We start from the raw sequence: 71,807 nt of genomic DNA, 5'->3' as shown, positions 1-71,807 counted from the left end.
TTCTGGGGTCCAGCTCTGAATCCTATCCATCCTTGATAGGACTTAGGGGTCATTTTTGTTTATTGCTCAGTGGTTTCTTTGAAACTTGGTCACAGAATATCCATTAAGTAAAATAATATATGTATTTCCACCATGACAGGCTGTCAAAGATCATGATTATGTAAGAATGTGAACTTTGTGGAATCTATTTCAGAAGACCCCCAGGAAAAAGATATAGCCATTTTTCATAGTACTAGATCTTGCCCGAATGTTGCACACACCTAATCAAGACAGACCTAAATTCCCATACAGGCCCCCCAGAACTTGTTAATCTACTTTGTTTCTTAATTATCCATTCCTTTGGGAAAAGAGAGTCACGTTACATAGCAGAATCAAGATAACTAAAAAGGCGGCTTTCTAAAGTTCATGAGAAATTACTTCTCAGATTACTATTTGCAGTATTTTCCAGAAAGTCTGTTGCAGTGACTTACAAATTTAATATCTACTGTGTGCAGATTATTTGCTTATGGAAATGAATTGCATTTGGAACACTTTCAAAACATATAATCCATTTTACTTTTGAAAAGATAAAACCTTAAAGTCCAGTGATTTTGAATTATATTTTCTATCAGTTATAAAACCTGTTATTACTGTATTGTTCACTTTTCTGTCTCAAACAAAAAGAAGACAACATTGGAGCTAGAAGAATGATACCATGAAGATGCAAAAATGCAAGCCAGGGGCTTGATAACTGAAAACAGATTAATTGAACGTTCTTCCAATTTGAACCATTTCTGGTTCTGGATTACTAAAATGAATTCTTATGGGTTTTTAATTGGCATCTATTTAATGCTCTGTCCGGTCTCTTTTTTCAGAATATTAAATGAACTGGGACGTACTCCATTTCAGTAATACTTTCAGTATTTTGTTTTAATTGATAGAGATAGTCTACTATTTGGAATTGGCTTAGAAAATATGAATATGAAGTTATTACTTACAGATTGCTGGATAAACACAATTGTAAAACTTCAGCAAATCACATTCTGTTCCATTTCCTTAAAAACAAACAACAAACTTTAGGAACTTCAATTAACAATCCACCCCTTAGCTCTATTTATACTAAACTGAAATGTAAAGTCATCAAAGCCTGCTCACCACTTCGTGTTTATCATTATACAACTGAGGGAACAATTGAGTTGGGCCCAGTGCAGTTACCAACACCAAAAGGGGTACATAGCGAAAAGAGACCACAGACCAAGCCAGGAGGCTTGCTGTAGGAGCAAACATTATTATGTGTGCCAGCCAGATCTGCCTTTAAGCTTGTGGCTCTCTCTTTGTGTAAGCTTGCTAAAGCTGGGAATTTCTGTTTTTCCCAGTGGAAATGAAAAAATGAAGTAGGGTAGACACCTCATGTGTTTCAGCAAAAGTTTTGAACTTCATGCAAGAGTTGTTTGGAGATCTAAGGGGTGAGATAGCACCCTGAGGTAACAGCAAAATTTTCAGATGGTCTCACTTTCACCCCAATTTTTGCCCTTGCATGTAAATATTACTTAGCAGTTTAGCACACAGGTAAAGAAGGCATTGCTCTCCTTTATCTAACTGCCACTGTGTAAAGCTCTCACCCTGGGTTTGGGAGACCTAGGCTTAATTTCCTTCTCAAACCCCTTTCCATGAGAGTTTCCTGGAGGTTCCTCCTTTCCAAGAGGTTGTCAAATAGGCTGGAGATTACTCATTAATGTCTCCCTTAGTGAAAACATTCTACTTTGCTTGGGGATATTTAAAAATACAGTCAGAAAGTGCAGGCAGGACAGCAGTATTCTTGCCCACTAATTGTGAAAAAAGAGCTGTAAGAGCAGGGATTTAAATTCTAGCTCTTGCTCCAGAAAGAGGTGACAGTATTATCATTACTTTTAATGCTGAAAAGGTGGGAGGGAAGAGACAGGTCAGGACTCAGAGTTACTGTTTTCTGTTTCTAGAGTGATTAAGATGCCTGGATTCTCAAAGGGAGTGTTACAGCATATACCTGTACTCTGCATTTCAGGCTGCTAGATGGCTCCATGCAGCCTTTTGGCTTTTCCAGAGCCCTCTTCTATGTGTCAGACTCTTTCCATAGTTCATGTGGGGGACGTCTGTTTCTGACTTTCAATCAGTTCTGCTGTGACTGCTAAACACCCGCAAAGTAGGCTTTCTGCAGTACATGTGAAAATCTATTACTTCTTATGGATTTAGTTCCAGCTCTTTAGGAAGTCAGATTGAAGACTACAGACTTATCATACAGCCCTGAGGCATAATCTTTTCTTTCAGGTTTTTTGGTCTGCATCCTAAGAATAGCCAATGCCCAGATGCTAGGTCTAGAGCTGACCAAATATCTTGCTTGATTTCTCCGAATTAAAAAAAAAAAAAGAACAATTTGTATAGTTTTAATTAAGCCCAGCTGTAGATATCCCTCAAGCATGTGCCCCATCTCCTTTGCTGCTCAGTAACAGGTGAGGTCTCCCAGCAAGATGATCAGTATATAGTAGTATGATATTCCTGAGAAATACCTGGAAGAATGAAAGGCAAACAGCCACACCAGTCCTGAATGTACCGGGCCTTGCATTCCTGCAAACATCCATTAGTACTATAAATCTTGTGGTACTGAAGCTTTATATCAGGCTTGCACTCTCCCCACGGGTATTCTTGGATAATTGACTGTAGGGTAATAATAACAGAAAATATCTTTTTTTTTTTGTCTCTGTTTTAAATTTAGATATTATTTTATCACATTTAAAATTGCTAAAGGAAGCCTGTTGAAGATATTAGCAGTAACATTGTGATTTAATTGGAGGCAATTACAGTTTGTGCTTTTGGGGTTATAAAATCATCTCCTCTCTCTCACAGCAAAAGCAGGACCTGATCAGAGAGCCTAGCGCAGAGGGGTAGTCCTCTCCGCTTGGATTCCACTAGGAATCTGAGACAACGTTAATAGTAACAGAATGTGTTGATGAAGAACTGCCATGATGTCCTTGTATGATATGTCAACAAAACTGTAAGATGTTAGGAAAAAAAGGCTGACTTTAGTATATACAGATTATGAAGACCAATGACATCCCCCCCCGGCCCAAATGGCAGCAATTTTGATTGTGTCTGGAGGAAATGTTACTTTTAGGGGTCTCTTTGTCATGATAAATATTTTAACTTCCAAAATGTCTAATTCATTGTCACGCTTCAGAAGAGAATTAGAGACAGTAAAGACCAATATTTCTGCTTGATGGACAAAGTCCTTACCTTCAGCTGGCGGATTGCGACCTGTGCGTGCATGCCGACTGGTGTTAATGAACCTAGACCATCAAAGCGTGGAAGCTCTTTGGGTGAATGGATAACAAAAGTTATACCAGCATCAGTATAACCAAGAGCAGGTTCATCAGTGAATTGTTCCTGATAGAAAAAGAAGTATTTAAAATAGTTTCGGCTTTGCTTACCCGTTGAAGCTTTAGCTATCTTTAGAATGCTACTATACTTTTTTGCTTGGTCTTGTATCTCTAGTCTCATCTTTGGCAATTTACAGAAAAGTATAGAAGCATGCTGACTTAAATTTCCTTTATTGATTACCGATGTGGGTTTCCTTCCAGTTACTATAAACTTTCAGGTTTTTTATTCTTTCTGTTATCTCCCAATTTCAAAAGCAAGAAGGCATAGATGAACCTTTACTCATAACTTGGATATTAGTTTCTTTTACTTGCGACTACCGATCATGTTCCAGCAAATTTTCCATTACTCTCTCCAGAACCTGTCACTCTGGTCTCATAATTCCTTGAGAACAAAAGTGAGTGTGTAAGTCATTTATCACTCCAGATTTTAGTTTTCTTCCCTGATCTCACAAGGTGATATTCCCTGAGTTTTCTGGGTTTTGTTGGTCAAAGACAATTCTAATAAGGTCAAAGACTATTTACAGTGCAAAGACCAGATCTTAGCTGGCATTGAGCACTTACAGTGGCTGCTGCAACGAAAATTCAGTACTACTTAGAAATTGGCACCATATGACTTTGCCTACTATGCCTTTTATTAAAATGAAATGATGTTATCCTGAAGTGCTTGCATAAAATTAATTTACTGCTCTGATGATGTGTTTCAATTGTAGGTGAACTGTGTACATATACATAGATATGCTCACTCACAACTTTCAGAACCATTGAGCTGGGGAGAGAGTTAATAATAATTCTGAATTTTTACGTCTGCATCAGATCTTTCCTTTAAAATTCCCTCTCACTCAGAAATAGTCTTGATACAGAATTTTGTGCATGAAATTCTAAAGGTCTCTGTAAACCCAATCAAACAAAAAAACAAAACCATCCCCAAAACAAAACACCACTGCTCATCTATATGTCATTACATGATTCATTGTTTGAAATCATTAGGATAGCTGTACCTGTTGGACATCAAAAAGTAAATGTAGGCCTCTTCCAGACAAACTCACTCTTCTTGCTGGAAGATCATTGTGATTAAAAGTAAAGCAGTTTCCATATTCAGTGAAAACGTGTTCAAAATCCTTCAATAAAGGAAAACAGGGAAGAGTAAAATGAAAGGAAGATCACTTGAAGTTTCATTAGTGAGTCACAGCGCAAGAGATGGACTCCTGGGGTTGGTTATTTTTATTCCCACAAAGGCAGTGCTAAATATTACAATCAGAAAAGTGGTAATTGATGGAAATATTCAAAAGGATTTAATCCCTTTCTATAGAAAATTAAGTTTAAATGAGAAATTTCACATTGTTTATTAATACCTGTGAGCTACTCAGAATCATTTAATGAGGTCCTGTTGTTTTTCTATACCTGTTATGTTATATAGAAATTTATATTCAAAACCAACTTGTTTATTTTTTCCAGTAGATGTTTAGTGAAAACTGCTTCAAAACTATAATACAATATTTGCATTTTTTCCCAAAGCCACCTCATCGCTTAACTGAAAACATTTGCTAATATGACTGCTTCTCATTGCTTTAGTTTTAGCTATTAGCACCAGTGTCTTTCAGTTAAGAGAACTCTCCAATGCATAATTTTAGAAGCTACAGCATATGTAAAGGTTAGTTAATCTGAAAGAATATAGGCTTGACTTTTCTGTTCACATTTGCTCTTTAAGTTGGGAATTGCTCTATGGAAGAATCGACATAAAAACAGGATGATCATATTCTTTGGCTGTTGTCCAAAATTCCAAAAGGTAGGCTATTTTCATCTCATTATTTAAAATTCCTATGGGCTCTGCCTATATAGTTACCCTGGCTGTCTATATTCTTGACCTCAAGAACAAAATTACACAAACACGTCATGCAAAAAATCTCAGTTCAAACTGACCTTCATTATAGGCCATTTATAGAAAAGGTTGTTAGATACAGCCTGGAGGTATAACAGCTTTCAAAGGCTGCTATCTGTGCAGAAGTGGCACTAGGAAGAGAGCAATTTAGACTGAAATCCCATTTTACAGCTCAGGGAGTCCAGCAGGCTGTCTCTGCAGTCAGTGGGAGAATTTGGGTCCTCAGGGTGACTTAGAGCAGGACTTTTCTTCTCCATTGGCTGACTGTAAAGCGGAAACAGGGGGAGTAGCTGGCAAAGCTAGAGATCTCAAGTTAAGTGGTAAGAATACATCCCCTTGCCCTCCATGCTACTGTTTTAGTAAAAGAAAAAATATTTACCTGTGGGTAACACGGCTTTCCAAAAAATTCACATTCTAGCAATGTGCTGCTGTTCAGATAAAACCCATTTTTCCTTGTAAACTCTTTGATGCTGAAATTCTGGTTCCCAAGAAGGAAATAATTTAGCTCTTGAGAATATTTGTCTTCCATAGCAGATTTTTGGAGAACTCCAGACACAATGTTCCAAATTAAAAAAATGATTTTGAGGTTGCTTACTGCATGAGCTTGAAACCTGTCAGTGGGAAGGAGAAAGAATTGCTTGGAGTTCTGCAGAGTTATAGGACTGATCTCAGGGCTACTCTTGCCAAATCTGTGACACGATTTGTTGTCTGCTCACAAACTACAAGTGATTCTTGCTCACTGCGTTGCACTTTGATCTCTACAACATGAATAAACAATATAGTCTCCATTTCTAGGAAAGTGGTTTCTATATCTGAAAACAGAAAATGGACACCTTCCCATGGCTATTCTGGTCAGTCATATTGAAAACATTTCTGTTGTGTGTGGTTGTTTATTAAAAAAATAAAACAAAAAAAAAATCAAGTAGATGAGCCACCTGCGTAAGCCAACAACCAGATTTGTAGAACTGATGAGAAGCTGAACAATTTCATTTACATGTGGGAAACTAGCTGGGAGGAGTTGTTCCTTTCAAAAAAGCTGTCTTCCATCATTTAGAAAATTGATTTCTAAGTGCGTTTTTCAGTAATCTCATGTACCTGCTTTACTAAGGCACTACACCCCAGCGTAGAGGCAGTCTGCCTTCCCATGAGCTCTGTGGCTGGTGACACAGTGGTATAAACCAAGGTGATCCTTACTCCTTGAATTCACTTGAAAAATCTCAAAAACATGATGAGGCATTGGAGGTGCTTTCCTTATGTACAGCATTGAAGTCCTTTATTGAAGTAAAGTAAGGGTTTACAGAACAGTTATAAGTTTGAAAAGAGAATAAACACAAATGAAACTACAATGCTATGTTCTTTACAATTGCCATTTTCTGAAATCCTATTTTTAGAAATATATCAATGTATTTGTATAATAGATCTTAATGTCCCAACTTAAGGAAGATTGGTAGGAACAGCTCTTCACAACTGAATTTGAGTCAAAAAATAAAGACAAAGGTAGATACGTGCCACTTTGTCCTGCCAACAAAAAAAAAAAAAACCTGGTCACTAAAAACAGGAGGGAAGGATAAGCACAGCATGAACAACAGATGGATGTGGCAGCAAACTGTCACTTAGGCAGACAACTGCCATGCTCAGTAGCTGACTGTTTACTTACAATGTGCTGCTGTTATAGTTACAAGAAGTGAGGCATTTTTATAACAGCCCACTGTAATGAAGAGGGACTTCTATCCACAGTGCTTGTTGTGCAGTATAACCCAGGATGGCTTTATGCAGGGCAATGGGAAGGAGGCAGAGTGAGGCAGAATGGCTCCAGATACTTGAGACTTGGACTTCTGTCTGACTCTGCCAGCAAAAAGTAGAAGATAAGAAAAATTACAGTTCTTGGGGAAACAATATGGGTAAACTTTCTGTATTTCTAAAAAATGTTCCTAAATTACATATTTGCTCTAAAAATCAGGCTGTAGGTTTATTGCATTATTTTCAAAGTGGCTGCATCTGAGTCTTGCCCATTATTTTCAAATGTAGAAATCTGTAGTGAAGTTCCTGCTTAGGTACATGACTTCCAAACAAACTAAATGCTTCCCTCCTGCAAATCCCACTGACATCAGCTGGAACCATAAAGGCTGAGCACCTCTGAAAAAAAAGTATTTGCTTTGCCTAAGGTTTCCACATTTGTATGAGGCTTCTATTTGCAAATCTTGTCTTTTATTTTTAACTTGGATGTGACCGATGACTGTCCCTTAGTTACACTGTAGAAGCAACACTCACATGTAGAACAACAACATCAGAGAGTTTTTTCCACTCCAACTTATATTTTGAAACTTAAAAATCTGTAGTGCAATTGTTCATCTGAATGAAGGGAAGATTAAAAAGCAACCTCCCTTCCTTGATTCTTGTATTTTTCTCTTCATTTAAATCTCATGTGGTGGTGTGGAAGACATGTCCCTCAGAGCCATATTTTCCTTGTTTTATGTAATTTGTTCAAGCAAGTTGTGGAACCTAACTGCTTTCAGATAAAGAGGTGTTGCCTCTCAAGAGCAAACAACAAACATGACTTTTACCTGTTCAAGTTGCAAAAAGTCACAGCAGGGAATTTGACATTTTCCACATACTGAACTACCACTGTGGTTGTGGTTGGCCAGCTGAAGTAGTAGATGAAGCGACTGCAGATTTGCCAAATAACAACGGCAAGACAGCCTGCGACTACTAACAGCCAGAGCGCTTTGCGAGTCTTGCTCTGCGTTTGGACAATATTATTCACTCCATGAAACGAAGTGGATGAGGCAAACTCCTGATGATACTTGCTTCTGTCTTCCAAATGTGGCAGCAGTTTCTTCATTAAGTACAATCGTATCTTTTCCAATATTCCTTAATATTGAACATAGTGAAAACACATTTTAAAAATTAGAATTTAAACAGGATTTAAGAAAGGAAACCATGTAATTCTGATACCAGAAAGCAGTTGTAAAATTTCTCTTTAATTGTAAATTCTCTCTTTAAGTCGTGAACTTGCTTCTAAGGATGGTCTAGAGTCCTGTAAGAGTTGTGTGCTAGGAGATTAGCTCAGTGCTGCCTGAGAATGGATTACATCTTGTGATATTCTAAGCACACAAATTTTTAAGCTCATTAATGTAAAAGAGTAGTTCCACTTTCATGGAAAAGATTGTGTTTTGACATACCTCAGTGATCTAAAACCACAGCTTGCTGTGAACCTACTGTAAAAAGCTAAGCATCTGATTTTTACAGTAACATCCTATTAAAGGCCAGGTCCTTCATTCCTCTGAGGAATAAGGTAAAAAGGGAATGATACAAAAGGGACTTTCATCCTTTCATTGCTAAAAGTTTCTGGATAAAATTTGAAAGGTTATGGGTTCAAAAGGAAATCTCCTCTCTTTTCTTTAGGTTCGTACTAGTCTGATTGCATAGCTTTGAAATGCATGTTTTTAGTTTTTATTTACCCCATGGTTTCTACAAACTGATGTTAAAAAAGCCAAAACAAACAAAAAAAAATTTAAATCTAAGTTTAAGAGCTATAACAGTAATGAATATAATCAATACCTGGAAATGCATTCATTTTCTTATGCTTGTTGCTGAATGATCTTTTGAGCATAGACTTGAACAGAATGTTCTCTCTCAAAACATCTAAATGAGGGAAACTTAATAAGACCTTTCCTGTATCTAGTCATAATTGGACCAGTCTCTTTGCAAAGTGCTTTGTTTACAGATTGTTATCCACTACTTTACTCTGTCATTGAGAAAGTCCATTAAGAACAGTAAATCAAAGAAAATTTGTGAGACAATAATAGTTCAGATGTGAAAATACATTATTTAGATCAGTGTTTAACAGCAATTAAATGCTTCCCTGATTCTATTTTTCAACCAAATATAGATTTAATTGTATGGCTTGTCTTGTAGGAGGAGAATATATCCTTCATAAGACTGATTTACTTGAGGCTACTACAGTTGGGCAAAGGAACAAAGGGATGTAAGAGTCATCTGCCAAAGCTATCGTGACCACATCAGCACTCTGCAATGTTGCTTTGGTCTCTGCACAGTCTCTGGACTGTGATAGTGAAATCCCAGGTGGTGCTGGATTCCAAAATGTTTCTGAAGGGGAAGAATTTTCTTTATGTTTTGCTTTAAAGATCTATGTAAGAACTTTGATCAAGACTGGTATAATTTAATGTGACCCCTTTTTATCACCAAACAGTTTTCTGCTGGAAAACTGTTCAAAAGTTCCTCTCCTAGCTCTAATGACTGTTGGATCCCTTTACAAAGCTGTTCAGCCATGTGTGCTTTTGTACATCACACTGGAATGCAGTGGATTTCTGGTTTTGCTGCATTTGAGATAGATAGGTGGCATTTGTGGTCTTCTCTCACACCAGAGTGGGTGCAGTCAGAAAAGAACTTTGCGTGTTCCCCGAAAAACAGCAGAGCAAAGTACATTCCTAGCATGTGTCTGAGTCTGCATCTGCTGCCTGTAGACTCCAACAAAAGACCAGAAGCAGGTCAGACCCTTTTCACCAGGGAATGCAGTGTGTGTTTATTCCTCATACACACACCTTACTAGGTAAGAGAATGGTAGCACATCCCTACATAAAAGACCATTGCTATCAAAAACCACTAATTAGCTTAATCAGCAGAAGTGCAACTTAGAATCTATGCAAATATGTAACTAATCTGTATGTCAACTCTTGTGCATAGCTACTACAATAAGTATTTATGATGTTTTATCTCATTGTGAAAGTTTTGCTATTAATGTATAAGATTATCTAATATCATACTGCTGCTTTCATTACTGTCTTTCACCAGAGGAATTACCAAATTAGCACTGCTAGGTCAGTGTCTTTACGAATCCTTACTCTACTTTCAGGTTTCATTAGAAAATGCTCTAATGAAAAAAAATAAAAGAAGAAAAAATATTATTAACTACTCTACATAGGGTCAAGTGGTAAATCTCTGATATGAAAGTTCTCACACGTGGTGGATTGGAAAACAGTATGAAATGTGTAAACAAGGACTAGCCATTTATTTTGGGATTTGGTCTGTTTGTGAGGAATAGGTACATTCCAGTGATATATAATTAATAATAGAATGGTTGTTCCAGGTCTCAGTTAATGAATACTAAAATAATACACTAAAATAATGACAGTGGGTATGAGATTATAAATTATTAACCCTTCATCCTATGCTGGGTAAAACTTAGGCTATGTGTATCTGGGCTAAGATTGTGTAACCAACACAGCTGAAATAGCTATAAGTGAGTTAGAGTATACAAGCTGCTGCTAGATAGACAGTAAGGTCTCGCAAGACTTTAGACAGACATTACACCTTCAACATATTAAACAATAAGGTCTTGAAAGACCTATGCTCTTTTAGTAGCAATACAAAGTACATTTAATGCAGGCAATACAATACAAAATATTTTTGTCAAAGATGTGAATAAAAATATTTATAGAAGATCCAAAGATTAAAAGATGGATAAGTAAAAAAACAAGGAGGTAACTAAATGAGAGGAATTCAGGTCTAGGAGCAAACCACATGTTTGCAGCCAAACATGGAACATGCATCTAAGAACTAGTAAGGTAGCTCATACATTCAGGATGGGCTGTAGAAGCTTTGACTTAGGAAACACTGGTTACTGAAGAAGCCCTGAGAACCATCATGGTTAGTCAGATAAACCTGATTTCCCAGTCAATATTGTTAAAGAAGAAATTAATTCCCTGTATATATAGCCAGGGATTCATGGCCAGGAACATACTATTATGAGCTCATACAGAAACCTCAGAAATTCACAGTATCTTTAATGTTAACACTGTAAGTTAAATTTAAAGGTTTTTTTACCTTCTATCAGCAGGTGGTTGATCACAATCTATAACCACTTCTCTAGCGAACAGATAGATAATAGTAATAGGCTCTTTGATCTAGTGGGGAAAAAGATGTAACAGTGTCCAGTGGGGAGAGCTGGAAGATAAGCTCTTTCATAGCAGAAATAAGGTACAACATTTTTATTTTTGCATTCCCAACGTTTAATTGTGATTGAATTTTCATTAATGAACATGTTAAAAAAGAATGGCTTTTTAAAAGCTGTCCCAACCTCAGCCAGAGCTCTTAACTGGAAGGAGTTATTTCAGGGAGGTTGTATGCAGCCTCTGTGCAAGGGTTAGTTAGTCTAGATAGATTTGTAATTTCCTTTTTGCCTTAATCTAAAAATCATTAAAGTATGGTATCATTCAGAGAAGTCATTGCCTAGGTAAAACTGTTAGCTTTATTCTAAATGCATAAAGGACCAATAGCTGGCGACTTTCTTTCACTACTTAAGTGTAAGATTTTTTTTCTACAAGCTTTTTTCATATCTCCTTTATATCTTGAAAATGAACACTACTGTGTTCACTTTCAAAAACACTATTTTTGCATAACATTGCAAGAGAAAGCAGACAAGTTTTCTCATTTTGGTTGTCAATCCTGAAAAAAACTACCAAAATGTAAGTAAAACTCTTGGTAAAGCGCTATAATATGTCTAGTCACATACCTTTAGCATCCAATTGAATGAATTTCCCAAGCTGGTCCATGAGGCTGTGCTTATTGCAGTAAAAGGAATGGATAATAAGCTGCCTAATCACTGTGATCATTGCTAGGTAATGGCTTTTATAGAAAACTAAATGGGAGGTGATACTCGATGACACATAACACTGGGCAATTTACCTGCCAGGGTTGCTATGTTTTGCCTCTAAATAACATAGTCTGAAACATAAAAGAGAAGATTAGTTTTATGACAGGATCAGATGTACGTATTTATATATATTTCAAGTACATATTATACTAATAATAGTTCAAGTACAGGCTTGTCTTGTGCATTGCATCACCTTGCAAATTTATTTCATAATTTTTCCTTTTATTTTAGATGGACCACTCACCTTCACTAAAATACTGCACTGTTCAGAACTGCACAGATTCTCTTTCAGTAGATAAGGAGCCCTTCCTGCTCTGGATGGCAATAAATGTCTGCCGCTAGGTTCCCACCAGCAGCAGAATGCAGTTCATCCACACTTTGAATAGCTCTCTCCATAACCAGCTCCAGGGTTTATGTTTTTTGTGGGCTTTAGCAAAAATGAGCTGTTATTCCTGAGAGCTAACCCCGTGGGCGAGGATGAAAATGCACACAGAGTCAATCGTTCTGGTAATTCCTTATGAAAAAGGACAGAGACTGGTTTTGCGTTACACGTGTGGTATGATCTTGTTTGAAATTTGTTTCAAGGAAAGAACTGAGCATCTACTAAAAGGCAATAAAAATACTAGAAAATTCAGACTTGGGATGTGCTTGATTAATGCTTTAGGAAATAATAATTAAAAAATCACATTCCCTCTCTGATCTGTAGGGGATGGGAATGGCTGCTGCTTCTTTCATTCACTCTCTTAGTAATGGTCCAGTTGATTGTCCACAGTGTTCTTGGGTTATTAGGTGTATTAGCTTGGCCCCTCAGTGCCTCACTGCCTAGTTGTTTGCTGGCTGTTTTCTGGCTGTGTTTTTCAAGCTATGAGCTGCAAGGTAAAGCACTGAACTCCATTTAGTCATTCCCATGTGATGAGCAAAGATTTCTGTACTCAGCTTCTTGGAAATCCCTGCTCCGTTTGTCACTTTGGCCTCACAGATGAGGATCTCTGCTGGGGAAAGCTCTGTGTGGCATTTGCGTGCACTCAAGCAGCGAAGTGCTTAACAGTAAACTGTTTTTCAGCATCTGTATGTAACTCAACCACATCTAATGCACTGCCAAGCAGTTATTTGCAGATCCATTGAGTCCTATTAACACAAACCACTCTAATTCACAGTACCTAGACAACATCTCTTCCTTGGGTTGCTTGAGTTCTTAAAGCAAATTATGTTGGTCTTTTATGCCGCTATGTGCATACGATTAAGAAGTACGAACTGTAAGTTTCTCTCTACACAGCAAATACAATTCATCTTACTGGTTTTTTTTAAAAAAAATCTGCGAGTTGATGTCTTACAAAGAGTCTTTATGTTTATTTAATACTTCAGACAAATATGGCTTGTGTTCTCTGGCTCTGTTTTACAAAATAAATTAATTTTAAAAATTTTCTTTCTTTTATGGTTGTTTTACATGAATTCTTAAGCAAACACTAGGGGGCGAAGACCAACCATCTTGTATGTATTCATCTTTCCCTAATGGCTTGCACAAATAGCTTTCAGGTGACAAATTGGTCACAGGGAGCTTGGTTTGTCCGCTCACTCCTTGCAGTGTGTATCTGGTTATCTAAACAGCACATTCCCTAAAACTTAATGCAGTCGAGGTTAGGAAAACCAACTGATGACACGATTTTTTGTATTCATACGTATTGCAAATTTTAGACTTAAAATGTTATTTGAAGTCAGTCCTCAGTGCTGTTCAGTTCTTCTCTTATGATGCTAAATTTAATAAATGCTGCAGCCAGCATAACTACATAGCTATTTGCTGAGACAAATAGATAATGTGTTTCTGATAAAGTTATTTCTTTATAGCCTAGTTCCAACAAAATGTCTTGCATGAGTTCTTATGGCCTGCTGAGAGAAAATACGTACATACACACACACAAATATATATTCAGTGCATATGTAGCTTTCATTGGAAATTTTTTTTTCCTCCAGAAAATGTCAGTGTTCCAACTTCTGTTTCATTGTATGAGGGTCTGTAAGTGCTTTATTGACATTAATTCTTCTCATAATGTTTTGCTTAGCTCTCTTTTTTAATACAAGCATCTCAAATATTATCTAATTTTAAGAAGGAGAAAGTAACGCATTTGCTAGTATAGCAGACTGAAAATACTTATACTCAATTCATACAAAAATATTAGCAAAAAAGGAAAAACAGAGCAGAAAAAAACCGAGGTGATCACTGTCCAGACTGTTATAATGCGTTGTCATTGCCATTTAATGGCAAATGCTGAGATATGTGGAAAATAGTAACTAATTATAAATGCAAGTATCTGTCTTGCTCCTTCCTTCAAAGCAGGTACGCCGGTGGATTCGGCAGTGGAGGGTGGCTGCAGAATAAGGGGCTCAAACAGGGTTTGGGGACTCATTGGGTCTGTCTCTGCATCAAGGCAGAATCAGTTATGAGTGGAGAAATCATAAGCTCTCATCAATGTTTTCTAGTGCTCTACAGATACTAGAAATGTCTTTATTTTTTGTTTTCTGATGACTGTCTTATCTTGCCGTAATTTAAACTGGTTACTCCTTTTCCCATCCCCTTGTATATGGAAAATTGTTTATTACTCTTTCCTTTGAAGGAAAAGTATTTATCACTTTTCCCCCACAATCTTCTCTTAGTTATACAGGTCAAGTATAATTCTTTCCATCTCTCTTAATGTGCCATATTTTCTACATCAAATATTCGTTGTTCTTGCCATTGTCTTCTGAGCCCTTTCCAAGTGGTCTACATCCTTCTTGAAGAGCGGTGCCCAGGACATAATACAACAGACAAATCCTTTCTGATGATGGATGGAAAGGAGAGTTTCCATGCCATGTAGAAAGATTCAATTTAAAATTTCCAGTATAAAATTTGCTCTTTTCACAGTTTTGCCTTTTGTCGCTTAACGTGTTATTTTTGAATAACTGAAATATCCAGATAATTTCTAAAGAATTTATTATTTGCTAGTTTGGTTATCACAGCTGAAGTTCAAAAATACAACTCTGCATCACTGAAGCTGCACATTATTTATTTAAGTGCATTAGGACAATTTTGAATTCTAGCCCCCACCTGCCAGCACACTGTTATACCTTCCAGGCTGTTCTCATTTGTCAGTTTAAGAAGTGTACAACCTATTCCATCATCCAAGCCATTAATGATAATACTGAATAGCATCAGATTAGCAAATTATTATCAGCTTTTGTCCTGAACCAGCCCTTTGCACTTGCTAGCCAGCTGTGGCATGGAGTCAACAGCAGCACGAATTGAGCCACGTGGATGTGTGGGAGTAGCTTCTGGCTCCAGATTTTGACTTCACTGTACATGACTGGTAACCAGGATTCAGGTGTTTAGCAGCGGAAAAACAACAGCCTTGCTATACTGAAGAATTGCACCTTGCAATGTGTGGCTGCAAGACATTAAAAGAGGACAGGTTTGCCTTGGGACAACTCTGTGGCATGTATTCAAGATTTGTTGTTTTTCTAAGTTTAGAGTTGGCTGATATTGATACAATTCATTGATGAAAAGAGGAAGTTTTGGCAATAACACTGACAGAATGTTTTCTCCGTACTTGGAAAATACTTACCAGTCAGAACATGAGGAAGATAAATTGTTCCTCTGGGACAATTCAGAGAGCAGGCTGCTTTGCTGTCGGAGTACAGCTCACAGACAACCAGTGAAAGCACAATCAGCATGAGTGCTGTATATTTAGAAAATACAGGTGTAGAAGTAACTGGTGGTAATCTAAGAAGAGTTCCTTTTTAAGCACAGCTTGGGGCAGGAGTTTTGGTACCAGCATTAACAGGGTCAGATACGGTGCAATGTGAAAAAAATTCTGCTGCATTCTCCTGAGCCACAAATGACAGACAGTGGGGGCGGAGGGGGGATTGTGCTGGGATGTGTGAAATCTAAATGTAAGTTAAAGGTATGCTGAGAAGTGATGATGCAGTTCTTTGTGTTTAAGAAGTAGAAGAGATACAATGTTTTAAAAAAATATAAAAACCTTGCAGTACTCTCTCTTCTCTTTGTTTGTAGTTTGCAAGACCTTGAGCTCTGTTCCTCCCCCAGGTACAAATGCCTGATTGGATTATTAATATTGCATCAACTTTATGCTTGTTTGTTTTAGCCTTGAGTCACTAAATTTTATTTTTCTAAAACCGACTGATAATTTCGAATAGCAGTTAAATAGCAAGTCCAGTTTTGAAAATCACAAAACACTCATTTGAGCAGAGGACATGTTTTGGTGCCAAATTTATCTTCTCCTCTTCACCTTCCTTTTATGTGTCTTTATTCCCCTCTCTATCTTTTGTTATATTATTAAATTGTCTGGGGAAGTGATTTTTGTTCAGTGCTTGTATAGCAGCCAGCTCAGTGAGGTTCTGGCTTTGGCTGGTAGGTGCTTCACCTGTGCAATTTGAGTTGCACTTTGTCAACCAAAACCTACCAGTAGCTGCTGTACTGCATTTCACTATTATAGTTGTGGGTTTGTCGTCCAAGAGACAAATTCATTCACCACTATAATTTTATGGAACTAACAAAGCTTGCATCTATACATCAAAAAAATATTTGCCTTTTGAATGCTTCATCTCAAAAAGGTCACAACAGAATCTGCACAAGTTCAGAAAAGGGTGACTGGGACTGTAAAGGTACAGTATAGTTATTTCTCATAAGCTCATAAGCCATGACTTCGTATCAAACTAGAAATTAAAATTACTTGATAACTTGGCAGGAATTTTGAATCTAGCACAGGGAAATACTCTTTCATGTGATATGCACTTCAGTTATGGAACTTATTACTGCAGGTTGTGGATTCACAGAAGGGTTATTAAATGCAAGGACACAGGTATCTTAGGAAGCCCTGGACTACCAACATTGGAAAGTTAGATGGGTATACTGGGGAAATTATCTCACTGTAAGCTTTCTTTTTAGTTTTTTTTTTTTTTAAGTGTTTGTTTGTTTTGTTCTAATAGCTCTTCTAAGTAGCTCATCTACCACTTTCTAGTAGAAATTCTTCAGCATGGCATGACCTAGTTGGATCTTTTATTGAGCTCACTGCAGCCACTGTTATGTAGGTAGAAGCCATCAGTACTGGATAACTCTCAGTCTGTAATTCTGGGACAACAATGTTGGGAAGCTTCAAGCGTCACTTGTTTGTAGCCAGAAGGCCTCCAAGCTCTTTGTTCAAGTTAATGACCGCTGGAAAGAACAAATTGATCTGTGATGATTTTGCAATTGGAATGAGAGTTTGAGCAGAAGAATGGGTGACATTGTCCAAACCATTTGTGTGTGCATTTTTTCTTCTCCATAAGTGACTTCATGTAGGATAACTTGAGATTTGTCTTGGGTGAACAGGTCACTTCTAATTTATTAGGAGAGAAGACTCTTGTTGGATTCATGACAATACATAGGAGTTCATTCTTTCTTATCTGTCCTCATAGACTGGTGTTTTAGACATAGAGCCCCACACAGTAAGAATGTGCAGACCCCTGGCTCCAGCTATGTCTACAAAATATGCTACAGGACACCTCTGCCTTACATCAAACCTCCCCTTGGCCAGGCTAGAGGGACTCTCCCTTTTTGCCCTTACAACTCACTTCTTTCTGTCCAAGTAAGTTCAGTTTGTCTCTGCTCCGCAACCCTGTTGCAGCTGAGATGACCAAAGCTAGCCCAGCCACCCCACATCAACAACTGGGGAAGGGGAGGTAAACAAAACAAGAGGACAAGGGTTGATTAAGAAGGGTGCTTAACAGTTCTCATGCTTAGTCATGAAGGCCATGGTAGTTCGTTTGAAGGCCACAAAGTGCAGTTCTGGGAAGCTGTGGGGTTTTTTTCTGCTTGTTTGTCTTGTATTCAACTCAGTCGTGAAACAGAACATTCTCACTCTCTGCTGAAGGTTAGAGTCCTCTGATAGGTTTCTTGGATGAACAGAAGTCTCTCTGGCTGACTTTCATATGTTAAAAGTAAATAAATAAATAGCTAAATAAAAGCTCAAGGGCACACACACACTCTTGGTTTTCATAGCCTTGCTGTCATCCACAGCACAAACAGCAAGTTGTGTGTGTGGTTACATCTGCTCTTACTTCATTCTGAGTGTTCAGCATGAAAAGGGGAAATGATGGTGCATTTTGAGAGAAAAGTAATACCACCAATTAAAATTAATGTTACGTTTTGCTTTCAGATATATTTACATAGAAGAGCTTTTTCATCATGACTCGTTTATGATTATGCTAGTATAAAGAGGTGGCAAAGTAGCTGTAAAATCTGTTAAAGCATAAAAGCCACTCAAACCACTAAAACATCAGCTCTCTATAGCAAGCCCCAAATTTGTGCAGCATGGCAGAAGCATATTTATTTCTAAGGGTGTCTGCAGCCAAGCCAGAGTTGAAGGCTCTGAGTTGAGCCAGACCTGAGGGCTCTTTTAATCTGTGCTATCCTCTACACTGCCAACAGACAATTTCATAATCAGGTAGTATAAGTCACTTTTTTTTTCTGTACTAAGTTCATTACATGCTTGTGAAGCCTTACTGAGATCAGATGAAGGTAGCCAGTAAGATGAATGAATGATAGCTCTGTATTGTCTATGGTTTTATTTCAGGGGTTTTCAAGTCCTCATTAAGACCTCTTTTCTGATCCTGGATAGTTTGAGGTCTGTTGTAGCTGGAATGGCTAGAGAGCATAAACAGCTAGTGTGAGATTAAATTTCCTTAAATGAATGGTTGCAAGGATACTATTATCCATAATACTACCCAGGTTTTTAGGAAATGGTCAATCTGCAGAGCTTGCCCTGGCTGGATACACAATGGAGACAGGAGTCCCATGCTTGTTTTTGCTTCTCACTTTAACATATGAATACAGTGGTCTCATTTTTTTGCCTGTTTCTGAGGCAGGGCAGGGGAGAGGTAAGGCTTTTGCTCAAGAAGTTAACACGAAGCCACTTCCGACATTTCTAGTTTTTCAAAGTGAAATGTGGACTGTTAAATTACTGCGGCATCTGTTCAGACTGATTGAAATTATGCACAGTTTAGTTTGAAAATTTATTTCAGTTTGGGTTACCTATGAGATATGGAAAAGAGAGAGCAAATTATTTCTGGTTTGTGTGCAAAATCAGGGAGTTCATATACTTTGCCTGGTAAATATGGATTTGCATTTAATATGAAGAATATAGTCTGTAGTATTCACTCTACAAAGTATATACAAAGTATAGAATATATTTTTGATGCTAAAAAAATTTTAAACAAATTTACTAGGTAGTATTTTTTTCCTAAATACATATTTGTTTTTTTTCTTCTCATAAAAATACAAAACTTGATCTTACCATCTTCATTCTGCATTGTGTACGAAAGTAACAGCTTACTTATTTCTAATTACCTCAGCCATGGAAAGGAATAGTTAAGTTGTTGGGGCTTTTCTAGGAACTGATTGAATATTTTGATATCAGTGTTTCATGTATGGACAGCACTGCAAAAAATATTTGTTTTTTATTTTAAATTGAAGCATGTTGTTGTACAAACATGGCTAGAGGAATGTATTTGTGGCCCAAGTGTGGACTGGAAACAAACTGCTTATGATTCTTTTTTCCAATGTCTTTTCAGTCTTCTGATGATTTGGAGAATCACATTTTTGAATCCTCTCATGTGTACCATAAGGCTCTTGGTTGCTAGTGAAATACAAGAGAAACTGATGGAAAGGCAGATATTGGTGATAAAGGACTTGGGGACACTTGGGAATGTCCTCTCAGCCACAGGGTCCTGGGGATAGCCAAGTTTTCTACATGCACCAGCACAAGAGGGCTTAAGAGGAGGAAGTGAACATGGTCATCAAGCAAGAGCAATGAGTAGTGGATGCGTTTCATTTGGATTGTCAAGATTCGCAAGTGTTACTAGGCTGGTGTTTTTTAGGATGGAGGTCTTTGGGACCCATCAGCTATGAGATCCCTAAACAGAGAGTTTGAACATGTTGTAAATACTGGAAATAACTTTCTAAATCATTGCAGTCTGGCTGATTTACTTGATTCACTGAAGCTTGTCTGTTGCTGAATCAGGAGGGAAGTTTGTATAGCGCTTGGTTCAGATAGTATCCTCAGCTAGATTTTGAGAGAGTTTGGTAACCCCGAACTAATTAAGGGTAGTATTACTTCCCAAATAGGGAGTTAATGTTTTGTTAAGCACAGAGTTTAAAAGGGCTCTGAGACTTCAAAGTCCTTTGCCTACTGGGTAGGCAATACAAAGGCTGCAAGTCAGAGGCCATTGCTCTAGAAGTTTGTTCTTCTCTGCGTCCCGCAGAAGAAACTAAAACTGCATAAGAAAACAGACAGTAACCTCTTTGGTGAGGTTAAGATTTCAATATTTTTCAACTGTCCTTATTTTTACTAAGTGCACACTCTTTCTTTGCTTGTGATGTGAGAAAAGGTAACAGAAAGTTTGATTTCACTGTGGAGGCTCAATCTGGATGTTTCAGGTGAAGGTGTATAGAAATGACAAGGTAAACCTTCCTTGTCCATGCCTTTGAGATCTGTGGATGTGAGAGATTATATTATAACATTCGTAATCAAGCTGTTTGAGGGCAAATGCGATGGTGAAAAGCACAGTTTTCAACATGTATGTGCCAGTGCACAGTCTTCACCTCCATGTCTACTTGCCTGCATCCCAAGTAGAAGTGTAGATGTGTGTGGTGAGAGGATTATTTTACTCCATCAGGTTTTAAATCATGAAGGATTGACCTTGCTGACGGGTTGCCTCAGTGGAGTCCTACTTTTCTTGTGGCTCAGCTTAGTTTCAAGCTAACATTTGTATAGCCTGACATATCGTATCTGGCTTAGCAGGGTATACATCCCATCACTCACATATTGTGTATGACTTTTTTTATGAGCCAACTACTCTTAAGTGACTATAACAGCTGAAACCACCACACAGACACCACTGAGCAGTGTCAGTCTTGCAGAGAGCAAATGGTCTCGGGTCACAGGGGCCCTGTAGCTTTGTTTGCAGTAAAACTGAGCATTAACTTTTTTTTCAGAAAAGGCTGGCAGGCAGGAAAGAAGTGCACACTAGTTACACGTTACTTCATTGAGTGTTAAGCTGATGATTAAACAGAATTGGGTAACGTTTGTCAACAAATGAGAGTGAAACTTTTGCGTGAGGAAATAAAATTAAGAAATTGTCATGAATTAAACCCCTGGAAAAATAGCATGAGATGTACATGATTATTTTTAGTTCTTCTACTTAATCTGTGTGCATTTTTTGAAAGTATGTGTATTACTTGAGATCTCTTACAAGCATTATTCAGTCTGACATAGAAATACACTCTCCTTCCCTTCCCCTCCCCTTTCCTCTTCCATATGGTTCACTTTGTAAACTTAGAAGTATCTTGATATTTTGATACAAGGGGCTGCAAGTTACAAAGCTACTTTAACAATTCCTGTATTTATTGAATTCTTTTTCTCACACACAGACCTCTCATTGGCTTACCCCTTACACCAGGCTCGGTTAGCAAAGAAGCAACTGGTGGAAACCTTGCAGTAAAAAGCACAAAAAGTGTGTGCCATAGGACAAAACAAGTATGCCAGCCATTCCTGTTTTGGCTGATTATAAAAAAAAACCTGGAGAGCCAACAACACATGAACTTATTGACCTTTGTGCTGTGACAGTTTCTGTAATTATTGAATAGCGGGGATGGGCTGAGGGCTAAGGAGAAGAATTTGGGGGTTGGCCTAGGCGGTGAGATAAGGTTACATATAAGGCAGCTGCAGCAGATTTGGGAACGCGAACGGAGTATATTCCCTGGCACACAGCTCAGCGAGTTTGGATCCCGGCATCATGAGCGGGTGCCCCTTTGCGGGGAACAACTACCTGTGAGTCCCTCATCCCTGTGCTTTGCTTCATAATGTCGGTTCAAAAGTTATAATGTTAATGTAAATTATAGAAGTTCAGAGAGGATTTAATGATTATCAACAAATAGACAGCTGTAGCTGTCACTAAAGAGAGAGAGATTATACAAGGACTTGTCTGAGCACTGGTTATTTGCTGAACTAGATGTAGTGCTACCAGCTGTTACTGTGACAAGATGTATTTCAGGTGTACTGTTTTTCTCACAAGCCTGATTTAGTGGTACATTTTCTCAATTGTAGATGCATCTGTTAGTATAAAGGCAGGTATATTCATAGTTCTTGAATTAAATAGTTTATATAATTACTTAATTTTCTTCTTAGATTTAATTTTAACAGCCTATCTTTGGAAGATGAAAAAGATGACAAATCCCAAAATGGGATAAACAAAGCCAGCAAAGGTGGACTTGTCTATGGAGACTACCTACAAGTAAGTTTAAAGCTTTGATATTTACTGCCCTGGTCACTCTGAGGACTTGAGCCAGGACCTGTGACTGATGCTTCTCCCCATCCTGCACTGACAGCAGTCAGCCAGTCAATAAGGCAGGTCTCCAAGTGCCCTTCACCTGCCTGAGCTCTCCAAGTGTACTCATGGGCACAGGCGCTGGTGTCAGCAGGGATGGTGCAGGTGGATTGTGGGGTGGCTTCTCAAACTGCAGGGAAGATGGATATTTCAGGAGTTTTGGTAGGGAATTACTGATATTGGTAAACCCAGACTGTAACGTGGTGCACCACAAAAGTCTTTCTTTGGTCTGACAGTCGCCACTTGGCAATTTCTCCACGTCAGCGTCTGTGTGCAACTTCCCCGAATTATTGCGTGAAAGCCCAGAATATTTGGCTGGAAAAATATATTGCAGAAATTGGGGGGCACAAAACTCCAAACAAATAACCTGCAACAACGAGAAGTAATTAAGAAATAAGTAAAAATAAATTGCCATAAGTAATAAAAGAATCCACACATTTCTCTTTTTTTTTTTTTTTGGTAACAGCAGAAACTGAAGTGAGTGGAATTACTCTGTGCTTGTGAACAGAAGACTACTTTGTTGACATATTATATGGAATCTAGCAAAGATTTCTTTTAAAGCAACTATGATGAAATTGTAAATTTGACTCAGTAAAAAAGTTCGTAATGCCAGAACTGAAATAACTAGTACAGACTCAAAGCAGAGCTCTTGTGCAGATATGTTATTGCATGATTACACAGAATTTTACTATAGGATCTCTGTTTTCACTGAACAATGACAGTATTGATGTAAGATCTGGAAAATGTGCTGGATATTTTGTTTTCTTGATTTTTATAATTAAAAACAATCTTTAAATGATTTTCCAAACTTTACTATTTAAGGTACCTAAATGTTCCATTTTAGGCAAGATTTTTTTGAAAATTAAAATAAAAGTGACACCTGAGACCATTTAGTCTAACTTCTCATACAATCTGGAATATGAGGCCTGTATATATTTTTAAAAATATTATCCTTAAATATGAGCTCTACACAGAAGAACTACAATTGCTAATAGCAGAATTGAGAGCTTTACAGAATAGTCTTATCTTTATTTTTAAGCTGAACAAAATATTGAATGCTCAAGAACTTCAGAGTGAGAAGAAAGGAAACAAAATCCATGATGAGCATCTTTTCATTGTGACACATCAAGGTAAGTGGCTGGGAGGAGTTCAGTGGTGGTTGATCAGCGTTTTTGCCACAGGGAGTTATTTAATGATGAAACATGCAATACACAATTTGTTTTCATTTTAGACACAATCACTACAGTTTCTCTGTCTTCTCTCTGCATTTATATTTGTGTGTATCCCTGTATCATTTCTGAGGCTGTAATCAGCTCTATTGTTAAGAAACCATAAGTGTAACCTTTGGATTTGGTAAATCAAGATTTGGGTCGTTCTGTTTCTAGAGAAATTAAGGTGATTAAATTCATTCCCTGTCTGAGTAATAGGCTGCTATGCAGTTTACTGTAGGCAAATTATGTGTGTTGGCTTGTGCCTTCTCTGAAACTTCCATCCAATTTTAACCATCTAGCGGGTGTCTAGAAGCCTGCCTTCTGGTTAGGTGCTCCCTAACTACTAATATCCACGTGTTTTGCAGGCACTGGCCTGATGATATTTTCCTGTTATTGACAGGAAATATGTAGATGACATAAAGGTTGTAAGCAGCTCTGGAATTAGCTTTTCTTGGAGTATCAGATCTAGATTTTTTCTTTCTCCCTTTTGTAATGAACATTGTGCACATCAAATATCTGATGTGTAAAACATGTTTTAAAAAAATCTGTTAGCATTCTCAACACTAGATTATTTCATGTAACAGTTTAGGTAAAGGACAGCATGCTGTGACAAGCAACACATTTGTGTATCAGCATCTCTTTATACACCAGCAGCGTAAACGTAGGCTACTCATTTCAAACCAAAATGTAAGAATTTTATTTCTTCAATGCTATGAAGAAAAAACAAAGTAATGTTGAAGTTAATGCTAACAATGCCTTTCTTGTTGTAGCTTATGAACTTTGGTTTAAACAGATTCTGTGGGAAATGGACTCTGTGCGGGTGATCTTTCAAAATGGCCACGTAAGTTAAGAGCAAATATTAATTTTGGGTAAATCCAGCTGTCTCTTTCTCTTGCTTCTTGCCTTCCAGCCTGATATATTTGGGTGTACTAAAGCAACTTATGCTCTTTTTAAAAAACAGCATCAAAAAACCCCAATGAAATTTGGCTGAGTGGCTCTTATATCCTGATAGTGCAGACTGATCTGCAAAATCTTATTTCCTCCTGAAGTCTGCCTTTTGTGTAGATTATTCTCCAAGACCAATTCCATTGGCCAAAATGCTCTCATACTCTCCTACTAGTACTGGATAACCAGAAACTTAAGTGGGAATATTCTACTGCAGAAAAAGCATGCTCAGAGGCAAAACTGAAAACCAGAGGGCTAACAGGTGTTTTTATGTTGAAAAGTCACTTCTGCCTTTGTTCAATTGTTTTGAAGTCTACATACTACATCCTTCCATCCAGTATCTGCTATGCAAAAAGAAAACCTCTTTTTGGTAGTTGTGTATTAAGTCCGACAGAAAAGCTATAATCAAAATCACCATGTACAATTGTATGAGAATTTCTGAAAATCACAAATATAACAGAAATATTTTTAACATCTCTAAACATCTGTCCAAACCTCATAACAACAGATAACAAAGGAAAACTCCTGATCTGATACTACATACACAAAAAAAGGCTGACTGCATGTAATTTGAGAAATACCTTGAATAACATCACGAGTATGTGTCTATGAAGAAAATTTGAAAGTAGACCAGAATGAAAGAAGGAACTGTTTTATCATAATGTCCAATGAAAATGTTCTTTGTTGTTCTCTACATTCATAATTTTGTTGGCTTTTTAGTTGAACATTATATCAAATTATAACCGATCAAAATCAGTTCTTAAGTAGAATAATTTTTCATCATTTATTTTTGTGAAAAATGAACCTTTGCTTATAATCAGAATTTGAAATGTCAGTGTTAAAGTTAAGTAGACAGCAAGACGATTAAGGAAATGGTTATCATCTTTCATTTCTGTAGTTTGATATTTCCTGGTTGTGTGCCCTGGTCTTAGAGAGAAATTTAATCCCACTGAGGCTAACCGGAATTTTATCAGGCTCCTCTGCAAGCAAAGTGTTCAACTTAGCCAGAAGAGAGCTTCTCTGTTTTCCATTCAATATTTTCTATTTCCCATCAGATGCAGTGTTGTCTGTTGTCCTCTTCTTGCTAATGCACATCTCTGATGAACATCTTTTTAGATATGCTGTCCTGACGTACCTCTCAGATTATTCTGCTTCTCAGCTTTTAAGTACTTTCACACCTGCCTTATGACTTGTTCCTTCACAATAGCAGAAATGATTATAGAAGTGATTAGAATAGAAAGCATAATATAATTATCATATGATTAAAAATAGCATTGTAATAATTGGAAATGATCATGATATAAATGATTTTGGTCTAGAATTTAATTTGTTGTGGTGACTTCTATTTCAGTCAAAAATGTAGAAAAGAAAAAAAATCCTATATATTTGGCCTAGTTGTAATGTATCATCAGTCAGAGAAAAACAGATTTCAATCTTTGAAAACTACAGTTTCAGTTTTCAGTTAAAAACGGGGCCCTCTATTCAATATGAGATTCTGCTGCTATGGATTTCATGTGGAAAGGACTTGGGAACTATAGCAGTGTACAACAATGAAAAAACCTGAAATAAATAGATAGCATATAAAGAGAACAACATTCTGTCTGGTTATGTTCTTTATTTTTTTCTCCAGGTAAGAGATGAGAGGAACATGCTGAAGGTTATTACTCGAATGAACAGAATTTCAATGATTCTGAAATTACTTGTGGAACAGTTCTCCGTTTTGGAAACTATGACTGCATTGGACTTCTTTGATTTCAGGTAAATACTCACTATTCCTCCACAGTAATCCACGAGCTGGTAATTCCCATCCTTAGAACTGATTGTGAATTTTGCATGTGCCCTGGCAGCTTGTGGTACATGCATCATTCAGCAAGGTGAGAGCATATCTTAAAGAGGCAACTGCAACATTAGAGTGCAAGGGTCAATTAAGAAGTTGAGCTTGAGTGTGAGTCCAGGATGTTCTGCAAAGAAGTACAAATTAATTGTTGATGTTTATGTATAGTGCTGCTGAATGGCTTCAGAGTAAAAAGTTAAAATGATAGAAACAATCGAAATAGCTCATGGTTCCGTTAACAATTTACTTGAAACTTACCCCTGTGCAGTTGCAGCCATATTCTATGGCAAATCATAGAAGTGCTTGGGTGAGAGAAATGCACTCTCTGTAGATGATCAAATAGATATTTCAGCCGTCTTGTTTTGCATAGTGTTTCCTTGCTTCATGTTTTCAGTGGGTCTGCAGTACTGGAGGCTTCAAGTGGCTGAAGGAAGCATTGCTGTCTCTTCTTTCTCCCCTATAATTTCTGCTTGACAGTAGCTGCCCAATGCATTGTTGGGCTGGTGGTTGGTAGCTCTTCTGCCCAGGCTTGCTTTGGGATCCCTTGGCCTGCCTCGCTTCTCCCATGGCATTTCTATGTCTTCCTTCACTTCAGCTGTGTCCTTCCACTACACTACCATGAGTGACAGCTTCATCCACTGTCCACCTTCCTGTTCTTGTTCTGCTTGTGTCCCTGACCTGTCCGACTCGTGACCTCAGTGCCATCCCGCATCCCACCCACTTCTGCATTGTTTCAGTACCCTTTCCTTTCTGTCTTTTAATGTTCCCTAACTAAAAAGTACATGGAACTACAATTTTGCTTCTCTTGGAAATTTCAAACATCTGTATCATCTAGCATTACGCTATAGCAGAGGAAATCCATGGGATAATCATCTGTTTTGATGCATTCTTGCTTCTGCTTTTCAACAACAAACTTTCATTTGATAAGCAAACATAAGATCAAATCAATGATCTGTTTCTGCCAAATCTTACATTTGCAATTCAGAGTGCATTACAATTATCTAGCAATGTGAGATTTCAGCTTACTTTTATTAATCATTTTTTTCAGCATGGTCATGCGATTTAACTCTGAAAGAATCCCATTAACGAATCCCTCAAATGAAAGCCAGTAAATGTTTTTGTGAACATCATTCTGTTGTACACATAGCAATTATTCTTTATAACAAGCCTATTTAAAATGCGTTCATGTGCACTTCAATGATGTGGAAATGGGACAATGACAATGGGACACTCTTTTACAACTATAACCTGTTAGGGAGGGATGGGATCCACCTGTCTAAAAGAGGCAAGTGAATCTTTGGCACAGGCTGGCCAACTTGGTGAGGAGGGCTTTAAACTGAAGGACTTAGGGGGAGGGGTCCAGAGCGGTAATGCTCATGCCATTGCCTCTATTGGGGGAATAAGCCAGGCCAATCAGAGCAGGGAGAAAGGTTCCTTAGCTGCCTCCCAAGATAGGAACAAGATGGCCAACCGCCTCAAGGGTATGTATAGATATCACGGATCCTCTTGCGCCTCTCCTGGGAAACCTGCATGCTTGGCTACCTCTCTGAAATGCTTGTATACCAATGCATGCAGTATGGGGAATAAACAAGAAGAATTAGAGATCTATGTGAGGTCGCAGGGCCATGATCTCATTGCAATTACAGAGACATGGTGGGATAGCTCTCATGACTGGAATGCTGTCATGGATGGGTACGTACTTTTTAGGAAGGACAGGCCAGCAAGGCGAGGAGGTGGAGTTGCCCTTTATGTGAGAGAGCAACTGGAATGTATCGAGCTGAGCCTAGGGAAGAATGAAGAACAAGTAGAGAGCCTATGGGCAAGAATTAAGGGGCAGGCTAACACGGGTGACAGTGTTGTGGGGGTTTACTATAGGCCACCTGATCAGGAAGAGGAAGTAGATGAGGCCTTCTACAGACAGCTGGCAGTAGCCTCGCGATCGCAGGCCCTAGTTCTCATGGGAGACTTCAATCACCCTGATATCTGCTGGAGAGACAACATAGCTAGGCACCCACAGTCCAGGAGGTTCCTGCCGAGCATTGATGATAACTTTTTGACACAGGTGGTGGAGGAGCCAACACGGAGAGATGCTCTGCTAGACCTTGTGTTAACAAATAACGAAGGTCTGGTTGGAGATGTGAAAGTTGGGGGTAGCCTGGGTTGTAGCGACCACAAGATGGTGGAGTTCAGGATCCTGCGTGGAGGAAGCAAGGCAATAAGTGGGACCACAACCCTGGACTTCAGGAGAGCTGACTTTGGCCTCTTCAAGGACCTGCTTGGGTGTATCCCATGGGTTAGGGCTCTGGAGGGCAGGGGGGTCCATGAGAGCTGGTCAATATTCAAACATCACTTCCTCCAAGCTCAAGATCGGTGCATCCCTATGAGTAAGAAATCAAGCAAAGGGGGCAGGAGACCTGCCTGGATGAACAAAGAGCTTCTGACAATACTGAAATGGAAGAAGGAAGTCTATGGAATGTGGAAAAAGGGACAGACCACTTGGGAGGAATACAGAAAGGTTGTCAGAGTATGCAGGGAGGCAACAAGGAAGGCCAAGGCCCACTTGGAACTAAATCTGGCAAGGGACATCAAGGACAACAAGAAGGGCTTCTTCAAGTACATCAGCAGCAAAAGGAAGACTAGGGAAAACGTGGCCCCACTGCTGAATGAGGAGGGTACCCTGGTGACGGAGGATGCAGAGAAGGCGGAGTTACTGAATGCTGCCTTTGCCTCAGTCTTTACTACTAAGGCCAGCCCTCAAGAATCCCAGACCCTGGAGGTTCAAGAGAAAGTCTGGAGAAAGGAAGACTTTCCCTTGGTTGAGGAGGATCAAGTTAGAGATCACTTAGACAAACTGGACACCCACAAATCTATGGGCCCCGATGGGATGCACCCACGAGTGTTGAGGGAACTGGCAGATGTTATTGCCCAGCCACTCTCTATCATCTTTGAAAGGTCATGGAAAACAGGAGAGGTTCCTGAGGACTGGAGGAAGGCCAATGTCACTCCAGTCTTTAAAAAGGGTAAGAAGGAGGACCCAGGCAACTACAGGCCGGTCAGACTCACCTCCATCCCTGGAAAGATGATGGAGCAGCTCATTCTGGATGCCATCTCTAAGCATGTGGAGAAGGTCATCAGAAGTAGTCAACATGGATTCACCAAGGGGAAATCATGCTTGATCAATCTGATAGCCTTCTATGACGACATGACTGGCTGGGTTGATGAGGGGAGAGCAGTGGATGTTATCTACCTTGACTTCAGCAATGCTTTTGACACTGTATCCCATAACATCCTCATAGAAAAGCTCAAGAAGTGTAGCTTGGATGAGTGCACAGTGAGGTGGATCGAGAACTGGCTGAACAACAGAGCCCAGAGGGTTGTGATCAGCGGTGCTCAGTCTAGTCGGAGGCCTGTGGCTAATGGTGTTCCCCAGGGGTCAGTACTAGGCCCAGTCCTGTTTAACTTATTCATCAATGACCTGGATGAAGGAACAGAGTGTACACTCAGCAAATTTTCTGATGACACAAAACTGGGAGGAGTGGCCGATACACCAGAAGGCTGTGCTGCCATTCAGCGAGACCTGGACAGGCTGGAGAGCTGGGCAGAGAGGAACCTCATGAAGTTTAACAAAAGCAAGTGTAGAGTCCTGCACCTTGGGAGGAATAACCTCATGCACCAGTACAGGTTGGGGGCTGATCTACTGGAGAGCAGCTCTGCAGAGAAGGACCTGGGTGTTCTGGTGGACTACAAGTTCACCATGGGCCAGCAGTGTGCCCTTGTGGCCAGGAAGGCCAATGGTATCCTGGGGTGAATTAGGAAGAGTGTGGCCAACAGGTCAAGGGAGGTTATCCTGCCCCTCTACACAGCCCTGATGAGGCCACATCTGGAGTACTGTGTCCAGTTCTGGGCCCCCCAGTTCAAGAAAGATAAGGAATTACTGGAGAGAGTCCAGCAAAGGGCTACAAAGATGATCAAAGGACTGGAGCACCTTTCTTATGAGGAGAGGCTGAGAGCTGGGTCTGTTCAGCTTGGAGAAGAGAAGACTGAGAGGGGATTTTATCAACACTTACAAATACCTTAGGGGTGGGTGTCAAGAGGAGGGGGCCAGACTCTTCTCAGTGGTGCCTAGTGAGAGGACAAGGGGCAATGGGCACAAGCTGAAACATGGGAAGTTCCATCTGAATATGAGGAGGAACTTCTTTACTTTGAGGGTGGCAGAGCACTGGAACAGGCTGCCCAGGGAGGTTGTGGAGTCTCCTTCTCTGGAGATATTCAAAACCCGCCTGGACGCAACCCTGTGCAACATGCTCTAGGTGAACCTGCTTTGGCAGGGGGTTGGACTAGATGATCTCCAGAGGTCCCTTCCAACCCTTAACCATTCTGTGATTCTGTGAAATTTTTGTAACAGCTCTTTGGGCTGTCTATGAGGAGCGGCTTGGGGAACTGGGATTATTTAGCCTGGAGAAAAAGGCTCAGGAGAGACCTTATTGCTCTCTACAAATACCTGAAAGGAGGTTATAGTGGGGTGGGGGCTGGCCTCTTCTGCCAGGCAACTAGTGACAGGACTAGAGGACATGGCCTCAAGCTGCGCCAGGGGAGGTTCAGGTTAGACATTAGGAAAAATTTCTTCACAGAAAGGGTTATTGGGCATTGGAATGGGCTACCCGGGGAGGTGGTGGAGTCACCATCCCTGGAGGTGTTTAAGAAAAGACTGGATGTGGCACTTAGTGCCATGGTCTAGTTGACACAGTGGTATCAGGTCTAAGGTTGGACTCGATGATCTCAGAGGTCTCTTCCAACCTACTTGATTCTGTGATTCTGTGAAGCTGCTTGCTCTGTCTGGAAAGGAAATTACATTCACTGATGTTTCCTCCTATACATCACACAGGCAAAGCTGCCATTTTAAAACATAGTACAAACATAAATATGTGTATATATGTGTGCATGCACAAACAATATATAGCTAGGAAATTATAATATGTTACACATACATTGTAGTTGCATTAAAATAGCTTGTTTTTTTTCTTAATTGCAATCATATAAAAAATGCTCAGATATCTATTTGATATTCTTCAAATGTGAAATACGTATTTTTTTATTTTGTTGAGAACCACAGAATCCCATCATTGTAAAATAATATCCTGTATTTTTGTATCTTTTCTTCTGTTCCCAAAGATACTACCTAAGCCCAGCCTCAGGTTTTCAGAGCCTGCAGTTTCGCTTGCTAGAGAACAAAATCGGTGTTCCCCAAAGTCTGAGAGTCCCCTATAACAGAAGGCATTATCGTGATAACTTCAAGGGCCAGGATTATGAACTACTGCTTAAATCAGAGCAAGAACCAACGCTACTGCAACTCGTGGAGGTAACAATGTCTGTCTTAGACCTTGCTTTGTTTCCGCAAAGGCAAGGACCAAGAATGTCCTTCATTGGCGTCAGTGACAAATTCTTCTTCCTTGAGAGAAGCAAGCATGCTGGCAATTTCCCAGTCAGTTGTGTTTGGGATTCTTACCAAATTTTGTATGAAAGAGAGTTAGTAATTAGTAAACCAACTGATTTTTCCCACCATTTCCTCTTGTCTGAAAAGCTTGACTGTTAAACTAGTAAACTGCATTGTGGAAGTATGAGCTAAGAATATAAATGTACTGTTTCTTTCTCATTGTTTTTCATGATCATAAACCCTTTTTAGAAGAAAACTTTAAAAATACTTCCACTGTTAGTGATGGCTACTACAGAGGTTAAAAAAAGAAAAGGAAAAATGACAACCCAAAACAGAAAGGAGAAAAGATGTTTAACAAATGTGTCATTATCACTTACTTTGATTTAATGACTTTGTCTCAAAGTTATGAATGACTCACAGTAATTTCTCTCCCTTATTGTTTTCATACAGAAAATTAACATAAGTTTTTAAAGAATAATGCAGTATAAACCTCAATAAAAGCATACACTCTTATCAGCCCTATCCATTTGTCTAATGACACCTGATACTGAATATAAAAGAATTTTTCTAGCTTTTATTCATTTGTTAAGACTTCATACTCTTGTATCTTTCAGATGAGGAGCTAGACTAAGTGATCCCTAAAAGGAGTTTGACTATAAAGTTTCCTAATTTTTCCCCTCTTAATTTCATTCCTGTTATTAAAAGGAAATCAAAGAGAAAGCTTTGCCAACTGTCAAGTAAATTTGTGTCTTGTATCATCACGTATTGTGGTGTAAGTTAATGAGAGACTGCTTGATCAGTACTCAGATTGTCTGACATGATAAAAACTGGTAGTATAGGTGGTTCTGTATCTTGCTTCCAAGATTTATCTTTACAATTATCCTATATATGTAGAATAAGATTGTTTTTCTGTATCTACAAGGGAGCTGGTTTTAAAGATACTCATAGAATGAGACAGCTTTTGTCTTCCAACACTGTCATTTAACCTGAAACCTGTGGGTGTGTTTGCATGGCCGCATTATGCAGGTATAAATCATCTATGTTGGACGTGCTTACTCCAGCAATAAGCACCTCTACAGGATATTCAATGAGAACAATTGTAGCAGTATAATTTATGTTGCTATAACTTGTAACTCTAGGGTAATGCACTTGCATTGTTAATATTTGAACACATTATTATTATTATTAAAGGCATGGCTGGAAAGAACTCCAGGACTCGATGCAGAAGGATTTGATTTCTGGGGACAATTTGAAGTGAATGTTTTAAAAGGTCTAGAAGAGGAATTTGCCTTGGTGCAGGTATATAATGTAGTCTTGATCTCCCTATAAGCAGAGACAGCTGGCAAAATGACATCCTGACATAAATTTGACTTTTGGCCCACTCATAGTTTCTCACTCATTTTACTTAATCTTCAGCAGCCTCTATCTGCAACAAGCAGAAAAAATTGCACACTTTTCCAGGAAATCTGAGTAAGTTTGTAATTTGACATCTAAGACTGTTTAAAGCGTGTGATACATGGATGATTTTGATATTGCAAAAGGAAAAGGATAGTGTCAATGGAAGGGCTGAAATTGGTTTTACTGAAACTACAGACTACACCTTTAGTTAGTACTTGCATCTACAGTTCAGAGTAAAACTCCACAAAGTTTGGGCCCATGGCTGTATAAACAGCCCATTCCTATTTAACAGGATGTGGCAATTTGCTGCTATGTGATCATTTGAATTACACTGGCAAATAAGCACAAGAAAATCCCCAAATATTGTTAAGACCTGTAGCTTTAAGTACATTTTAATGGAAAAACCACCATAACATAATAATTGATTAATTTCCTGAGAATATCTGTTTACAACTTTCTAACTTATCTAAATTTTTTAATTTACAATTTTCTTATCCATAGCTGTGCAAGGATGTCTTCTTTTTGCCTTGAAAAGAAATAATAAAATAATCAAACTTCAAACAAATGAAGATTAAGTGTTTTTAAGGCCTCTAGACCTCAGGAAAAGTGATAAGGTGCCAGTTTCTTTGAACATTCTTTGAACACATGAATTGTGTTGACAGCTACTCGATTGTACATTTTGTGGTAATTGTGTTTTTTAAAGGACAGTGACTCAGTGACTCATCAATCTTGTTTGAAAATAGAGTTCTTACATTTAAGATGTAAACTTACAGAGTATTTATGATGAAAATAGAAATTACATCATGGGTCATTCAAGCACTTAATTTTCCCTATTGAATTCTAAAACCTGTTTTTGTTTTAAATATTAAAGGCCAAACCAGAATCAGAAGAAAAAGATGACTTATTATCTGAATTCCAAAAACAGAAAGATGTATTACTTTCGTTATTTGATGAAAAACGCCATGAGCACCTGCTTAGTAAAGGTAGATTGTATTAATATATGTCACTATGCACTTTTTATTTTTTATACATGATACATATTATCATGTAATAGCATTAAATTTGCAGGAGAACGAGTGACAAACTAAGGACACTTCTATCTTGCAGGAGAAAGACGACTGTCTTACAAAGCACTGAAGGGTGCCTTAATGATCTACTTCTACAGGTGATGTTCGAATATATATCTTTAATGCTTACTGGCAAGAGGAGAGGTGAAGGTTAAGGACAGCAGCACACATTTATTTAGGCTGGAATAGGCCTTGGAAAGTAACCTAGTCCAACCCTCCACAAAAACAAAGATTAGTTATATCCAACTTGAAGGTCAAATCAGGCTGCTCATGGCTGTGTCCAGTTGAGTTTTGAATATCTTCAAGGATGGAGGCTACACAGCCTCTCCAGGCAGACAGTTTGTGTCTGACCAGATGCTGCTCTGCAGATTGAAACTAGCAAATGCATTGTTCAAACTGTTCTACAAAGTGTCCTAGAAAGATTTATTTTTTCAAGTATGAAGGAAAAGGCACAGATCAAGACTTACACGGCAGAAGTATTTGTTAGAATATCTACTGCTATTTCAATACCAATTTTGGAAAAATACACATTAAGTCACTGTTACGCATTGGTGAAGATATACTTTTGAGAAATACAGCATATCCTAAGAGGTCTCATTGTCTTCTCTTTCATTTTCCAAGGGAGGAGCCTCGTTTTCAGGTTCCCTTTCAGCTTCTGACCTCCCTTATGGACATCGATGTGCTCATGACCAAATGGAGATGTGAGTTCCACTTTTTGACGGTGACACTCCCTCTTTTAGATGCAAGTAAACTGTTTCACCCTCTTTTAGACAAGTTATACCCAGAGTTTTAGAACTGAGCTTCTGAATTCATCCTTCAGGAATCACTTTTTTTTTGTTTGTACTTCGGCCAAGAGGAAAGATGAGCAGCTGCTTCTGTGATCATTAGATACATAGGTATAGCTATCACTTCGATGACATGCTTTAAGTCAGGTGAACAATTTTTTTGAAGGGACAGATATATATTTTCCAATGTCTGCCAAAACGTCATCATGACAGCTCTTCGTATGCAAACATTCCTTCTGCTCCTTCCCTATCTAGACATCCATAAATGAATGTATTAATTCTGTATTAACAGAGCATAATAATGTATAATAATTAGTTTATTCATTCTGTAATAACAATAATTTTATATTAGTTGCCTGAACAGTAGCATAATTAACTCCTGCATTGCTGAAGACCTAGTAGTTCTGTATCTCTGTAAAGATCTCTGTATGATCTTTAATATTGCACTGATGCACCTTGATGTGACCCTTTGGTTATATGTTAACACTGAACACATGCCACGTCTTCTCCTGTGTTACTTAGATAACCACGTCTGCATGGTGCACAGAATGATTGGCAGCAAGGCTGGCACTGGAGGCTCATCAGGCTACCAGTATTTGCGCTCAACAGTGAGGTAAGAACAATACGTTTCCCTCATTACCTGCAATAATGCAGTTTGTAGATATCCTAATGCCAGGAGACAGATTTCAGATGGCTCACTGGAGGCCAGACGGCTGTTGTTTCTCTTTTGGGACTCTAGCATTTCCTCTTGGTTGTTGTACATTTACTTATCAGGTTGACATATATAAATCCAAGCCTTTTGGGGCAAAAAGAACTCGTTTTGATCACTCATGCAAAGTGCCATTTATAATTCTCAGTCAAGGGATACAGGCATTACTGTAACAGCAATAATATTACTCCTGCATTGTTTAGTTTGTGTGCAAGCTAGGCCAAGTTAATGAGCTGTTGCAGGCTGGAAGTGAGTCCTGTCTACTGTGCAACTGATGACAGTTTCTTTACTCCTTAGCATGACCTCTAATCATACAACCTAAGGTACTCCAATTTAGGATTGAATATATTCTTAAAGTAATTAATACTGATAGTAATTAAGACTCTCAAGCTGTGTAGGCAACAATCAGGAATATATTTCCTTCTGTTGGATGAAGCAGAAAAGGAATTTAAAAGGGATGTCTGGGGCCTGAGCACAGAACTCTCTGAATGGGTAGAACTCTTTTTACACAAAATTTGAAGATTCAGCTAGTTAGACAATTCAAGCCTTTTAGCTGCAACTATGTCCTAACAGTCCTGAACATTATGACAAAAAACACAAGGATATTTAAAATGTCATCTTCTAAAAGGACCTTCTTTGAGGTTTGTTTTCAAAAGAAACCATACATAGCGAGTGACTGTATGGCTGTGGGCAATGATTCCCATCACAACCATCGTAACAGAGGGTGGAATAGAAAGCAGACAGATTGAATTGAAAGATTAAAGGTTCACTGTCTTTTTCAGCAAGCCTTCTCACTCATCCTTAATTTCAGGTTAACATTCTTCCTAAATTCTCCTTCGTATCTACCACAAGAGAGGAGGTTTGGAGCTTATAGCCTACACGCTCTGCATTTTCAGAAGATGTGACTATAGCAACCATATTTCCTTTTCAAGTCTAATCTGCTATGCCCCAGAAACAGTTAGGATTGGATTTTTACTCTGGAATATTCAGGAGGGTTAGTGCAGAAACCTTATTAAATAAATAATAAGGTTTAATTGTATCATTTCTCCTCTGCCATCGGACACTGCTGGTGGAGTATAGGATTGAAGGCCACAAAAAAGCTAGGTGGTGATTTTTACCCTGGAACAGTGGTTGAAATGGTAATTTGAAGTTTGTTTCTCCCACTGTTAACATAACCACTGCTTTTGATCCCAAAGAAGAGCTAGAGCAGACCTGGGCACACATTGCTGCAGGTGTGGAGATTTCAGCACCTGATACCTTGCAATGAGAGTTGACTTGTTAGATCTCCTCCTGTTCCTCTTAGACAATCCCAGGCCCATACTCTTATGCTGTACCTGGTTTTGCCATGTGCAAACATGGATTTTCACGGGTTTTGGGGGGGCTCTGCCTGGACTCAGAGACCCAGATCCAGGGAGTCATTCTGGAAGGTCATCCACATGATGACCAAAGAACAGAAGCCATCCAGGTAGCCTGTGTAGTCAGCTGGGGAGGCAGGGAGAGAAAGGCTCTGTCTATCTGGAGCTGGATGGGTGCACAGAGCTCAAAAATAATTGCCAGCTTTGGATTTCAGCAGAGCATCATGCTCGATGTGCTTATTCTTAGGGGGAGCTTCCACGGGTCTTCCTTCGCCCGTGGCTCCAAGAAGAGTTGGCCACATATCTAGTTGTCACTTTCTAAGCCCCCGTTTCTTGAAGATGATCCCCCCTTTTGCCAGCTGGTAGATTTGAGCCCAGCCTGCCCGAGGTAATGCCAGACCTTGTGCTTTTGTACTGCACTGTGTAAAATGGCTTAGGGAAGAGTCAGCCCCAGCAAAAAAAGGAGGTGGGTTTGGTTGTGGAGCCCAGAGCTGATAGGTCTGTGCTGTGTGCTGGATGAGTACATACCAGAAGGGTGACAGCCAGGTGCTAGGGGAACATTTGATTTTTAGCCAAAACACGCTCTCGTAAAAGCATCTGGGGAGCAATTCCTTGCAGCATGTGTATGTTCATCCTGGTCCTGATTGTGCAGCGTGCCTGGCCATCAGTGTGTCCACGGGACTCGGTCAGATGTCTGTGGGTAGTAATTAACTCGCCATTTAGCATTGAGTTTTAATGCTTCTGAGCGAGCCTGGCTCTTGGATTACTGTTTTTTCATCGTGGTCCATTCAGAAAGCTTGCTTCAGGATCTGGTTCTACCTGTTGAAAGAATTTATTATAAAAGATATTGAGAGCTTTGTCTTGTTTCATTTACAGAAAGAGATGGAATGATTCCTGAGGCCTTCTGTGCCGGTATCACAGTATTAATGGTTCCAATTGTCTTTTTCAGTGACAGATACAAGGTGTTTGTGGATTTGTTCAATCTTTCAACGTTTCTAGTGCCAAGACACTGGATACCAAAGATGAACCCAACCATTCACAAATTCCTTTACACGGCAGAATACTGTGACAGCTCCTATTTTAGCAGTGATGACTCTGACTAGCCTGCCTTTCTAGACAGGTTGCTGTAAAGAACTTCAGGACTTTCACCTTGAGTGGTGCTACCCCTCAAATATAACAGCTATTCTCATGCAGTGTGGGTGTGTAAATATGTATTTATGTATGACAGCTATGTGAATAGTATGATTGGCTTATGGAAGAAACTTAATTGCTTGTAGAAAAAATAATCTGTATTGAGTTAGCCTATATTAACACTAAAATGATACCCCCATTCAACTCAATGACCGATTTAACTCTTACTTGGCTTCTTAAAATCTACACCTACAGAGAGGGAGAAAATTACACAGAATTATCATGATTATGTCTCATTTGTACATATTTTTGTATTTCTTTCTTTGCCTAATGGCTGTTATTAATTTACTTCTAGCTGAGGACATAGTTAGTCTCATCACCTTCAGAAGAATATTAGTTTCTGAGCTCTAGTGGAATTTCAAAAGGAATTTTGGACTAAGAGTTTCAAAACCTAGATTTAAAAAAACTAAGCCCTGAATCTACAGAAACCCAAGCATCTTGAACTTTTACATACATCAAGAATCATGTTGCTATCTATGCATTACATGTGAATGTAAATCCCTTCTGTAGAAATACTGTTAAGAAGAGCAGATATAAATAAGTACTTACTTCGCCCTTCAAATAAAGCAGTATTAAAGCTCATCTTTTGTTAAGTCTTCTTCTAAAGCAAGCATAAAGTTCAAACAGCAGTATGACAGGCATTTAAAGTGTTTTTTTATTCAAAATATCGTTGAAATAAGGTTAAAATTGATACATAATAAAAGCAAGGCAAATTTGGCCACAGAACATTTATAAAGCTGTGTTGTCTTATCATTAGATGGACTCTCATCCTTGGAGACTGTATTTCCTTGGAAATACACTGTAGGCCTTAATTTCTGGTGGGTTGCTCTGTATATTAGCACTTTAGGTACTCATGCCTAGTAGTACCACCTCAAGAACACTAGTGGAACATCTGTGTTTGATACTACTGTAACAACACTACTCTTATTAATGCTAATTAGGAACTTTGGCTATTGTTTTCAAGTTATGGAAGTGTGCTATTCGTTGTTTGTAAACTGCTAAGGGAAGGCCATACTACAGAAGACTGTAAGACTACAGAAGACTTCCCCCTTTTCTTAATCTGAAGTTTTCAGCCAGTAAATTCAGTAAGTAGCACAACCTTAAGTAGTGAAACATAGCACTTGGTCTTCCTTTCATTTAAAATATTAACACTTAGAAGGACTAAAAGTACAATACATACAATAGAAAATTATTATTGCATTTGTCATAAAAGATAATAATACAGTGATCTATTAACATGGTACAGTAATTGAGTGCACAAATTACAGAATTGCTTCAATACTTTTCATAGTAGTGCTTCAGAAAGGATACAGGTAAAGCATTCCAGATGAAAGATTCAGAGCATTTTAGAATTACACATTTGGTTGTGAATTCTAGTTACATTTGCCTGCAAGTGCAGTTTTACAGATAAGCACGGCTGGAACCACCTTTTGATTCACAGCAAGTCCCACCTATGAATTTAATTAATGTAGGGAAATTTAACATCCACTCTATTTGGAGCATTCTGTAATTGCTGAATTTCTAAAGGTTGCAAATATATATTAACAACCCCCACCCTCACAATTTTTTCCATAATAAATAAGGTTTTTAATTTCTGCTTTGCAACTGGCTTCACTGTTAGTCATGAAGTAGAGAAGAGAGAAGGCATGGAACTGACACAGCTCTCAAAGCACAGAAAGGCTGATTTGCAAACACATACATCCTGCCAGGACACAGGATGTTAAACCACTAGAACTGCCGCAGTTTGTATAAATACAGTTACTTCTTCCTTTTCTATCCATCTAACAAATTAATGTGGAAGACACTGATATTCCAGGCACTTTCCAAAACACATTCCCTGCTCTGAAGAGCTCTGAAGTTATATTTACCCAATAAAGGTCTGAAGCCTGAAATTGAAGGACTGCAGCACTTCCTGAGCACCCACTGTCTCTGAAACAACTTTGACTCTCCATTTCCCTCTTCTATTATTCTAGCTGTAGAGAAAAAGTACAATTTCACAAAAAGGAGGAAGACAAAATGCGTGTGTCTGTCAGAGGTGCTAGAAAAGCCAAGACAGGTACCAAAGCAAAACAGAGAGAATATTTTCTTCCAACTGCCCTTCCTCCCCTGCAATAAAAGCAGACCTATTCATGGTTCTTCTTATATCCAAAGCATTTTGATTATGTTCTGTCACACTATTGATTATTTGATCCAAATTCCTTATCATTTTTCATCACTTCTTTCCTTGTAAGATTTTTTTTTATGGAGTAGTATTGAACACCTCGATAGAGTTCACATTCACAGTTTCAGTCCATCTTCGTAACTTCGTTTTGCGTACTCTGCAGTCGATTCCGAGTCTTCTTATTCCATGACAGATTTGATACGCAACACACATTCCAAACAAAAACACGTTAAAAAAACCATTCCTGTACTGCCTAAAAGCAGGAATTGCCCTTACAGTCATTTCTTATTTTAAAAAATGTTGCTTTGAAGTAAATCTTCATATAAAGTGTGTGCCAAGCTATTATACAAATGATAATCGTGGTCTTTGGCCAGTAAGTGTCAAACAAATACTGCTGAAACTATATCTGCTATACCTACAAATGAAACAAAAAAAAATTTTTAATAAATACTGGGAGTGGAGACTTGTCAGAAATAAGTTCCCAGAATTCATATTCATATAATGCCCTCTCTTCTCCATGCCATGACAGTAGGTGTGACATGCTACAGAAAAAGTGAAAGAACCTGCTTTTTGAGAGAACAGATTTTGAAAATAACACAGCTGTTCTTCCTGACCACTTCTACAATTGACTTGCTTTAATTATCACTATTCCTAAATTTCTCTTTCCAAATAGTTTGTTTACACAACAGCAACAAGAACAAAGATTTCAGCAACATAGAAAAGCTAAGATTGGATACATTGTCCTGATCCTCACTACAGGGAAATGGAATATTATCTATCCTGATTTGCAGACGATTTACATCACCTAACACCTTTTACAATGACGGTGAGAGCTACTTTGGAACACCCATGGAAGGGAAAGCCAACAGAAGACCTACAGTGTTAATCTAACAGACAAAAATTCAATGGACACACAACACTTACTATCTAGTAGTCCAATCCCAGCCATTTGGCTCAGCATTTTTTGCTGGTAAACAGGAGCTTCAGCTGCCTTACCTCCATATCCAGCAACTCAGAAGAAACTGGCTATTTAACACTACAAAACCCCCTCAAACGTCAAGAAAAATCTCATGCAGATGGTAATAGGGCGGGAGATGGAACTAGCAATAAAAGTATATACCTCTGTCCTACAAGAAAAGCCACAAGCAGGGTACACAATTCCCAAGCACAGGCAGATCCACTTTCTGTAGTTGTTTGCTAAACTGAGCCCAGAGATAATTGCATCCACCCGACGAGGACAGCAGCTGTTTTACGTACACTGAGTACAGCGATGGCACTAACCAAGAACCATGACACATGATGGTATACTTTACAATGCCATTACCTCTACATGGTAAGGTACAAAAGCACTTTATTTGTCATGCCTTATATGGCTTTACCTTTGCATGGTGTTTTTCAATCATTCAACTATACGGCTTGGTGGAACTAGTAACCGCTTCATTTACTTTTCCACCTGGACTCATCTAACCTCTCTTAAAATATAGCAGTTATTTGTATTTTCTCTCTGAGGATCCCATTATATCGCTTTACTTACATGGAGAAACATATCCTAGCATGTGGCCTTTACCACTTTAATTATTTTTTGTCAGACTTACCACAGACATTGCCGCCTATCTTAACATGAACATAGCCATCTATTCCCCATGTAGGCCCCCAAGAGTTCTGTACAATCCAGTAAGGGATACTACCTGGAAGAGACATTTTGGTAAACAGAGACAACATGAGAAGAGGGAAGCACAAAAAACTTCTAACACTCTACAGAGTTAATTACCATTTCAATATCTCATAGTTTCTGATGGTTTGATGATACAGTACGGTGAAACCTACTGCTCTTCAAATAGAGGACAGAGCTAACAGTCCAGTGTTGAACCAACTGGATATATACTCTGCTAGTGTAAAGACACATATAGCAGTGTTCATGGCTTTACAAGGACATGAAGTCCCACGGAGTTTTTCTCCTGGGATCAGGCTGCACTTCCAGAACTGATGTACACCAAACCAAACAGCTCTCAACAGAACGCCCAGTTCTGGATTTTAGTCACCTGCCCCACAGGGCAAACTGCGAGTTAGAGAAAAAACAGAAAACCTACTGGGATGAAGTTCAGTTGATGAAAACGCACCTGTTCTGTCAAAACCAGTGATAAGAACAGCATGATTTGCTCTTCCACTGGAGCAGTGATACTGTATGATCCCACCAAGATAATCCTGCCAGCTAACCGCATCTACTGTTACTGCCAAAGGGCCCCAGTTAACAAGCATCCTCATCATTTCTTCTTCCTGACCGCTGTGAAAGAAGTTGAGTGATAATGCCAAGTGACTTAAGTTAGAACACTAAAGCAACTGAAGAGGTAGTAATCTACTTAATAAGTACAATTTAAAAATCAAATAATTCAGCTGTTCCCTATGAGTTCTACACACCACATAACATACATCAATAAATATGTATTTCATATGCTACAACATAGTAATACAAATATAGGGCACATAGACAATGGGAAAGGTGTAGATCCAAAGATATGATGCTATTAAAAAGAAGCAGGTTTCTGGATCAAGTCAGTGTGCAATGCTGAGCACTATGTACCTTTTACACATCACTCTTCTCAATCAAAAACCAGCTTTGAACAAACCATTAGTCTACATTATTATTTCCCACTAGTTCTTAAAACATGCAGAAGTACCTCTTATATCATACATAATAATATACTAAAATATGTATCTCAAACGTATAGAAGCACAGGACATTACCACTATCAGACATTAGCATCCTCATACAGTTTTACTTATGTAATGTACTGGTACAGGAAATCTTTATCACTGACTGATATGTGCAATAACTAAATTTGGCAAATACAGACTGGCAAAGCTGTAATTGATTTTAGTTACTTATATCTGGCAGTAATTCAATTCCTAGTCAAAATTATGTTTCTTGCCTTGAAGTTCAGTATGCAGCTGTATTGAACTGATAAAAATTAGAAACAAACTTTGTTGGTACAGCAACCTTAGAAACTTGCAATTGCCTTTACAAAATTCAGTTGACAACCCTGTTTGCTAAGTCATGGACTGGAGGAGGAAGTGGGTGGGTATGTAAATGGTTGAATACTGAAGTAACTGAATACTTCCTAAGTTTTTCAACAAATCGCAGTTACTATTGGCAGGATTTACCATTTCTGATACTTAAGCCATGTAATGTTCACCTAGCATATATTTAAAATTGTAACTGACTCAATGTTCCAATTTAAACACAGCCAGCTGAAAAGACACAGTTTCAACACACTGACTTAAGCTTTCTAATTTGAACAAGCTTAGTGACAGCAGCATTGAGTGGATTCACTGTGGCAAACCATAACTCTAAAAAATGTTACGTATTCATTCTTACCCAGTACACAGTTACAGAACTGTCGCAATCAACCTCATAACCTTTGGCTGGTCAATGCACTATTGGCTCCAGCTTACTCCACAGTTAGTGAACACAGAAGGAAAAGTACAGCAAATAAAAAGAATCAATAGCAGCTACCTGAAGTCATATGCAGCAAATCCTGTTATTGAAACTCCAAAATCTGAGAGACCAAAATAATGGCACAGTCCTGTCTGAGCTTTAAAAGTGTATTCTGTATCTCTCACGAGTTTTACTTTTGTCTGCAAGAAAATAAATGAATGAGAATTTAATGCATTTGACTTTAACACTATGCAGATCAAAACACTGAAAATGACCACAGAACTCACTCAAAATTCAGTGTGTTCTTGGTGAGATTAGAAATAAGAATGCCATGTTGGGAAATAAGATATTTACTGTCTCTAGTTTCCTTGTTCATGGAGAAAGCTTCAGAAGGGATTCAGAAGTCTTTAAATACTGAACAAAATTTAAAAGATATCTCTGGTTTAAACGAGCCTCATGAGCAATCTCATGAATTTCAAGACACAGAGAATATGCATTCATTTAATGAATGACTAGTCATTCTCTTCAAATGACATCCACACACAAAATTATCCTCTCCTTGGGAGAGTTCAAGAACCACAAATATCCCAACAACAGTTACATAAAATATTGAAATGAAGTCCAATTCTGCTATTAGCATCAAATCCTCATGCCAGTATATAATGTATTATAATGGCTGCCACAGTTCGAAGTCCAGCTACAAAGCTATTGCATCAACCTTTCATACTTTTGTCTTCTGCAGTACAGGAGGTTTACAACAGTGTCTTCTCCAGTCTAATTCATTTGTAGTCCCTCTGTTGCCAAGCAAGAGGGAATTTTGCTTCAGAGGAATCCAGATGACTATCCTCTCTCTCTTGAAATGCAAACTTAAAGAAGTTATTAGCCGGGGTTATATGAGTTACAGAGTTTCTTAAAAAGGACAATCAACTTTTTTTTAAAATGTAAAAAAACTAAGCAGTTCTTTTTATGTTCTTATCACTCGAGCTGTCATCCTAGAGAGCACTTTTTATTTCACAGAATCACAGAATCACAGAATGTTAGGGATTGGAAGGGACCTCGAAAGATCATCTAGTCCAATCCCCCTGCCGGGGCAGGATTGCCTAGACCATATCACACAGGAACGCGTCCAGGCGGGTTTTGAATGTCTCCAGAGAAGGAGATTCCACAACCTCTCTGGGCAGCCTGTTCCAGTGTTCGGTCACCCTCACCGTAAAGAAGTTTTTCCTCATATTTAAGTGGAACCTCCTGTGTTCCAGCTTGCACCCATTGCCCCTTGTCCTGTCAAGGGATGTCACTGAGAAGAGCCTGGCTCCTTCCTCATGACACTTGCCCTTTACATATTTATAAACATTAATGAGGTCACCCCTCAGTCTCCTCTTCTCTAAGCTAAAGAGACCCAGCTCCCTCAGCCTCTCCTCATAAGGGAGATGTTCCACTCCCTTAATCATCTTCGTGGCTCTGCGCTGGACTCTCTCTAGCAGTTCCCTGTCCTTCTTGAACTGAGGGGCCCAGAACTGGACACAATATTCCAGATGCGGCCTCACCAGGGCAGAGTAGAGGGGGAGGAGAACCCCTTTTAATGTTCAGAGACATTAAAATGTTTCTGCTTATGTACATTATTAACACACATTCTACATTTTTCGTGAATGAAATGTGTTAGCTACAACTAAAGTAGAAACTATGTCTGCATTTTCATTGTTTTGGTTTGTAAGTGAAACAAAGGTAAATGCACTCAATTTTATTCTGAGGTTCTCCACACTCCTTCATGATTTTACAGTGTCTGCAACAGAAACCACAGAAATTTGAAAGCAGAAAATCTTAACATCCCTCCTTTTCCCCAGATGCTAGTGCCTAAACTGGACACTCATATCCAAAAAATGACATGTAGATAAATGGCTCCTTCTACACTGGCACTGTATGTTTGCAGTTCCAATTGAATTCAGTGGAAGTACTGTAACTTTCAAGGAACATTATTTTCTGCTCCTGTGGGTTGATTTGTTACATTCACAAGAACACATATAGACTATAGAATTCCCAGCAAGTTTCAATTCTGCTTGAATAAACTTGCTCTTGATTCTTGATAAATATGCATACATATATATACACACATATATGTATATGCATATATACATATATATACACATACATATAAAAAAATCAGATCAGCTGTACACTCCTCCTTCCCCATCACTTTTTCCCAGTAAAAAAGAATGTTAACATGAAAGCTAAGGAAGGGTTAAGGAAAAATTTCAAACCTGGTTCAGCCAGCTCAAAGCACTAACAGTGGATCCCCCGCTGCAGCCATAATTATTGTATGAACAGTCAATAACCTGCTGTACGCTGAGTTCTTCCAGGTTATTTCCTTTAATTGCATAGGCAGACTCTATACCACCCACAATGCTGAAAGCCCAACAGCCTCCACACTGGTACAAAGAGAAGGGAAATAGGGGAGAAAGAAGTCAGCTTTGTTTTTGGAGCCTGAGATTAAAAAAAAAAAAAAAAAAAAAAAGTCAAAAGGGTCTTCTAATGCTCTTCATTTGCTACAACATCCTTGAACTTCATTTTTTAGGCAATAATAGAAATTTAATCAGCCATTTAAAATACTGAACTTTTTTTTCCCTGTACTGCTCTCTGAAATCTAGATATGCATTGTGGTTGTCTTATTTTAAGGACTCCTTCTTGATCAATTTTTGCCCTTTAAGATAGGTCTGAGAATGCTTTTTACTGTGAGATACCTATTTTCTCAAAGGATTGGAGCTCAGGATGAAATTATTTTTTAACCACATCAGTTAGTACGTTTTTGAAAAAGATGCCCTTAAGGAGACAGTCTGCAACTTTCTGCAGTCTGAAGAATTTTATAGAAATATATTAGATTACAATTTAAGAAACAGTAAACAGAAATTAAACATAATAGAAAAATTCTTAGACAGTAACAGAATCTATACTGCAGTTCTAGGCTCTTTAAACTGTGGCATTTAAAATAGGAAGCAGAATTTATTTCTAGGCAAGGTCCAGGTTACACTATGTGAAGCACAGAAAGGAAAGACATTGGGGATTTAACAGCTTATTTGTTTCTTACCAGTGACCATAACCACTCTGGGATGAACTGTAATCATGTGGGGTCTGGTTATCTTCCTATCATGAATGCATCCCCTGAGTTGTAGGATGGTAAGGATATGGGTGTTGACCAGCCAAAGGCATTCAATCATGAGAGAAAACAACAGCAAAGGATCTACACCCATCCAGGTGAAACAGGGGGATGAGGTCAGCTACTGAACTGACTGACTACTCAGTCTCTTCAGAAAAATACAAAATACACATGGTGCGAAACATTTGCAGATTTAGTTAACTAGATCAAAAACTGTATTACATACAGTTTATAATTGCATAATTTCTAAATGCACAACTTCTAAATCTCATGCTTTTAAGTCTAATCCCAGTTTGCATAAAATGCTATGTGACTTTGTGTATGTTCACAGCCATACTTGTGCCAGGACTCCGGTCCCTTCCAAAACCTTCACTGTGCTCTACAATGTACCTGCTGGAACTGTCTCTGAGCAGTGTTTGAGAACCAGGAAAGAAAAACACCGGGACTTACTGTTTGTTGATTTCTCACTTCTGCAATGACTTTCTTGTCCCTCCAGTCAAACTTCTTTGGCAAAGGTTTTTCCTTTCCCTTTGTCACTTTTATGTATCTGGGAAGGTTGTGAGGTATGCTTCTTAAGTAAATAGCTAAACACAGAATACAAACAACTATAAATCTACTAACTAAAAAAAAAAAAAAAAAAATCACAAAAAATGTTTCACTAGAAGCCATAGAGGTAACTGATCTGCAGTTACAATCATGAGATTACATCTCATTCTCAAATCCACAGAAAATTAAATTATTTTAAAATAATAATTATACTCCAGAATGGATGTAAATATTCCTACACTCCTAGAAAGAACAGAAATGTTCCATGTAGGGAATGTGGGCACAAAGCATAAAGATTTACTAAAGTTGATCAATAACCATTTCATAAAACAACTTTTGTTTGAAAATTTTCACATTTTGCTTACTGGAAAAATACTTTATTTTAGTCAGGCAAAAGGGGAAAAATAAGAGGAGAATAATGTAAAGATTCTGAAACACACTCAAATTGCTAGTTTTTCACTAAAAAAGCTGCTTAATTATTTAAAAATAAAAAAGGTATCAATTCCCTGATGAATAGAACATACAACAGCAGACTTTAATGGCAAGAAGGGAAGATTAGGTTAGGTATCAGACAAATTTTCTCAGTAAAAAAAATTAAGCTATCATATTGCTCCTGAAAGTCATAGTTATCATCGTACAGCCTTGGACCTCTGAGCATTGTTTGAATTGTAGTCAATTTTGTCTTGGGGTAGGGAAGAAGAACTTAAGAGTACTCAAGAACCTTGTATATTTTCCAATTTTACAACTGTTGCAACTGAAGAAGACTTTAAGGCCTAGTGATAAGAGAGGAAAGGAGGAGGAAAGGAGGGGAGGAAAGAAGGGTCTGTATACTAAACCAAATTCAGGCTCTGAGAAATTCAACCTTGCAAGACTAGAGAAACACGAAGAGAAGTATTATATCCTTCAGAAGTACTTACAGTTTGGTATCAGACATTGTAAGCTAGCTGACTATCAGCACTGGAAGAATCTGTAAATGTGGAAGATACAAGGTTCTGGGAAAGCATAAGAAAAACAAAAGAAGAGGCATTAGCAGCAGCCAGAAAATGTACCTTTGAACTCTTCAGGAAACAGGTGAGAAAACTGATTTATTCCATAGAAAGCAGTTGTATTATCTTTTGACGGTGAATTCAGTAATCTAATTCTTTTAGCACTTTCCTGAAGGAAAAAAAAAATATTGTGGACATTATTAAGTTAGCAGTAGCAACAAAACCGTAAGAGCAGAAAAAGAAAAGGTTAGCAACAGTAAAACATGAACTCAGATAACAAGACAGCTGTTCACCTCAGATTCATCAGGGATTCCTATCAAACCAATATGAAAGCCATTACACTAATTTCAACTCCAAGTAAGATACCAAAACAGCATTTGTTAAGTGCACAGAGGGTAAAAAATCGATGAGACAGATGAAACAGGCAAGCTGAGAACGAATTGTGTCAAACTCATCTGATGCCCTTCTTTGACAGCACAACAAACCTTGTGGTTCAGAGATACAGAAAAATGTCTTCAGATAAGAGTTAACCTTGTCTTGCTTTACGTCCTTATACAGCAAAAGAACAGTATAGTGGCCTAAAGGCATTAAAAATCTGAAACTTTAAATTATCACGAATCCTAGGTCTCTGAAAAATGTGTTTTTCACCTACAAAAGCAAGACAATCTGACATCGCCCTCCCCAACTACTCCTGCTGCCAAAGTTCAACGTGAAATACCAAAAACTTAACGCCACCTTCTGCGTCTACGCAGACCTCATCACACCCTCTCAGCGCTGGGTTATTGCCACGGGAGGAACACACGGCAGCACCACCTGCGGTCCCACCGCCACAGGCGGCCACCCGCGCCGCGGGGCCGGCAGCAGGCCGGGCTGGCACCGCACCGCCGGCGCGGGCCCTCAGCCCCGGTCACCGCCGCGCTGCCCCGTTAGACTGACAGCCGCCCGGCACCCCCCGTTAGGCACCACACGGAAAGGGGGGCACCACAGCGATCGGGGGGCGCCGCCCTGCCCCAATTTCCCGGTCGCCCCATGTCCCTGGGCAAATGCTCCGACAGGAGCCCCTGCACCGCCGGAGAGGTGCGGCACGGCAGGGCTGACATCCGCCTCCCGCCGCGCCAGGCGGCCGGCGGGGGGGCCGAGGCTCCCCAGTCCGAGGCCGACACCTGGCGTTAGAAACGGGGAAGGGGAGAAAATCAGCGACACGCCAACCCCAGCAGCTTGAGGGGAAGCCGAGCAGGCAGGACCGAGGAAACCGAAACAGCAAAGGATGCCGGAGCGGGCTTCGGTACTCCGGGCTGAAGAGCTCCGCCGTGCCACCTTCCTCCGCCTCCCGCCCTCCAGTCACCCGGCTGGCAGCGGCAGAGCGGCACCTCGCCACCCCTCCTCCTCCAGCGGACCCCGCAGCCAGCACGGCGGCAGCAGGGCCCGCTGTGTAGCGCGGATCGCGAGTGTAAGTGCGGGCAGGGGCACCTACCCGGAGAGCCGCCGCCGCCACTTCTTTCTCCTGGCCGCCTCCGTCCCACAGAGGGCGGCCCGGACCGCTGCCACCGCCCCGCTCCCCGAGCGGGTGCCCTGCAGGCGCCAGGAGGGCGGCGTTGCCGCCCGCAGCAGGCAGCAGAGAAGCGCCAGCGCCAGCACCCCCCATCGACCGCCCGGGTGAGAGCGACAAGCCGCGCCTTGCCGCGCCGGGCAGCAAGACCCGCTCCCTGCCGCGTCCCCGGCCGCCGCCCCTCCCCTGGCTGCCATGTCATGGCGGGGTGGGGGCCTGGGGGCGCACCCCCATCCCGCGGGGGTTGCGGGCCGGGCTGTTTTCGGGGGGGAGAGGGGTCTGAAACCTCCTTTCTTTCCAGTCTCTGCCCCCGGAGGCAGGCCCCCGTTTGCTCCTGCGGCGGGCCCGGGAGCCGGCACCCCGCGGCGCTGCCGCCGCTGGGCGGGGCATGAAGCGGTGGCCGCCCGGCAGCAGCGCCTGCCGCGCCGCCCCTCAGGGCCCGGGCGTGCTCCCGCCCGCGGCCGGCTTAGGAGATGCTGCTGCTCTCGGGTGTCTTGCCGGCGTTTTTGCTGTGTTTCGACGTGCCCGGCAGCGCCTGGAAAAAGCGCTTGTTTCAGGCGGTGTTTTTCCGTGTGGGAGATGCACACGGAATGTGCAGGGCTGCGCACGGGGGGACAGGAGGTGCTGAGCGTTCAGTAACTGCGAGGTTAGCGGTGCCAGGCCTTCACTGGAGGGAAGTTAGTTGGTACGTGGAGACTGGGCTGCCGGGTGGAAAGAGAAGGCGTAGTTGCTTCTTGGGGGCAGCAGAAATACAGTTTATAGGCTGTAGCAAGGGCAGTGTGAGCAGTGTAAGCACTGGTGGGGAGAGAAGAGCTACTCTGTGCTGCGCAGCCAGTGTCCACCGCCTCTGGTGCCCAGTGTGATTAGGTTATGCTAGAAGAAAATATTGGAGAGAAACCTCTGTGTGCTTATGGTGGCTCATTGGTTTCCTTAGAGACTAGTTATGTGCTGGTACTCAAGCAATCAGGTTAGTGTTTGGCATTTAAAACCTCATTAGGCCGGTATAAGTTACACTGTCCTTTTTGTTAATTTCTGTCACCAGGTGTTTTTGCACAGTGTTTGTGAGTAGAATATTTGTATGTTTAAACCTACTGCATGTTTCAGTTGTTTCTGTTGCTCTTCAACCACCCCCCCCACCTTGTTACCACAAGGTGAAAGCACGGGTGCGCGGTCCTGTGGCGCCAGCAGCAAACCTTGCAGTGCTGTGTTTGGGGAATACCAGGCTTTCCTCACGCTGAAATTTTAAGTTACAGGGTGCAAAGTTTTGCTACTGTTGCTGTGTTATGTAACAGCAAACTTGTGTCAGGGTGTGTGCTTTGTAAAGTGTGAGGTGCAGGATTGTGCCAGTGGATGTCTTTTTTGCATCATGCAGCATTTTATCCAATAATACAAGTTTGAAAGAGAAATTATACCGTATGAAATGCAACAGATCCATGCATTTTTCATTTCTAGATAAGGAGGTATGTACAGACTTGTCAAGTAAAAGGCGAAGGATTAAACTAATGGCTGAGGAGGGTGCAGGGTAGGTCAGGGGCGCCCTGCTGGCAGGCTGTGCCTCTCTCTGTCCTGTCAGCCCTTGTTCAAACAGCTGGGCTTGCTGACTTCTGAGAACTAGCTTTTTTGTAATGTTGCTCTCTGGGGTGGTAATTCCTCTTCCAGGGGAAGGCCAGGTAGCTTCAGCAATTTTGAGTGCTTGAATGATGTCTGGCATCTCCACACTGGTGACTGGAGAAGGATTTAAATAACTTTAATTAGCAGCACTACAGCATCCTCTATGTTACATAAGCATTTAGCCCTCCCCCCTCCCTTCACATAAAACGGCCTTTTGCTATTTTCTGTGAATAGAATGGCGAGAGTATTTTAATGTTGGCAGTACTGATGCTGCATTTGCTAGTGCTTTTTTTTTTAATGAGCAACTAAACAGCAATGGCAAAAAGCTTTTCTAGAGTCAGCCTACAATACCAGAGTTGTTATCTGTCAGGGGGAGAGAGAGCAAAAAACAGTACTTTTTTCACAAGATGACTTCAGTTCCCTCCTGTCCTCTCCATTGATAAAGGATCACTTGTGTTTACTGCAGAACACTTACCATGAAGGTAGCTTTTCTTAATGATGGAAAGAAAAATTCATTATTCTGCTTTATAGCCTGGAGTCCTACATATTTCTGTAGTGAAGAGAGCAGTTAACGTACTAGCATTACTGAGAAGTTGAGGCAGTTTAAAGGCACTCGTGTGGTGACAGTTTTAATGATAAAACAATCACGGCAGTTCAGGAACAGCCTGGCAGTATAAATAAACGTTTATGATCTGATCCCACCAAATAGCTCATGTCCAGGGTTGAACAAACCGGTGGGGATCGTGATCCAGCTCTGCCTTTGCCTTCCCCCTCCCGTGGAATGACTGGTGGGGGATCGGCTGAACTGTCACCACTCTTGCTACAGGAGGGCTATTTATGGCTTATAGCCAGAGCATGAAAGAACCTGTTAACAGAACAGATTTTATTGGCTATTCTGACATGTTTTATCATTGTAAACCCAGGACTGGCATAAGAGATGTTATTACAACTTATTACAAACTTATATTGACATCATGAGGTCTGGGATCAGTATAGGGACTGGATAGGATGAAGATAGTAGCATAAGAAGTAAACGGAGGAACCATTTTAAGGATGGTCTGAACCTCAGCAGCCAAATTCTGAGGGCAAAATCTGTCAAACTGTGACTCCAGGTATCTGCTAACAGTGTCTGTGTCAGGGAGAGAGCCTTGGGAGGATCGCAGGGCAGTGGCTGGTGGGAGTGTCAAAGGAAAGCTCGATATGGGAACTGCAGCCTTGGATGTACTGATCATGAGAGTAACGGAAGCTTAATGCAACAGTTGCTTGATTTTATTCTGCACAGTATAGTCTAATGGAGCAGGAAAGAAGTTACTTTGCCAGTCAGTGTAAGCAGCAGAAAGATGCTGAAATTAGCTTTAATGAAAAGTAAGTTTTGAAATAAAGCATTTTAGATTTTCCACCAGGGTAAGATAATGAACATTCAATAAATTGGCCTGCTAGCTTTGAAATCTATTGCTTGGAAATTATGGTTATCTCGAACTGAATACATTTTCTTATTTTTAATATATGATCATTAAATTATAAACCAGTCAACTTAGCTCTACTAGTTATTTTTCTGTTATTATTTCCATGGACTATGTCTTGTTCGTAAGAGGAGAAGCTGTTGTCTTGCTTGGCGAAGTTATTTTATTTTGTGTGTGGACTTGAAGAGTTACTTTTCCTGTGAAACACATGAGGGCAGCAAAGGACTTCTGTAAAGGTGGTTGCAAACCATGCAGTTTTAATTTTTATTTTAATTAAAATAATAAACTCCCAAACAAACAAACAAACAAACAAAATCCCCTCCTATTTTGTGAAAACAGATGTAGCCCGGATTGATTTGCATTAAAAATTCTGTACAGCATACCAAGAGGAAAAAGTGTGTTTCTCCAGGATTTGCCCTCTCTGCTGTGCCTAAGTAGATGTGTCAATTTATCTTGTTCAAGAGGAGAGAGCGTTAGAAAAGTCAGTGTCTCCTCTGATGACTGGCTCAGGGAGAATAGAAGTGTAGCAAACAGCAAAAGGTAGGCAACTGACAACCAAAGTGTTTCAGAATGCTTTATTTTTCCACTAAACTACCATGCTATTAAAGCATTTTGTACTTGTGCTTCGATGAACAAAACCCCACCAAAGTACATAAAGAGGGCTCTGTCTATAGGCACGCAGTCCCTGCTCTGTTTTGAATTACTCCAGTGTAAATCTAGCTTTGCTTCATTAAGATAAAAGAAAACACACTTGTAAAAATAGTATGAATTCCTTCCTGTGTATAGAAAGGAACAGGGTATAAACTTTGTGGGGATTTTTTTGTTTGTTTGGTATAAATAAAACCTTTAAAACAATCCTTATTGCTTCATTGACACAGGTAAGCCATATATTAGTTACACAAATGATTAGAATCTTTTTATGCAAGTGTATGCTTTGTTTATGTTGCAAGATTTTTTTTTTCAGAAAGTCTCATTTAGAATTTTACAGTTTAAAATGCTTATTTTTAAAGATATTTTAATGACATTTTACGTCTCTCTTTACTCTTCTAGCTATTCATTAGAAGTATTTCGTGAGCCCAAACAATGCATACTAAAGGAAGAAGCAATAATGAATATATATTTAGGAACCTCTAAACTCATTGTAAGATGTTTTCTTTAAATGAAGATATTCCTTTATTAAGATAATTTGTTTCTCATCAGGTGCAAAACACCCATTTCTAAAATTAATTGTAATTTATAACAGTGTAATTAGTGAGTGGATTTTCATAGTATTACAGGGTCAGAGTTAGAGAGCATGTTAATATTTAGTAGACTGGCTTTTTTTTTTTTCCCAGTGATTTTTGCATAGCTGTTTGAAATAGTTAATTGAGTCTTGTTAGACAGCCTAGCTTCAGTGCCCTTTGGCCTCTATGTTTATCATTATCATAGCAAACAAGGGCAAAATACAATAAATTACTTCTGAGTTTGTCCTGGTTTGGCCTAAACCAGGCCGATTTTCCTTTCAGTGATTTTTACTTTCAGCTAAGTCTCCTCTAAGTAACTGCATTTTCTGAAACTAACTGCATGTTTTTGCAGACAGTGTCTGCTTCCAGGACTGATAACGCTCGAAGTTTGTAGTTATCACTGAGGCACCGGTAGGGATGTTGTGCAGAAAGGCTCTTGCTGTACTTATTCTTGAGAGAAACCAAGGTCACCGCTGAATTCCTCATTGCTTACGAGTGAAGAGCCGAAGGGGGGTCGCAGCTGCAGAGGGGAGCGGACAGGGCAGGTGACCCAAAATTGACCAACGAGGGTATTCCATCCCATACACGTCATTCTCGGTATAAAGTGGGGGGATCACGAGGGTCTCGCTCTCTTTCTGCTATGGCCGGTGTCCAAGGAGGACTCCGTCTGTTTTCCTGCTGCCCCCGATCCCGATCCGTGCGTTCCTGAATCCAGCTCTCGACCATCGCTAGGCCCAGGCTGGGCCTTCCCGGAGCCTGCCCTGCAGTGCCGGTGGTGATGTGGCTGACTTCAGGGGAGCTCAATCTTGGTTTTGTATATATATTTGTATATATTTGATTATTTCTATTATTATTATTATACTTTTTTTTCATTATTATAGTTTATTAAAACTGTTTTAATTTTCCAACCCAGAAGTCTTTCTCCCTTTTCCCTTTCCCTTTCCCTTTCCCTTTCCCTCTGGGGGGAGGGGGGGGGGGATAACAGAGGGCATCTGCCGCAGGTTTAATCGCCAGCCCAGCTTTAAACCGTGACAGATTTATTGGCGCCCAACGTGGGGCATGAGAGAAGCTCCGACAGGTTGCTCTGATAAGTCGAATCCCAGCTCCAGTGGGAGGAGACCCGGAGAGCTCAGCCAAGAGAGTATCAGATTTCTTCCTTTGAGATTTACGAGGGGTTGGAAACTAAAACAGATAGCTAAGATGATAATGTCATTTGTGAACCTTGTGTTACCTCTTCTCTTTATAAAGCTTGTTTTACAGTTATGTGTAATGATACCTTACTTGCCGTATGCGCTGTGTGTTAGTGCTTACATGTGGTTTAACAGGGCGTGCTGGTCAAAATGTGTCGTTTCGGTATGGGTTGTGATACTGATTTATGTCGTGATAAACTGGGCAGTCATTATTCCGATCTCTTATCTCTATGATACAATGATGGGCAGCTTTAATCGCGAATCCGTAGCTGCGCACACCGGGCGTCTTTTAACTGATTTTGATAGTATCTGCTCCTTTTTTGCCAAGCTGATTCCTGCAAAATTCGAACAGGGCATGTTGTTATTTTTGGGTGTCCTGTATGTGTTACTGGTGTGCTATGTGATTAGATGTCGGTGCAGCAACAGCGGGAGGTATCATGCTACCCCTGTAACCAGGAGAAAACACCGAAAGAAATCAGCTAGTAAAGTGAAGGATGATGACTCAGAGGCTTCTAAGGCAGAGCCAGCACGGGACCCAGGTGAGGGCCCTTCTCAGTCAGAGTCAGGGCCTGACACAGAGGGGGGTTTCCTTGATCGTCTTTTTAAAGAAGGCCCATTACACAAGAAGGACAAGAAAGGTCCTTCTAAAGCAGAACAATCACAGGAGGACTCGGACTCGGAAGTAGAGATAACCTACCACTCCTTATCCCTGAAAGAACTGCGAAATATAAGAAAAGATTTTAGTCGCTATGACGGTGAGCCAATAATTACCTGGTTGCTCCGATGCTGGGATAATGGGGCAGATAGCATAGAACTGGATGGTAGAGAAGCCAGACAGTTGGGATCCCTGTCCAGAGATGGTGGTATTGATAAGATGCTTCCAAGAAGGTCGAACAGTATCAGTCTCTGGAGGCGACTCTTGTCAGCTGTAAAGAGCAGGTATCCCTATAAAGATGATGTTATGAGCCACCTAAGCAAATGGACCACTATAGAAAAAGGTATTAACTACCTTAGAGAACTAGCTGTGCAAGAGATCATTTATAAACACCCTCAGGACATTGTAGATCCTGCCGTCTTGTAGGAAAGCATCGGAAGTGGAAAGCTGCTGTATGGAGTCCTATCCGACGAGTCACAGAAGCCACAGAAGGACAAGGTGAATCAAGTCAATTTGCAGAGGTAAAAGCCATCCAGATGGCTTTAGGCATTGCTGAACGAGAAAAGTGGCCAAGGCTGTATCTTTATACTGACTCATGGATGGTGGCAAATGCCTTGTGGGGTGGGTAAAGCAGTGGAAGCGAAGCAACTGGCAGCGTAAAGGTAAACCTATTTGGGTTGTTGAACTGTGGCAAGATATTGCTGCTCGGCTAGAGAAACTAGTCGTGAAGGTACGTCATGTAGATGCTCACGTACCTAAAAGTCGGGCAACTGAGGAACATCGAAACAACCAACAAGCAGATCAGGCTGCTAAAGTGTTCCAAATAGATTTGGACTGGGAACATAAAGGTCTTCCAAGGATGGGCACTGCTGCTGCTAAGGGCAGTAACGAGACGTGTTAATTGACCTGTGGGGAGAAGATGTGCGTTTCACTTTGATAGGTGTCTACATAGCAGCAGTTTGGACTTTTGCCTTTTGCATTCATATAAGATGTTTAACAAATGGAAAATAAATCCCATTGTATTGTGCAGTCCTCAGCCTCACAGAGAAATAATCTAAATCTGGCAGCAGATGGAGCTGAACACCTTTTCTTAAAAAGACTTGTTGGGAAAAATTATTTCAGGATAAGGCAAAGGATTTGTTTATTTTAAGACCTTGCAATGGTGGTGTTTGCTAATATAGCTGTACTGGTAACAATTATTAAATGTAAGCACAACAAGCGAGAATTACAGTCTTGGGATGAAATCTGGTCCTGTTTAAGCCAATGAAAGTGTAAATAAGGAGTGTTGCTGCAGCTAACGTTCAGAAGTTGTCTTTTTTGAGCCCCAAGGTAGACTTTGAAGTTTGTGAGAAGCAGAGAAAATTATGCATGGTAGGAGTTGGGTTTGCAGGAATAACCAAGCTGTGCAAGGAGTTGCTTTAGCCAGATTGTGATAAATATCTGTGTTGACTGTGAAGTCTCTCCTCGTAGAGCTATCTTCCTTCGCAAATAATGAAATAACTGTAGGACCTGCTTCTCAAACCTGACTCTTCTGTATCTGACCTAAATATCCTAAACACCAGGAAGTCTCTAGCTCTTTTTAAAACTTTTTTCTTCATTCTTGTCTGTAGGGGGTGAATTATGAATGAAGAAGGCTGGCAGCAGAGCTGATAATTCAAATCAAATGGTGAACCAAAATTTGAAAATGCAGAAAGCTGTGGTTAGGTGTTACAGTGTCACAAAAGGAGCAACACCTGTTCTGCATGAGACTGAAGTAAGAAGTCTTGACCGTTTTAGGGAGCTGAGAATTGGCTTTTAAGATAGTGACCGTGCCATTTCTTATTTTCTGTGGCCTCATTGCCAGTCCCACTTGCTAGTGTGTATAATAGCTTGCCATTAAGTATTCTCAGCTGAGAACTCAGATCTGGGTCACTCAAATCCTATTTTCCTGTTGGCTTTTTTTTTTTCTCTTTAATATTTAATTATCCCCAGAAAGTGGGGTAAGCGGTCAGCTTTTCAGGAAGAAATTCAGGCAATATTGGGTGCAGCCTGGTTTAAGGGCACAAGCACTGATAAACATTTATTCACTTTAATTGTTCTTATTTCTTCCATCAGACTGTTTGATTGTGAGAGGTGGACAGAGTGCTCATAAGTCGAAGTAATGCTGTTTCTCAGAATTTCCTTTGCAAATTTCTGTAAATTCTCCAGTTAATTTGTTTATATGTCTTTCATGAATTCGTTAGTGACTTTGTTGGGAGAGGAATCTAGCAAGAGGGTAGGACCACTTGCCAAATTCAAATAAAAAAAGAAACAAAATTAAACGAAAAAAGTACCATTCAGGAATCCAGATATTTCTATCCTACATAGATTTTTGCACTCATTTTTGTTGGATCTAGTTACTGGCTTTCTCCACTGGTGATTATAACTCAAAAATGCTGTTGAATCATCCCAACCTTATATTCTTTCTGTTCCATATACGATGCCTTGCACTTTTGTTTTACTGTGGGACTTTAAAGGACTGATTTTCCAATCACATTGATGTGACTCAGTTGTTACTATTACTGCTATGGTTACAATACTATTGAAATTATACCTTGTCCCTGTAGTGCTTTATATCCATAGATTTCCAGTGGTCTTTGTGGGAAGGTCAACAATGTAAAACCAATGTCAAAATTTGCACCTCAAACATGAGGTCTGTGTCCATGACTAACCTGTGCACAGAAGCAGGAGGTCTGTTTTGCATCAGTGGCTGACTTCGGTCTTACTTGGATTTTGTTATGTGCCACATGCTGTTAAAAGTCTGGCATAAAGTAAAATCCTGGCAAGAAGACAGAATATTTTTATTGTGTAAAGTTTTGGTGGAAGGTTAACTTTTTTTATTGTTGCTTTAAGCTTTCTTCAAACAGCAGGCTTTTATGCAAGGGGAGCGACTGTCCTGTCTTCCCGGCTGCTGCTTGTGCAAAATTTACCTCTGTGTTGTCAACGTTGCCATACGTGCTGCTGAAGGTGCTGAGCTTTTCTGAAGTCTTGCAGCTCTTACAAGCTAGGAGGGTAGGACCCAGCTGCCTGTTGTGAATGTGAGGATTAGTATGGAGGAAAATAGTTGCAGGGAAAAAGGGAGGAATAGGACTGTGCCATTCATTTCCTCTTCTGTTACCATGGGGAGCACATAACCTGGCATGGTTGTCATCTTCCTCAGTCAGAATCTACAGCCACTATATCACTGCTATGTCCTTGTCACGGTATTCTAGTTCTCTGATCCTGAGTGCTGGTGCAAACACACCTAGGGAATTTCCAGTCTTTATCTCTTTCCAGTTTGCCTATCTATGCAGTGTCTAACTAGGAGAGCAATGCTTGAGCTATTACATTTTCGATCCATTTTAATTCTGTCCATTTTAACCTTTACTGTGTATGCTAATATCTGTTTGTTTGCTGGCTTTTTTTCTTGATTACAAAACCTTCTGCAGGCTTTGGTTAGAATGTGCATGTGCTTTTGTATATATGAACATGTTCAGATCAGACAGTAAATATTAATCAATATTGAAGACTTTACAAATATTTTAAGTTAAAATCGAATGCACTTGAAGCATGGAGCTGCTAACGAAGAAGATACCCACTGGATATTTTTAAATGATATGTTGGAAAAAGTTCACTTGCTGAAGGGCAGGGAAATTAACTGGATGGCATATGAGGACCCTTGGCTTTTATTTCTGTGATTCAGATTGTTTTTCCACTGGAATCCCTTCCTTATTCTGGGCTATTTGCTGTTCAGTTATAAGAACTGATTTGCTATTTAGAAAGAAAAAAGTGCAGTAAGAATGCATCATATACAGTTATTTTGCTGATTAAGAATCTGGAGCCAAGGAAAAGGCAAAAATAGTTCTATTATGCCGAAAGGGAAAATGCTTTTGGGTTCATTTAGGTTTCCTTTCACTGAAATGAATGTAATCATTTTATGAATCAGAATTTGGGCATATTTGGAAGTTAGGGGGTCATAGGAAAATAAATTATGCTTATGTAAATTGTCAGTCAAGCAAATCGATGCTGGGCTTACAGTTGTTTATACTTTACATGATTTTTGGACTTAGAATGTTATCTTAACAAAAATTCAAGTAAATGTTGACTGTTCTGTTAAGCTGATGCTTTTTTTAAAGACTAAACAAAAGTATAATTCCACTATTATTCTGTGGTCCTAGTGGTGGTTTTAAATGGTGTAAATCAGGAAGAGTTCCATTTAACTCTTCCTGAGTTAACGCTCTAAGTGAGCGTGGAATTATACTGATGCAAAATTAATGCCATGGTGAGCACAGCTGAGCCTTGTATATTTATCTTAGTTACGGACCTTGAACTTGTGTCTACAGCTTGTCAGGGGGAAGGGAGAAATCCTATTACAACTTCTAATTTTCTTCTTACAAATCAGTACTGTCAGCCTTCTGTGTAAGACCATACATGGCAGTGCAAGTAGAGTTTCCCAGACGATTAAATTACATTGTTTTGAAAAATTTAGATGAAGTCAGGAACTGTTGCACAAAGAAACAAAGTTCTGTTAATTACTCAAATATTTATTATATTGGGGGTAATTTAAAACAAAATGACAGCTTAGTTCACCCTTTGTTAGCAAAACTTAGTCCTAGTTTTAAAAGGATACTGCCAAGTCTTCGAGTCTTAAGGTCTGTCTTGTTTTGGTTCATGAGGATACTGCACTGCTCTTCCTATTTTCCCAGGAAGTAGAAACTTAATAGGTCATATTTTTATAAAGCAGTTTCTTAATGATGCAGTTAGCATTCCCCATTCTCATATGTAGCTGAGCACAAAGGAGAACTGGAGAGGCAATTTCTTTTGAAAACCCTGATCATGGCAAGTGTTACATGTTACGTTCTAAAGAGAGAAACTTTCTTCTATCTCAGCTTTTCCTTAGGAGGTTGAGAGTTTATGCAATTTGAAGCCCTTCATCCTAGAGATCATTGAAAAGGTCATTCTTTAAAAAGGACTGGAAGTGCATTCTGCTTTTACAAAAAGCATTTGACTTTTTAATTTTTCACATATGTTTTTTTTAATGCATTTTAATTACCAGGCTAGTCATGTACACAGCATCTATAGTGCGTTTGTTGCCATAGCTGAGTATCCAAAGAGTGTAAATCCACAATGTAGTAGAACTTCGGGAAAAGTAATCCTTACTTAATATTAGATGTAAAGGATTTAACGTCTACATTTAAGTCTCAGTTAAAATGCACAACATTACTGTAATATTTTTTTTTTAAACAACTTTTGTTAAATAGATTGAGGTAATTCTTAAGGGAACATATTGTCTGAAGAAATAAATATGTATGTAGATGTTCAAGCTAACTGTGTGAAAGCTACATCGTAGCCTTTTATGCTTTGAGCCTGTCAGCCTCATTTAGATGTCTGTGTTAAGTTACCAGTGTCACTGGGTTGTAACACTGCTGGTGAAATGTAGCATCTTGACTATGTTTTTTTTGTATTTTTGTGGTCATTTCTGGGGAATACAGGCATGATATTCATGAACAGACGTGAATGTGTGGCTGAGATTGATACATGCTCTTGCTTCTCTGAGAGAAGCAACTAGTTCTGCTAGTTGTTCATGACGTGCTGCCATTTGCTCTGGAGTCGAGCGCTGCTCTTTATTGCCAGGTTACTATGTAGAGATACATAGCATTTTTATTTTGAGGCTGAGATGCTTATCCCCCTTTTCACCTTGAACAGAATTTCTCTTTGGGTTGGTAAAAGAAGTTGTAGTAACCTTGCTGCCAGGCTAGAGCCAACACCAGACAGGCTTCTTCATTTGGTTGACCATGAGCATACAACAAAAATTTTAATATTTTCTGTGCTTGAAACACAGTTTGTCTCATTGAGTTATTCATGCTTAAGTATTTTGAGATGACTGAAAACTTAGTGAAATTAAATGACGTATAGTTTGAGCTGAGGAGAAAGGCGGATGTGTTTGGAGTGTGTTTCTTAAGCCGATGATGTACTTCATTTTGATAAGAAGTGAAGATTTTTTCAGTTAACACCACTATTTATTCCCAGACAAAATGCATGCAAAGAGAGTATAAAGTGCTGCAGAATTAGATTTCACGTTTGTAGACTGCAGAATGAAAAGAGCACTAATGAGTGCTTAGAAGTTTCTCATTATGTACCTTTGTGGTCCGGTATTGGGAAGAATATGCATTACCTGAAATGTGGTCCATATTTAAAGCGCAGACTGGATGGCCCTAACAATTAAATAGCTGGGATGTTATTTGCCTTAACAATTTATTGTAATTTGGAGTCAATGTTATGGCAAAGTGTGTGCAATTAAAATGGGAATCTAACTGCTGTGGCAAGAGGTGCTTACCTAAGCCCAGCTTCAAGAGCTTTCGGGAACTCATTTTCCCCAGCAGACTGGCCAGATTACACAGAATCACAGAATCACAGAATGTTAGGGATTGGAAGGGACCTTGAAAGATCATCTAGTCCAATCCCCCTGCCGGAGCAGGATTGCCTAGACCATATCACACAGGAACGCGTCCAGGCGGGTTTTGAATGTCTCCAGAGAAGGAGACTCCACAACCTCTCTGGTCAGCCTGTTCCAGTGTTCGGTCACCCTCACCGTAAAGAAGTTTTTCCTCATATTTATGTGGAACCTCCTGTGTTCCAGCTTGCACCCATTGCCCCTTGTCCTGTCAAGGGATGTCACTGAGAAGAGCCTGGCTCCATCCTCATGACACTTGCCCTTTACATATTTAAAAACATTAATGAGGTCACCCCTCAGTCTCCTCTTCTCTAAGCTAAAGAGACCCAGCTCCCTCAGCCTCTCCTCATAAGGGAGATGTTCCACTCCCTTAATCATCTTCGTGGCTCTGCGCTGGACTCTCTCTAGCAGTTCCCTGTCCTTCTTGAACTGAGGGGCCCAGAACTGGACACAATATTCCAGATGCGGCCTCACCAGGGCAGAGTAGAGGGGGAGGAGAACCTCTCTCGACCTGCTAACCACACCCCTTCTAATACACCCCAGGATGCCATTGGCCTTCTTGGCCACAAGGGCACACTGCTGGCTCATGGTCATCCTGCTGTCCACTAGGACCCCCAGGTCCCTTTCCGCTACGCTGGTCTCCAGCAGGTCTGTCCCCAACTTGTACTGGTACATGGGGTTGTTCTTGCCCAGATGCAGGACTCTACACTTGCCCTTGTTATATTTCACTAAATTTCTCCCCGCCCAACTCTCCAGCCTGTCTAGGTCTCTCTGAATGGCTGCGCAGCCTTCCGGTGTGTCAGCCACTCCTCCCAGTTTGGTGTCATCAGCGAACTTGCTGACAGTGCACTCTAATCCCTCATCCAAGTCATTAATGAATATATTGAATAGTGCTGGTCCCAGTACCGACCCTTGAGGGACTCCGCTAGACACAGGCCTCCAACTGGACTCTGTCCCATTGACCACCACTCTCTGGCTTCTTTCCTTCAGCCAGTTCACAATCCACCTCACTACCCGATCATCCAGACCACACTTCCTCAGTTTAGCTGTGAGGATGCTGTGGGAGACTGTGTCAAACGCTTTACTGAAATCGAGATAGACCACATCCACAGCTTTACCATCATCTATCCACCGGGTTATGTCCTCATAAAAGGCTATCAAGTTGGTTAAGCATGACTTCCCCTTGGTGAAGCCATGTTGACTGCCCCTAATGATCCCCCTATCCTTGATGTGCCTAGAGACAGCACCAAGGACAAGTTGTTCCATCACCTTTCCGGGGATGGAGGTGAGGCTGACCGGTCTATAGTTACCCGGGTCCTCCTTCTTGGCCTTCTTGAAGACTGGAGTGACATTCGCTTTCCTCCAGTCGTCAGGCACCTCTCCCGTTGCCCACGACTTAGCAAAGATGATGGAGAGTGGCCTAGCAATGACTTCCGCCAGCTCCCTCAGCACCCGCGGGTGCATCCCATCAGGACCCATGGATTTATGGATGTCCAGATTGCTTAATTGGTCCCTGACCCAGCCCTCATCAACCAAGACAGATTCCTCCTCTATCCTGACTTCTTCTGGGGCCTCAGGGGTCCGGGACTCCTCAGGACAGCCTCCAGCAGTATAGACAGAGGCAAAGGCGGCATTCAGTAACTCCGCCTTCTTTTTATCCTCTGTCTCCAGGGCCCCCACCTCATTCATCAGTGGGCCTACATTGCCTCTAGTGTTGGCTTTACCTGCAATGTATTTGAAGAAGCCCTTTCTGTTGTCCTTGACCTCTCTTGCAAGGTTTAATTCCAAGGAGGCCTTAGCTTTCCTAGTTGCCTCCCTACATCCTCTGACAACAGACTTATATTCCTCCCAAGTGGCCAGCCCCTCCTTCCATGAGCTGTACACCCTCTTCTTCCACTTGAGTTTGCCACTTTGAGTGTGGATATAGTGCCTAGCTAGAATAGCAAGAACTACTGCACCATGAAAACTTGCTAAGTCATTGATAAGTTGCACACCCCTCTGCCTTGCCTGGTTAACCTTCCTTAAATTAATTAAAAAACTCTCAAGTGGGTTTTACCCTCTGACTACTTTTTTTTTTTTCTGGATTAATCCTGCGGTTATTGAATTATCACCTCTGGAGACTAAGAAGAGAGTCTAACGAGATGATAAAAATCTAAAAATTTCTCCATTGCTTGCCAAGTGAAATATCCCTACGAATGTATTTGGTTCACTGAAGCATCAAATTACAGATCACAGAAGTTTTCCTTATTTTCAGATGGAACTTCCCATGTTTCAGTTTGTGCCCAGTTGCCCTTTGTCCTGTCACTGGGCACCACTGAAAAGAATCTGGCCCCATCCTCTTGACACCCCTGAGGTATTTGTAAGTGTCACGGTTTAAAGCTGGGCCAGCTATTAACCCAGTGGCAGACGCTCTCTGTTAACCCTCTCCCCCCCCCCACCCTAAGGGAAAGGGAAAAGGGAGAGAGACTTACGGGTTGGAAAGTTAAAACAGTTTTAATAAACTATAGTAATGAAAAAGAGTATAATAAGAATAATAGAAATAATCAAATATATACAAAACCAAGATCGAGAGCTTGGAAATCCTTCTCAGGCAGAGTTGCTCCCCCAGCACAGGCAGAGGGGAAAATGCAGTAGCTCTCCCTGCCATCACACCTGCAGGATTTTAACTGGAGAATTGGCAAAGCTGGTACCAATCAGTGGGAGACAGGAGGGCCCGTCCCTCCTGGGCCCCACCTCCAGGAGGCAGTGGGTTAGTGATAAATAGGAAAGTGAGAATGACGTGTATGGGATGGAATACCTTGTTGGTCAATTCTGGGCCACCTGCCCCATCTGCTCCTCCCTGCAGGTGCGACCCCCCCTTTGGCTCTTCACTCATAAGCAGTGAGGAATTTAGCAGTGACTTTGGTTTCTCTAAGACTAATTGGCCTCGTTTGGGCCAAACCAGGACAGTAAGTAATGGTAAGATCCCCCCTCAGTCTTCTCTTCTCCAGGCTAAACAGACCCAGCTCTCAGAGTCTTTCCTCATAAGAGAGATGCTCCAGTCCTCTGATCATCTTTGTAGCCCTCCGCTGGACTCTCTCCAGTAGTTCCTTGTCTTTCTTGAACTGGGGGGCCCAGAACTGGACACAGTACTCCAGGTGTGGCCTCACTAGGGCAGTGTAGAGGGGGAGGAAAACCTCCCTCGACCTGCTGGTCCCACTCTTCTTAATGCACCCCAGGATACCATTGGCCTTCCTGGCCACAAGGGCACATTGCTGGATCATGGTAAACTTGTTGTCCACCAGGACTCCCAGGTCCTTCTCCGCAGAGCTGCCTTCCAGCAGGTCAACCCCTAACCTGTTATTCCTCCCCGGGTGCAGGACCGTACACTTGCCTTTGTTGAACTTCATGAGGTTCCTCTCTGCCCAACTCTCTTAAGAGCCTGTCCAGATCTCGCTGAATGGCAGCACAGCCTGTTTTGATTGTTGAAGTAGTTTTCAGTAATCGTAAACGAGAAAGATAAAGCAGTTTGAATACAAGCTTAGCACTTGAATAATGATTAGTCATCAGAGATGACTCAAATTTTGACTTCACAATTTAGTCCTTGCCAGTTCAATTTGATTCTTGTAACCATTCTGAAGGCTGAAAATGTCAGGGTAGCAGCTGTGTCACTAACCAAAATGTGGTACTAAGTTGGATGCTCGCACTGAGCAGTCTTATGTTGTACTATTAGGAACAAAATCTTGAGGATAATCAGTCCTGCTAAGTTGGGAAAGAAATAATTGAAAAGGATGATTAATTTGTGATTTCTTTTCACTTCCATTTTAAATAAATTACTGTGGAGGCAATTAAGAAATTCTTCCCATGTAATAAGTTAACTTGATGAATTGTGATGGTCCAGAAGTTGCTTAGATTTATTTTGGGTAAGTACAGTCTATCAAATTAAAGTCAGTAATGCATTTTCTATCAGCCTTTCAATAAACAAAGAAGCCTCACTGGGACTGGTTTTATAAATGCTGTTTGCAAGTGATTTGTCTTCACCTCACTCTTTGAGGGTTTTGCCCAAAAATTAAGTGCAACTTTTACCTGATTTTTCAGGAAGGAGAACAATTAATATATGTGAGTCAGTGAGTTATGGACAAAGGACGTTCCTTTGCTGAATAGTTTTAATCTGATTAAAAGCTATTTAATGAACTATTTATAGTCTTGTCATGGTTTAAAGCTGGGCCAGCTATTAAACCTGTGGCAGATGCCCTCTGTTATCCCCCCCCCTCCCCGCAAAGGGAAAGGGAAAAGGGAGAGAGACTTCCGGGTTGGAAAGTTAAAACAGTTTTAATAAACTATAATAATGAAAAAGAGTATAATAATAATAATAGAAATAATCAAATATATACAAATATATATACAAAACCAAGACTGAGCTCCCCTAAAGTCAGCCACGTCACCGCCGGCACTGCAGGGCAGGCTCCGGGAAGGCCCAGGCTGGGCCTAGCGATGGTTGAGAGCTGGATTCAGGGATGCACGGATCGGGATCGGGGGCAGCAGGAAAACAGACGGAGTCCTCCTTGGACACCGGCCATAGCAGAAAGAGAGCGAGACCCTCATGATCCCCCCTCTTTATACCGAGAATGACGTGTGTGGGCTGGAATACCCTCGTTGGTCAATTTTGGGTCACCTGCCCTGTCTGCTCCCCGCTGCAGCTGCGACCCCCCTTCGGCTCTTCACTTGTAAGCAGTGAGGAATTCAGCAGTGACCTTGGTTTCTCTAAGAATAAGTACAGCAAGAGCCTTACTGCACAACATCCCTACCGGTGCCTCAGTGATAACTACAAACTTTGAGCGTTATCAGTCCTGGAAGCAGACACTGTCTGCAAACATGCAGTTAGTTTCAGAAAGTGCAGTTACTTAGAGGAGACTTAGCTGAAAGTAAAAATCACTGAAAGGAAAATCAGCCTGGTTTAGGCCAAACCAGGACAAGTCTTTCAGTTACCACCTTTGAAAGTACTATGAGCAGTTTTACTTTTCTGCACTGCAGGTACTTAGCAATAGCCATGTGGTGTGCTAAAACCCCACGGAGGGATATAAAGCATTATAATAGCTTCATTGTGTTAAAGAGTTAATTTACAGGAGAAATTAACAAAATTTTGTTCATGGAGGATCATTTAATTAGGACATTAGAGTGGGGACTGAGTAACAAAATTTGATCTTAAAGAGTCTACATACATAGCTGTTTGGGTGGCATTTTTGGAAATCATGATTTAAAGCCTGTGGAGATCCTCTGTCTCTTATCACCAATTTCTAGTCCTGAGGACTTTTGCATCTTTTCTAAACACAAAGACTAACTAATAGTTTACTGTGGAATTAATTTACTAGAGATTAATGGAGCTACAAACCAAGAAGGATCAAAAGTAAGGTTCTTACAAGAGGACTTGAACAGTATATAATTTCATCAACTGTCAGCTAATTCTCATTAACCAGTAGCTAAAGGAGGACTGAGGTGCCCTAGCTAATAGCATAGTATCTTGGGTATTACAGGGACATTCAGGTGTATTCCTGCTGCGAGAAAGGAGAGATGTCCTCCAGGAAAGCCAGCGGCACAGGAGAGGGCGGTGCAGAGATGCTGATGTTCCCCAGGTATCCTCTTCCTTCTGACCGATCCATGCCAGCTCATACTGGCCCCATGATATTCCTTTCCCAATCTAAAAAGTAAACTAATGACAGAGGACTTATTAATAATAAAATAATATATAGTTGTGGAAGAAAAGCATGTTTTGAGTGAAAAAATCTTGAAGATATGGGAGTGGCATATATATATATATATATGTATGTAATTAACACAGTACAGTCTTAAACACGAATGATGAATTTTGGTTATAGAATATATACGTAACTATAATTGCCTAAAGTTATAAGCTTGAATTGCAGTAACTTCATCTGAGGTGCATATTAATTATAAAAAAGGCATTTTATAGAATTGTAATACAGCAATTGAAATGTTTTTAAGCAGTATTTTACAAATTGTTTCACAGTTATTTGTGAGAGAAAATATTTTAGTTAACGTTTATTCAGAGTGTATTTCAACAGGTTTCATTTTTTTTCCTAAGAGATTCTGGGTGAGGGTGGTGATGGGGGGAAACACATACATTTTCCAGGTTGCAGTTACCAAAGAGGGGGGCATACTCAGTCTTTATTCCATACCCACTATTTTAATACCAGAAGAACCACTTGATGTAAAAGTATTTATGAGGGTGCATGGCTTTTTCTTGCATCATATTTTAATCTGTCAAACCCTGTAGGTCTGTGGGGAGGATAATGAATGCTTAGAAGTCTCTCAGTGCAGCATAGTTGAGCAATATGCTAAATGTGAGCAAAAATTTTACTGTAAAAATCTGTAGCTAAAAATCTGGTGAAGTTAACTGTGAAATCACAGTTAACTTCACCAAAATTAGTGGGTGCAGAGGTGATCTGAACTTTTAAGATCTGTTCGTCTGGAAACTAAGTATATCTCCCATCAAGAGCCAGGCAGGCTTTTTGTACACAACAGGAAGTTGAACACAAAATACATCAATAGAAGGTATTGAGCTGAATGAACTGCACAACAGTGGTGTGTATTAGTCCTTAAATTTTCAAGGGTTAATTTAAACCTTAATCTTATACCATATTATTGTTTTAAAGTCTGTCTAGTATGATGTGTGCCCCACTCATGGAGCAGCAGGGATGCAAACGGTAGTCTGCTGTTGCAGAATACTGTACATAGGATAGAGGTTCTCATTAAATAGATTTCTTTGTAACTGTTCTGCCAGGGAATCGGTTGTGTTCAAATAGAACTTAATATCAGGGAATAATGGTATGGTATCTTACTCTTATTTTCCAGTACTTTTTCTTCAACGATAACTTTTTCTTCAATGATAATCCGCTGCACTGTGAAAGAATGCAGCAGTTTAAAGGGAGGTTCCAATGGGTAGCTGTGGAAATGTCAACAAATAGGTTTTATTATTCTTGTGCTGGTACATGTTATCTTTCCTGAAAACAGTTACCTAACTGGGGAGCTAAAGCAGGTGGGATGCTTTGGTGTGATGTTATTTTTTCACATTTAACTCAATGTCCATGTTCAAACAAGAACGCATTTTCAGGCTAGGAATAATTAAATGATGGAAGCAACTTTTTTTTTTTTTTTTTTTTTTTTGTGGAGGATTTGTTGTCCTCCAGCTGTTTAAGCAAGACTGAGAATCAAATTGTTAACCCTTTCTGGCTGATATGACTTGTTCTTTGGTTATAGGAATTTTACAGAAAAGATTAAAAAATGCTTGCACTGACAATCAGCAACTCTGGTTTGATTGCTTTTCAGTAGTCTACCTCCATGGAGCAAAAATTTACCTTTTCACATATTTCTCTGTTTTAAAAGCCTTGCTTGATCAACCAGAAAAAAAGAACCACCACCAAACTAAACTTCCAAGGCTTTTTATTTTTGATTCTGATCTTGTGTTCACCCCCCTGCCCCCAAGTACTACAAAAGTTGATTTTACCCAGTTTCTGTGATCAGCACGGGAGCTTTGTGACACTGTTTCTTATATTGTGTCAAACTTAATATCTGAATTTCAGATTTAACTAAGATTGACTTGTTCTTTCCTATCCTAGGTCTATATTGTACCTATTTCAAGGAGAAAAATCTTAAGTTTAGAGTGGCAACTCCAACTTCCATCTTCCATTTCCTCACTGTGAAGTGGGAATAGATTTCAAAGAGAAAAAATATTTAAAAAATAGATTTTTACTGATGCACCTACACATATGTACAGACTAAGAACTGACAGAAGGCGCTATTTCCAGTTGCACTTCCTCAGTCTCACAGGTAAGTATGATTATTGGAGGGATTTATCTGTGTAACTTCTTAACGTGCCATGTCCTGTGAGCTATCAGTTGTGACTTCTACTTTTGTTATTCCCTGTGCTGTCTGCTGACCCACAGAGTTCTGTGTGGGTTAGGACTCTGAAGACTCTCCTGGTTCAGCAGTCTGGAGTATCACATCTCAGATACTGCCCCGTTATTGCTTTCCGTATTCCTCTGTTTCACTCGGTCTTGTTCTGCTGTTATTCTAATGAAGCTGTGAATAGGATTCCTAAGTCTATACCTCCCTCCATAAGGGCAACTGTCTGAGTCAGGCTGGCAGTACTGCAGTGTCTGCACAAATAAATGTTTTGCATAATCTTTTCAGTGCTGCAGTTCTAAAATGGATTCTTTTTATTAGATGAACACTGCAGAAATGAGTGCCTTAACCACTGTCATAATCTCATTAACTTTTCTTGCTGTTGGAATAGAAGTATATATTTACAGTGTTCTGAGATAGATAAGCAAGTTAACAGAAGGTGAAAGTAATGAGAAAGCCATAGACATTATTAGTATGTAACTTCCTTGAAATGTGATTATCTGTAGAACTCTGTTAGGTGAAGCAGATATTGAAACAGAAACAACTGGCTATTGAAACAGAAACAACTGGCTTTAAATAGGTGCTTTATAATATAGAAAATGGGTGTAGCGTGTCTGTTCACAAAAACGATAGGCCAGGAAATGGCTTAAAGCTGTGTCAGGAGGAGTTCAGATTGGCTATTAGGAAAAAGTTCTTCACTGAGAGGGTGGTCAAGCACTGGAACAAGCTCCCCAGGGCAGTGGTCATGGCCCCAAGCCTGTTGGTGTTAAAAGTGTTTGGACAATGCTCTTAGAGATATAGTTTAACTTTTAGGTTACCCTATGTGGATTCAGGAGTTGGACTCGATGATCCTTGTGGGTCCCTTCCAACTCAGGATATTCTATGATTCTGTATGTGCATACTGTTAAATTTTCTTCTGGAGCTCAGTCTTCTCAAAGAGTTAATGTATGTGTCACCAGTCTGTAATACATTTCGGAGTATTCAATGCAGGGATTTTCTGCCGTCCTATTTGTGATTCTGTAACATATCATAGTTAATGCAGAACTTATATTAACTTATACACTTGTGTATAAAATGGCAATTAAGAAAGAGTGATGTGTGTTTTCTTTTTAAATGCATTAGTAGAAGAGGAGGTAAGAAGTAGGAGTTGGTACCATGTGACCATTCTGCTGTCTTTCAATAGCTGATGTGTATTTT

At 40.0% G+C, this 71,807-nt stretch overlaps 3 protein-coding genes across 3 annotated transcripts in view; 1 reads left to right on the top strand and 2 right to left on the bottom strand.

Moving 5' to 3' along the window:
* ASIC5 (acid sensing ion channel subunit family member 5) overlaps positions 1-11,843 on the bottom strand; it is a 16,965-nt gene extending 5,122 nt beyond the window's left edge. The window contains exons 1-7 of the mRNA XM_068404143.1: positions 11,804-11,843; positions 7,833-8,139; positions 5,648-5,879; positions 4,388-4,507; positions 3,247-3,396; positions 2,523-2,670; positions 978-1,034 (exon numbers count right to left, since the gene is read on the bottom strand). Coding sequence (XP_068260244.1) covers positions 978-1,034; positions 2,523-2,670; positions 3,247-3,396; positions 4,388-4,507; positions 5,648-5,879; positions 7,833-8,139; positions 11,804-11,843 — 1,054 coding nt within the window. The remainder of the gene's footprint in view (positions 1-977; positions 1,035-2,522; positions 2,671-3,246; positions 3,397-4,387; positions 4,508-5,647; positions 5,880-7,832; positions 8,140-11,803) is intronic.
* A 9,926-nt stretch (positions 11,844-21,769) lies between these two features.
* On the top strand, positions 21,770-38,201 carry TDO2 (tryptophan 2,3-dioxygenase). The gene is made up of 12 exons (XM_068403931.1): positions 21,770-21,804; positions 22,162-22,267; positions 23,400-23,490; positions 24,342-24,412; positions 26,147-26,274; positions 31,523-31,709; positions 32,976-33,083; positions 34,054-34,165; positions 34,290-34,347; positions 34,871-34,950; positions 35,557-35,647; positions 38,048-38,201. The coding sequence occupies exons 1-12, from the start codon at positions 21,770-21,772 to the stop codon at positions 38,199-38,201; spliced, it is 1,221 nt and encodes a 406-aa protein (XP_068260032.1).
* A 725-nt stretch (positions 38,202-38,926) lies between these two features.
* CTSO (cathepsin O) lies at positions 38,927-50,259 on the bottom strand. Its single transcript, XM_068403817.1, has 8 exons — positions 50,041-50,259; positions 48,630-48,735; positions 47,485-47,618; positions 46,142-46,309; positions 43,965-44,086; positions 42,571-42,734; positions 42,046-42,138; positions 38,927-40,865 (listed from the first exon to the last, which is right to left on the bottom strand). Exons 1-8 carry the CDS (start codon positions 50,209-50,211, stop codon positions 40,831-40,833), a joined length of 993 nt encoding a protein of 330 aa, XP_068259918.1. The 5' UTR covers positions 50,212-50,259; the 3' UTR covers positions 38,927-40,830.
* Between the last annotated feature and the right edge of the window lie 21,548 nt (positions 50,260-71,807).

This window comes from Nyctibius grandis, chromosome 6 (assembly GCF_013368605.1).
Source record: "Nyctibius grandis isolate bNycGra1 chromosome 6, bNycGra1.pri, whole genome shotgun sequence".
Classification (NCBI taxonomy): domain Eukaryota; kingdom Metazoa; phylum Chordata; class Aves; order Nyctibiiformes; family Nyctibiidae; genus Nyctibius; species Nyctibius grandis.
The sequence above is the reverse complement of the archived record's forward strand: the minus strand, read 5'-3'. Positions and strand labels throughout refer to the sequence as shown.

What these genes read in the sequence shown, in the direction of transcription:
- TDO2 (XM_068403931.1), top strand. Translation starts at nt 21,770, where the DNA reads ATGAGCGGGTGCCCCTTTGCGGGGAACAACTACCT. An exon ending in TGATCTTTCAAAATGGCCAC is followed by an intron (nt 24,413 to 26,146) that starts GTAAGTTAAGAG and finishes TTTTTTCTCCAG; the next exon opens with GTAAGAGATGAGAGGAACAT. An exon ending in TGAGCACCTGCTTAGTAAAG is followed by an intron (nt 34,166 to 34,289) that starts GTAGATTGTATT and finishes TCTATCTTGCAG; the next exon opens with GAGAAAGACGACTGTCTTAC.
- CTSO (XM_068403817.1), bottom strand. Translation starts at nt 50,211, where the DNA reads ATGGGGGGTGCTGGCGCTGGCGCTTCTCTGCTGCCTGCTGCGGGCGGC. An exon ending in TGGCGGCGGCGGCTCTCCGG is followed by an intron (nt 48,736 to 50,040) that starts GTAGGTGCCCCT and finishes TTTTTCCTTCAG; the next exon opens with GAAAGTGCTAAAAGAATTAG. An exon ending in CTTTGAGCTGGCTGAACCAG is followed by an intron (nt 44,087 to 46,141) that starts GTTTGAAATTTT and finishes ATTTTCTTGCAG; the next exon opens with ACAAAAGTAAAACTCGTGAG.